Below are 72089 nucleotides of genomic sequence, written 5' to 3'. Positions count from 1 at the left end.
GACTGTTGACCCAGTAAAATTGATTTTAAAAATATGACATGGAGGAAAGACCTAATATAAAAGTAAAGTGACTTTCTGTTAATTATCCATTGAATCAAGCATTAAAGATAATTTGATTATCACAATAGCCTGAAGTACCAACTACATCAAATATAATCCCAATTTTATAGATAGGGGTTAGCCTCAAGAAACTGATGCTAAGAAACCAAGTATCTTTCCCATGGTCACACAACTAATAAGTCTCTGAAGTGATGGAATTCAAACTAAATACACTCCTGATAGCAGAACTCTGCACTATCTGACACTGAGTTGGTACAGTGGAGAGAACATTAGGTTAGAGTCAAGAAGACCTGGATTCAAATTTGGCCTTAAATACTTACTAGTTCTAGGACACTGGGCTTGGAGATAATCTTGAATGTTTGGGACTGGTCAGTTTTGAGTCAAGTCAGAACTGAGCAGGAGTAAAGGAGAGTCTCTGCTAGGTGGTGCAGTGCACTTATGGAAGATTGCCATCACCAAGTCTATTGGTCCAAGTAGAACACATTTTGCCACAAAAGGGAGGTCTAAATTGTTTTGGACAATCATGTTAAAATTGTATTTTGATCCTGTCCCCTCACTCCTACCCCCAACACACATCTATCCCCTATCTGGTAAGTATGGTAAGTAAATTTGTAAGTAGCCAGTGTAAAGGAGTATCACCAGGAAATAAGTTTGCAAAGGGGATCCAGGAATTTGCATAAGAACCATCCCAAAGATCAAAGGAGCATACTGTACAAATTGTATCACCCATTAAGCAAAATTCACATCCTAGTAATACATGGTGAATCAGGTGAAGCCATCATGATGTTGTTTGCCAAGGTTACTGATCCTAAGATATGTAAATTTGAGTCAAAATCAAGGCCTCCACAGTTCCACACCAGCAGAACATCAAAAGGTTGCTCATAACTTTAAGATGATATGGATGTGTTAAGAAACTAACTCCATGGTGGCACATATAAAAATTTGTCTGTCCTCCCCCCTCCAAAGAAAATCCTATAAAAATGAGACCTCAAACTCCTTTCCCCAAGTACTCTTCCATGTCCATCAAGTCCATGTAGCCTAGTGCTCCCAACTCTTATCTGTGTTTACATGAGTGATATTCTCTGCCTCTTCCCCACCTCCCTTCATCCTCTTCCCCAAATTGTCCACCTTCTTTCACCATCTCATTTTTTCTCCCTATGCTATTGTCTGATTTTGTACCTTTTTTTGCCCTTTGTCTCTGCCTTCATTGTTTTTTTGCATCTATACCATCTGTGTTTAATTAAAGTGTGATTGCTACCCTGTTTCCCACTGCCAATCATGTTCTTTCCCTGTGAGTACCCAAAGAACTGAGCTTGCCTGTTCCATTCCCTAATTTTCTAAATTAATTTTTATTTCAACAGTTCACAGTCAAGGTGACAAGAAAATGTCTAATTAACAATCCTATGTATTGCTTTATGTTCTGATTGTGTAAGCCTCCTGAAGGAGTGTAATAATTTATAGCTTAGTTTGCTAAATCCTGTTATAAGTTATTTTATAAATCTGTGTTGTGTGTGTATTTTGTTACCATTTCTTTTGAGTAGAGGAAATAAATACTTGTGGCATACCTGATTTATATTGTACATTGAATACCTTTTAACTTCTCTTTATGTGAAAGTCCTAGACATGAGGCAAGCCTAAGCTTTGTAGAATTTGTCCTCAGGGCACTAGGGTTAGAGTTTAATGAACCAAATGCAAATAGTGTGAGAAAAGGGAGCCTAATAGCATTCCTATCATTAAAGGCTTACTTTCCTCTAAAACTATATTGGTCCAAAACACAATGACCTCTTTGTAAATGAGAGTGAGTGCAATAACCATCTCTGTGGGCTTAACAGCATTTCCTTTCCATGTTACACAAGCAAGAAATTTCTTGCAATATTACAAAATAAACCTTATCCTGATTATAAAATTTGGTTTAATTAAAGGAACTAAAAGCACTAAGAGGACAGATCTAAATAAGAGAATTAACAGTATTTCTACTTATTGCCATGACTAGTATGTTCCCTATAATCCCTGAAATCCTTATCCTTGTCACTTCCTAGGGCTGCTACATGGAGAAACATCTATTAGAATGATAAAAAAATAAAAAAAAAACTAAAATTGCATATTAGGTTTCGAGCAGGCAGAGAAATTAGATATAAAATAGTCCAAAAATTGTGCTTTTTTGAGGAAGAAATTGAAACCCAAATAGGTTAAATGACTTGTCCAACTTCATACAGGTAGCAGAAAAAGCTGAGATTCGAAACAAAAAATAATAATAATAATTGCACAAGTACCATATATATATATATAAATATACATATGTATATATACACAATTACATATGTTATATATTATAAAATGCCATTCCCAATAAATTAATCAAAAAGCTTAAACAATTTCCAGTAGAATTAAAAACAAATAATCATATAAAATAATGTTTTATATGACTAACAAGAAAAAATACAACTCAAAAAACCTTTGATCTCTCATCTAGAAAACTAGCAATTAATGCAATGACTAAATGCAATTATAGTCAGTTAGCAAGGTTGTAATAAATGAGCACACCAATGCATTGTTGTACTGTCCAAATATTATCCAAACACCCTAGAAAACTATGTGAAATTTAAAAAAAAGTAAACTAAAATGTCTGCTATTAGGCAATGAAATAACTGATAAAAGACCCCCATGTACTTTATACACACACACACACACACACACAATCATTTTTGTAGTGTCAGAAAACTGAAAACAAAGATTTCTGTAAACTAGGGAATGGCTACTTAAGCTGTAGTTTATCAAATAAAGGAATTGACCATGCTCCAAGAAATGATGACAATGATGAGTACAGAAAATCATAGGAAGAATCCTATTAACTACTGCAAAATGAAGCAGAGCCAGAAAACAATTTATAAAATGACTATGACAATGTAAGTGGAAAAAATCAATTACATAATCGAAACTGAATCCTCTCTAATGGTAATAAACAATGTTGTCCCCCCAAAAAATGTACATAAGAAGTTACCTTTACCTGTGTCACCCTCCTATTCTACCCTCAATTCATCCTATAAATTATCTTACTTGTGCATGGTTCTTTTTATGTTCTCTCTCCATTAGACCTTCAGAACAGGGCTTTTCTCAAGGGAATTTCCAACAGGGAGCAAATTGTCTGGTATCTAGTAGGCACTACATAAATGCTTGCAATTTGACTGAAATGTAGGTGTTATATCAACAAATTTTATTTTTTTGAAAAATTGATTATAGTTTATATGTTAAAAGCAGTATCTGATTTGCTTTTTTCCCTTTTTTTCTGATTTTCTTTTTGGTAGATCAGAGGATTCAAGTGAATGTGAGGTAAGTTTGCTGGATGGTTGCAAATTTGAAAAGGTGTTGACATTGAGCATAGCAACCAGCACTCAATCTTTGTCAAGTGCTAGCTGTATGAAAAAAGCTTAAGGAAGGACTCACTTCATGGATCCCCTCCCACAGAGGCAATCAGGAAAACTTGTCAGTAGTTAGAAAGAGCTGACAGTGATAGCAATTGTGGAAGCTAGAAGTAAAAGGAAATCTTCAGAACAGCATCTCCTAGGTTAACTGTATAGACATTTTATCAGTTAGTAACACTTTTCTGAAGTATATTGTTATCAGTCATATTATCTTCATTTTGCAGATAAGAAAACTGAGGTAGAATGGGATTGAGAAATGTCCAAAAATATGCAGTTAGAAAATTTTGAAGCAGGGACTCAGACTCTTTCCCCCTCTAATGCTCTTGACATTCCCTTTCCCAGGTCAAATATTTCCAAAACTTTAATTAAAAAGCCACCTACAATCTTTGGGATATCTTCTCAGTGGAAATTATAGGGCAAAACAAACTATGAACTGGACAGGAAAATCCACAGGTGAATGCTGTTGAAAACAGACCAAAGATGACTACAAGTAAAAGAAGCAAAGTAGGCACAAAGGGCATTTCCACAACCTAGAAGGGGGAAAGGAAAATAAAGGCATTTAGAGAAAGGAAGAGCAAAAAGCAGATAATTTGTTCATTTTTGACTCTCTTGTGAAACATAGGTATATTTTATGTTCATTTAACCTTTTCCAACTCCTAGAGCCAGAATCACTAAGGCAGAAATTAATTTTCCCATTTCAATTAATTGTTTATCTAAGCAGTCAAATGTGCGCTACTTCTCTCAAATCATTCTAAAACCTAAACAGTTTAATCACAAATCACTCATTATAGATTTTGATAATTTGAGAGTTATATTATTGATCATGTACCATCTATTTCTATCAGTAAAGGACAGATTAGTTCCACTTTAAAAAAATTCTTGTCAGTTTTAATTTAAGGATTGAAAGAAAATGATAAGTGCCAATAACCTACTTTTGACTTGACTAAGCAAAAATTTTTGTTGTAAAGTTTAAACACTTAGTCCTAAAGCTGATGCTTCTACTTCTAAGAGGTTCTACTTACTTGGGCCTGAAGTCAAAAATAAAAAAAAAATAAACTCAAGGGTAATGTGAATACTTTCCAGGACCATGAACCATTCAGCGAACCTAGAAAAGAACATTTTTGCTGTCTCTCAATATCCACAGATGTTTGGAGATTGATTTTTGCATATGTGGTTTTGTGTGGGTTCATATCCTAAGTATTATGCCAGTTCATACAAATAAAAAAATAAGCAATGTCCCAGAAAAAAATCCCAAATAAAAACCTCTTCAGCCCACAGAGCTGAGCAAAGCATAAGGATTTTGTGTTGAGTTTCAGATTTTCCATAAATTGGAAGAGAAAGTGAAGGCAAAATACAGTAGATATAAGACTAGCAAATCAGAATTAATAGAGGGGTTTGTTTAAACCATTTCATTTTAGTTTCTTTCCTTCCCCTTCTTTTCCTGCAGGAGGGCCTGAATTCCTTCTCCTTCATCTCCTCTCTGTAGGAAGATCAAAGAGATTGAAGTTTCATCCCTCTATAAATGAGTTGATTTAGCTTAATATTGCATTTTACTCATCTTCATCCCTGCTGCACTGAAACAGGTAAATTGAAAAATTCAGTTTGCTTCCACATAGGAAAAAAAATAATAAAACTGGCAATTTCCAAAATAACACCTTTCATAAAATATAGTGTGATTTCCACTGACTTAGTCAAGGGTTGGAATAAAATTTCAAAGAGAGCATTTTGGCATCGTGAAGCAAAATTTTGATATGGAATTGAGATGTGGCACATATTTGATTGATATAAATGAAGTCAGTGTGAAATCCAGTTTGACAGTACAAATGTTACCTCAATTTATACTGCATTATTAGTCATAAACCCTCTGGTTATAAACCAGACAGTTTCTCTTCTTCCATCTTTTCTTTTAAATTAAATGGAAAACAATGAATTTATGTAGAAATTAATTGATGGTGTTAATTATTTTTGTCTTTGAAACAAGAATGCCTGAGCAAATTGCTATAAACAGAGTTGCTACTTAATATTTGTTGGTTGATGTTGAATGGAAGGTTTATATTCCTTCCAAACTTCAGGCAAATCATCCTAAGTTCTCCAAAAATCAAATGAAAGGTGATATAATTCTACCTTGGTTAACCCAGCTGAGTAAGCCAGGCCAAAGAAAGAAAAAAAAAAGCCTTGCATTGTATCCTGAAGTTCTGCTCAGAAAATGAAGGAAAAATAATTTCAGGAAAATACCCTGAATGTTGATTTCTAGGTTTTTAGATGGAAAACTACTATCCATAGTAGATTTTTGCTTCTATAACAAACCATGGAAAGCAGGGAATCAGTTAATAGTTGGTGCCCTATTTTCATTAAAAAAACTTTGATGGTTCTCCAACATCTTCATGAACTAATGCATTCCTTACCTTTACTAACATCTGTACCACCAATGACCCAAAAGTTTCTGTTACGACTCAACATTTCTGCTCAACTACCAGGTTTTAGATGTACCTAATGCCCTTATTCCTTACTTCCCCCAAGTACAAGCAACATATTTCAATGTTAAAAGAAAATTAGATTGATTGCACAGGAATTATCTTCTTCCTATTTAAAAACTGCATTTGTCAGGGAAGTCTTTTTGTAGAAACTCTGAAAAAAGAAAATTTGTAAATTTTTCAGTAAAATGTTTCTTATGATTTTTATCTTTAATTTTGAAGATTTGCAACTGGGAAGAGTTAACTATGGAAGCTCTGGGTGTCTGTAGATCACTGCAATGACTTTCATTGACACAGCATTTTCTGCAACAAAGGGTATAATTACAAGCCAATGTACTTACTCTGTTTTCCCCGTGAGCTGTTAGAACAAAGTTTAACTTGTCTTTGAGGTCTGTCAAAACAAAAAACACCAAAACTATTGGGGTATTTTTCCTTCCTCTTTTAGAAAGAAAACTTAAAAGGTCAGCTTAGTTGTTCAAAGCATGTCTTACTGAATATTCCCTACTGAAATATAAGGCAAAATAATAAAAAAATGACATTTTTCCGCTTTGCAAAATGCACAGGTGTAGGCAACACAATAGCCAACTCATAACAAAGAAATACTAGAAAGATTTTTCTAGTGCAATTTGCTGAGTTTTCTGTCTTTCAACTCCTTTTTCCCTATTATTCAGACTTTATGCAATGAAATGCCCATAAACTTTGGAACCTGCTGCATATACCACGATACACTCTTCTTGTCTATACTGTGCTGGACTTTTAAAAAGGAAGATATGAGTTTGAATTCCATCTCACACTCAGAAGCTGCATGATCCTGGGCAAATCTTTTAAATTCTTTCAATTTTATCATCTATAAATAAAGGTTGTAATAAGTAAATTCATGGTCTTCTGAGGATTAAATGAGATAATATATGCAAAACTCCTTGAAATCACCCAAATGCTACATAAATGATCAATTGTCATCATCATCTTCTAAGAACATCACAGATTCTCAGAAGGGGAAGAGATCTCAGAGAGCTCAAATTTCAACCCATATCTGTGCCCATACTACAGAATAACTGACAAGAGGTTATCGAACCTCTGTTTCAAGACAAGAAATAAAAAGAAGAGAGGCACTTTCACACTACTTTTGTTTAGTTCTAAATATTGGAAGGGTTTTTGTTCATCAAGTCTAAATTTCCTTCTCTTCAATTTCTACCTCATTCTGCTTTCTGAGATGAAGACAAAATTTCTCTCAACGTCACAGTCCCTCAAAAGAACTTTTGTTGTTGTTTAGTCATTTCAGTTGTGTCTGACTCTTAGTGACCCAATTTAGGGTTTTGTTGGCAAAGATGCTGGACTGATTTGCCCTTTACTGTGGCCTTAATAGATCCTAACAGATAAGGAAACTGAGACAAACAGTTGAGTGACTTGACCAAGGTCACAAAGTTAATAGGTGTTTGAGACTAGATTTGAGCTCACTTTTTTCTGGCTGCAGGACCAGTGCTCCACTGTGCCACCTATCTACACCTCCCCCCCCCCCAAACACTATACTAAATAAGTTAAACTCACTACTCTCTACATCTTACAAGAGAGTCAACATAAAAAGAAGTAGGAGGTTTTGCAGAAGTCCAGTAAGGGAAACAGAATAACAAAGATACTAAAGGAAATAAGAATAATTTGGACATTTAAAATAGGTATTGCACAAAAATCTGGACTTAGATTACAAAACTATTAAGTAAACATTTTCCTGAATTTGACTGGATGAAAGAAAAGGAGGGGTTTGAGGAGGGAAGGTAGAAGGAAGAGAGTGATTTATATTGGAAAAGGACCTTTCATTGATAACATTGCTTCTAACATGTTTACCATATGGCTCAATGTTTTGGGTAGAAGGTCACATTTGGAGTCAAGACAATCACAATTCATGTTTCCACATATGACACATATTATCTGTGTTACTCAAAGTAATTCAATCTCAGTGTCCTTAGGTAATTGTAAGACTTTAAGTTACAGAACACTTTCTCATTTGCATTGATAGTTTCTTCATTAAAAGATTCCTAAAATGATGAACTCACAAGTCCAGGTAACACATATGTAAATGTAAATTTCATATATATATATATATATATATATATATATATATATATATATATATGTATATGTATATATATGTATGTATGTATGTATGTATGTATGTATGTATGTATGTATACACATAAGTCTAAGCAATGATTATGTCATTTCAAGTAATTGATTTTTCAAGTATTACAAGTATCTAAACGTAAAATGTTCTGAGTAGCAAATTAGCTGCCTCTGCATCTTACTCTCCTCTGATTCCTTATGAAATAAAGAGGCCTACCATAAAAAGAGCTGTTAATACATGTAGACTATAAGGAAAGTGAAACAACTATATTTTCCATTACTAAATAGTAATATTATTGTGTGAAAGATATTTGAAGTAATCCTTTAAGTTGCATGTCAACAGGAAATCACAACTTCACAAAGTTTACCTGGAAAAACTAGGTTTATTACAAGAGAAATGAACATTCATGTAGTTCAGAGTTGACAATCCAAACAGAAGATTTCATATTTATGAAATTGTGACAAAGAGAAGAGAAACAGAAATCTCCACCTAAATGGTAGTGGCAGGAGGAGAAATCATGAATAATTAAGATGGCAAAAGTGGCATTCTTTTCCCTTGGGTGCTGCTAGGCTATGAGGTTATAATGGTTTGCTTCTCTCCAAGGATCCTAGCCACACAAGCAGTTTCCCAGTCCAGTGCAGACTGGTGCCTATCTTGACTCCCAAAGGCACAAAGGGAGTCCAGCTTGGGGCAATGATAAATTATGTCAGCTCAGGGTGGTGGGATGGGGCTTTACCTTTGATGCATTCAAGGCCTCCTGCATACCTTGGGTTCAGTATTTCTGGAAAATAGGCAACCCCAAAAGACAAGTTCAGGGGACCTCTTAACATTCTTTAACAAGAGCACTAAAGAACCCAAATCAATCATTTTTAAAGGAAGTCAAATACCACAAAACTTGGATAATGCGTCCATTCTCTTGACCTTCTGAGAGTCAGGACATCAGGTTAAGTAACTATCATCATCCTTTTAAAAGTAAGAGAGAAAGCCTAGAGAAGAAAAAGAGGGGGACAGAAACAGGAGAAGGAGTACTGATGTTAAACTCTGATGAGGATAAATCAGGGAGAAAATAACCTTAGAGATGATCTTCTGTAACTCTTAAGGGTTTAGGGAAATCCCTATATATTTTTTTATTACCTAGCTACATGGAAAAAAAAATATTTGGGGGCCAGGAAAAAAAAATTGAATGTCAAGTAACTAAACCTTTCTTTCTTCCATTTTTAGCTTCTATTTCCCTGAGACGATTATCAAGTTTATATGAGTAGGAAATCTATTTGACCTTTAAAAATCATTGAATCTACTTAGAAATTTTTGCCCTTCTTGGAACAAAATATGTTACCATAGTTAATCCTTTTTTGAACTTTTTTTTGATGTTCTATTTCAATCAGCTCATTCCTTCTTTCTCTTACCTTCTCAGTTGCCTGAAAATTTAGAATCAAATATATTCAAAATAATGATCCAGAAGCATCAACATTTAGCACTTGAAGGGACTTTAGATGAGGAAATTAATGATCAAAGAGGTTAAATGACTTGCCCAAAGTTACAGAGACCATAAACAACAGAGCTTAGATTTGACCTTAGATATTCTGAATACAAAAAAGTTCTATGGACTACTCACCTCAATGAAATTAGTTTGGAAGGAGGACATCATTTGATTAAATCTGTTTTCTCTTTTACTAAAAATATTATTAACATATTCAAATATCTATCTACAGTTGTTTTCTTTCCTCTGTAAGATGAAACTAGTTCCCAGTAAATGATTATACAGAGACCAAGGGTGCTCCATCCCAAACAATAAGTGCTTTATTCAGGGCCCTTCACTGGGCTGCAATGAAGCCATTCCAGCTCTAATATTTTGCTGGAACCATAGCAGGAAAACAGTCAGGTCCTATTTGTCTACCACCAGGGGAAAAAAGAAAGTTCCACCTTCCAGGCCACTCATGCCAGGAGGCATTTGTGACATATTTAAATAATATGATATCTGATACCTAATTGGGACCTGTTAGTTACACAGCAAAGGGCAAAGCCAACTCTCAATTTCTGACTGTTCAACAAGTAGATAGAGACAGGTCAGAAGCCAGTGTCTTCATTGAGCCAGCAGGAGACAGAGACAGAAACTAGATTGTTGCTAAGAAAGGGACCTGGTCCCAAGGATCCATCAAGAAAGTAACTAGGGCAGAGAAAGTGGCATCCAGGATAGAGAAAGTACAGACACAAACAGGAACTGTTGACTCCTTTAATGAAGAAATAATATAGGTTAAGAACAGCCCAAGATGTAAACCCAGAAAAAGAGAATAACTTCATAATAAAACAAAGTAGAGACTCACAATGAAAACTCTGGAGAGCAATAAGGCCCTCAAAGCCTAGATTCAAGAACTGAAGGAATTGAGAAGGAGTTGTTTTAAGAAAGAAAAAAAAAACTGAGTATAATTTTAGAGGAAGAAAAGTAGTATTTAATAAAGTAAAAGGGGCAGAGCCAAGAGAACCAAGTAAAAGCAGATACTTGCTTGACCTTTCCCCCAATCTCTTCCAAATATCTGTAAAAAAAAATGAATTTAAACAAATTCTAGAGCAGCAGAACCCACAAAATGGTAGAGTGAAACACATTTTCAGCCCAAGCCAACCTGGAAGGTCAATAGGAAAGGCCTATTGCACCAGGCTGAGAAAGGAGTGCAGTCCAGCTTGGGCCATGCTGGCACAGATGGGGCTGGAGAAGGCATCAGGGGACTGAATTCTGGCAGCTTCCAGACTCCTCAACCCACATAAGCCAAAGACAACATAGAAGGTCAGTGGGAAAGGTCTGTAGGACATGGGGGAGAGGAGAGTGATCCAGTCCCAGCCCAAGGCAGAGGAGGTGGTGGCAGTAGCAGAAGGAGCAGCAGCAGCTGCTTCCAGAACTCCCAGCCCACAGACCATGGGGGGATCAAGCAGCTGATGAAAAGGAGATTTCAGGGATCTCTTTGCTGACACAGAGACAGGATTTTCTTGCTTTGCCCTGCTTGGATCTGGGTTCCAGTTCTGGGGGGGGGCAGTCCTGGGGTGAGGAGGAGTGCTGGTGTGGCAGAGCTTGTGGCTGTGGTGGAGAGGGAATCCTCCTCATAGTTCCCAAGCAGAAAAGAGTGCCTGTGGTCATTCACAGAAAAGAGCACAGGCCAGGAAAGGAGTAACACCTCTTGTTTAATCATACCACCTTGGAAGAACTGAAAATTTATAGGTCCCTAGAAGATTCTCTGAAAACAGCTGCACAAAACCCCTGAAGTTTGAGACAGGACAGCCTACACACTGGAAACAGAGTCCTACCTTAACAAAGCCTTAGAAACTCAAGTATTTGGGTGGGCAAATGAGCAAACAATGAAAAAAAACTGAGACTACAGAATCTTACTTTGGTAACAAAGAAGATGAAAACATACAACCAGAAGAAGACAACAAAGTCAAAGATCCTACATCAGAATGCTCCAAGAAAATGTAAATTGGTTGCAGGCCAATTCAAAAGGATTTTGAAAATCAAGTAAGAGAAGTAGAGAAAAAATTGGGAAGAGAAATGAGACTGATGCAAGAAAATTAGAAGAATAGCTTGCTAAAGGAGACCCCAGAAAATAGTGAAGAAAATAACACCTTAACTAACTAACTAACCAAAAGGGCAAAAGAGGTCTAAAAAGCCAATGAGGAGAAGAATATCTTTAAAAGCAAAAATTGCCAAATGGAAAAGGAGATCCAAAAACTCACTGAAGAAAATAATTCCTTAAAAATTAGAATGGAAAAAATGGATGCTAATGACTTTATAAGGAATCAAGAAATTATTAAACAGAAACAAAAGAATGAAAAAGTAGAAGACAATGTGAAATATTTCTGTAGAAAAACAACTGACCTCAAAAACAGATCCAGGAGAGATAATTCAAAAATTATTGGAGCCTAGGCATCATCTTTCAAGAAATCATCAAGGAAAATTGGCCTGATATTCTAGAACCAGAGGGTAAAAATGGAAATTTAAAGAATCCACTAATCACCTTGGCAAAGAGATTCTAAAAGGAAAACACCTAGGAGTATTGTAAGCAAACTCCAGAGTTCCGAGGTCAAGGAGAAAATATTGCAAGCAACCAGAAAGAAACAATTCAAGTACTGTGGAAACATAATGAGAAGAATACAAGATCTAGCAGGTTCTACATTAAGAAATCAGAGAACTTGGAATATGATATTCTGGAGTTCAAAGCAGCTAGGATTAAAACCAAGAATCACCTACCCAAAAAAACTGAGTATAATCCCTCAGGGGAAAAAATGGATATTCAATGAAATAGAAGACTTTCAAGCATTCTTGATGAAAAGACCAGAGCCGAATAGAAAATTTGACTTTCAAATGCAAGACTCAAGAGAAGCATGAAAAGGCAAACAGGAAAGAGAAATCATAAGGGACTTACTAAAGTTGAACTGTTTAAATTCCTATATGGAAAGATGTTATTTGTAACTCATGAGACTTTTCTCAGTACTAGGGTAGTTGGAGAGAATATACATGATATATACATTTTATACACATACACACACATACATATATATGCATGTATATATGTATATACACACACGTATATGTAGTATATGTACATGTGTATGTACATGTACACACATGTATATATGTATGTATATATGTGTATACACACACACACACATATATATATATATATACATATGTGTGTATATATGTATAGACAGAGGGCACAGGGTGAGTTGAATATGAAGGGATGATATCTAAAAAATACAATTATGGAGTGAGAGAGAAATATATTGGGAGAAGGAGAAAGGGACAGGTAGAATGGGATGAATTATCTCACATAAAAGGGGCAAGAAAAAAAGTCTTTACAACATATGGGAAGAGGGAGAAGGTGAAAGGGAATGATTTAACCTTATACTCATCTGATTTGGCTTAAGGAGGGGAATAACACACACTCTGCTGGGTATCTTACCCTACAGGAAAGTAGGGGGGAAGGGAACAAGAGGAGATTGGATTATAGAAGGCAGGGCAGATTGGGGGTGGGGGTAGTCAATAGCAAACACTTTTGAAAAGGGACAGGGTCGAAGGAGAGAATAGAATAAATAGGATAGGATGAAGGGAAATATAATCTTTCACAACATGATTCTTATGGAAGTTTTGTGCATAACTATACAAGTAAAATCTATATTGAATTGCTTGCCTTCTCAATGAGGGTGGGTGGAGAGGAAAGCATGGAGAGAATTAGGAACACAAAGTTTAAAAAACAAATGTTAATAATATTTTCACATGCAACTGAGAAATAAGATATAGAGGCAATGGGCATAGAAATCTATCTTGTCCCACAAGAAAGTAGGGGGAAGGAGATGAATGGGGATGCAGTGATAGAAGAGAGGGCAGACTGGTGGAAGGGGTAATCAGAGTGTATCCCATCTTAGGGTGGAGGGAGGGGAGAGATGGAGAGAAAATTTGGAAATCAAAATCTTGTGGAAGTGAATATTGAAAACTAAAAATAAATTAACTAATTAAAAAAATAAAATAGAAAATGATAAGATTCTGAAGAAACACTTGTATGTACTTTTCCATTTAGAATAAAATTATGTGGTGATCCTTTAGCCCCTTCCAATTGCTCAGATGAATTTACTTTCTGGGGTTTTCTTGACTCCTATGTATGTGGCTCAAAAAATCTACCAAATTCTGTTCTTTTCACCAGGAATAGTTGAAGTTCTCTATTTTATTAAAGACTATTTGTCTTTATTCCATCTCTTTCTTTTCCTTCCTTTCATTTTGTGAAGAAGAGGAGGAGGAAAGCAAAGTGATGGAAACAAAAATACAGGAATATAAGATGGAAAGAAAAGCACAATTAACAATCTTAAGCTTCAATACAAATCAATGAATTCTCATATTAGAGCAAGCAGCAGAACTTGTTAGAAGACAAAATTGAACAAATGTTTTTTTTTTTTTTATAAGAAACATATTTGAAACATTGAGTCACACAGAATTAAAATGAGAAACTGGAGTAAAATTCATTATGCATCAGGTGAATTTTTAAAAGCAGCAATGGCAATCATGAGCTGACAACAGTAAAAGTAGATAGTACAACCACTAAGTAAATTCTGTCAACTGGAAACCTGCATTTCAGTTCACTCTGAACTTGCAGAACATTCCATCTAGGTGATTGGTGGAAGATGGCTAAGCCCTTTGCACGATTCCAAATTGCTTTCCAAAAGGGTTGTTCCATAGCTCCAACAACAATCTCTTAGTGTGGCTATTATTCCACAACCCCTCCAACCTTAACTATGAGCATTTTGGGTCATTTTTGTCTATTTGAAGAGTGTGATTCTGGATATTTTGGTTAATTTTAATGAATTTTGTGGTTGTTTTTATCAGGTTTTATGAAGTATCACTCTGACAACCTAAGTGGTATAGCATTAAAAGTTTGAATTAATGTGGGTAGTATTGTCATTCTTATTATATTGGCATGGCCTAACAATGAGTATCAAATGTTTCTCCATCCATTTAAGTTATTCTTTATTTCTTGATGATTTTCTAGGACTTTACAAATATAGCATCCTGTCATTGGCAAATTGTCATAGTTTTATCTCCTCTTTACCTATATTTTCGCCTTTAATTTCTTTCCCTTGTCTTATTGCTATTTTTAGAATTTCCAGAACTATATAAAAAGAAAGGAAGCATCCTTGTTAGGCTCCCACATTTGTCAGGAAAGGTCCTAGTGCATATAATTGCATATAATACCCATTTTAAAAAGTTATATAGATGCTTTAAACACCATTCTTCAAAATCAGTCCCTCCATGCCTGTACCTTTTAGGGTTTTTAGAATGAAAGTATATCGTACATTGTGAAAGCATATTTTTTGCTTCAGTTGAGATGACTGTGTTTTTGTGGTTATTTTTGTTTGGAATATTATTAATTTTGATGTTTTCCTAATTTTGAATCATACTTGTGCCTCCTGCATAAATCTTATTTGATTAAAATGAATTTTTTTATGTATTTTAAAATTTACATTATTGTAGTTATGATGTAGTTATTGTGTATATTGTTTTCTTTTCTCTAAATCAGTTCACATAAATATTTCCATGCTTCTCTCCATTCCTCACATACAATTTTTGTAGCTCAGTAACATTTCATTACATTTATTTAACAAAATTTGTTTACCATTCTTCATTTTGCATTATTTCTGATTCCCAGCTAACACACACACACACACACACACACACAATTGCTACTATAAATGTTTTGGTATATATGGGGACTTCCTTAATCCTTCTGGTACAGATCTTGCCTTTTTCACAAGATGTTTAAGATCTTTGAGTCCATCTTCGTTAATGGACTTCACTTATCAAAAAGATTGGAAACTAAGGGAGTGTCCATCATTTGCAGTAGAACAGAGAAGTTATAGTACATGAATATAAAGAAATTTTATTATTAAGTAGCAGAGGTCTCTGATTCCAAACCTGGAAGTTTTTTCCATCATGTTTCAATCCCTCTTGCTGATGGCATTTTTATTTTCATGAGAGAAATAATCATCAGTAAGAGGACTGGATTTGGAAGGAAGCCATCAGAGGAATGCTTCCTCAGGAGTATTTTATAATCCATAGAAAATTTTATCTTAACAAACTTTTAAGATTTTTAGCAATGTTATTGTTATCATTTTAAAAATGAGGAAACAGACAAAGGAAGATAAAATGATTGCCTCTTGTCGATATGGTCAATAAATTTTGAAAAAGGGACTCAAAGATTGTTCTTCTGGCTACTAGTTCAGTGGTCTTGTCACTACAACCTATTACGTTTCACTGCCCTGTCAGTTAAGAAGCATTTCTGAAGTGTCTATTATCTATCAGAAACTGGGCTAAGTGCTAGGTATTAAAAGATAGGCAAAAGACAGCCTCTACTCTCATAGAACATGAAGTCTAATTGGGGAAATAGTATGCAAACCATTATGCACCCAAAGGATTTATAGAGGCGGGGTATAGGGTGTATTCAGGGAAGATTTGTACATCTGGTGTGAATTCTGGCAAGCCCCTTTTAGGGCTGTATTCCACCTTTGGCATCTAACTTTTCCACCCAGCTATCATCTGTGGCTCCAAGAAGCTATAGCATGCACAGCATCCACACTTTGGTAAACCATTTTGGCAGATGGACTAACCCAAATTGAAGGCAACCCAGGGGTCTCAAACCAACCCTTTGGTGAGTTGGAGTGAGGAGTCTTTCTACCCCTAGCATGTAAAGACATATCCTGGTGGAATGGGAGGATGAGAACAATTGGTTCCAAAAGCCATGAAGACAACATAGTAGAGTGCTTAGAGTTTAGTCAAGCATTGAAAATACGAAGGTCATCCACTGCATCCCAAGACATCACCAGTCATTGTCCGGATTATGCTTTTATGGTTATTTTTGTTTTGAATATTAATTATGCCTTGCCACTAGACTGAGATGACTCTAGAAGAGATAAGGAGGCTGACAATTTTGTGCAGCTCTCCTTCACTTAAATCTAATTTATGCACAAATCAAAAGACATCACCCAAACCATTTTACCATTTTTACTGATCTAAAAGTCCTGTGGCAGCAGGCAAGTAACAAAGCAACAGGTGTGGATACAGTGGGAGGTGTGGTGACTACTCTGCATATTACATGCCCAGGCTTAGGCCTATTAAATGCCAATATTTGCTGTGAGGGTGCATTCACAAACTCTTATTGTGTTTAGACAAACAGAGTGATGAGCAGGTTATGAGGTGCACCAGCCTTCTGTAATAAGTGAGCATTGTCATTGCTATTTCTGACTCCATTTCTCCCAAGGACTATTTGGCATGTCTGGTAGTCTGTACGTTCTAGCAGCCTAGGCCATAGGGTCATCCTTTCACTGCAAGCAGCAGCGGGATTTCGTATCCCCTGGGTGTCTGAGCAGTGTTTTAAGGACTGCGCTGCTCACCAACTAGTGTAAGGAAGAGGCTAGAAAAGGTACTCTAAAAATTGTCTGCTTTACTCAACCCTGACTTATATACCACAGTAAGTGGGGATCCCATGCTGTGGTCAAAACACAAAAATATGTAAAAAAAACTTCCACAAAGATGATTCCATTCACCATCAGTACATGGAATGTGTACACACTTATGGACAACATGAAATCTAGTAGACCTGAAAGATGAAAAGTTATTGTTGTGAGACAACTCAGCAGGTATAGAATCTAAATAGCAGTCCTGAGTTAAACAAGGCTGGCAAATGAAAGTCAGCCTTCCAGAGTTGGATCTGGATACACATTCTTTTTTTTGGAGTGGCTGCAGTGAATGAAACACCATGAAGCTGGCATAGGTTTTGAATTCAAAACTAATTTAGTTAACATGTTTGTATGCCTACCCAAAAGAGTGTGTGGCAGGATCATGTCAATGCAAATGCCACTTGCAGGAAAGTGCCATACCACCATCATCAGTGCAAATGCTCCCACTGTGACAAACACTGACAAAGTCAAAGAAAAATTTTATAAAGAGCTGGAGACCCTCATCACCAACTGCGCAAACAGGACAAGCTTATAATTCTGGGTGACTTTAATGTTAGAATAGGCACAGACTACCAGACATGTCAAGGAGTCCTTGGGAGGAATAGAATCAGAAACAGCAACGGCAATACTACTGAAGGCTGGTTCACCTCATGACCTTCTTATCACCAACACTGACTTTTGTTTGCCTAAATTCAATAAAAGTTTGTGGATGCACCCTCACAGCAAATATTGGTATTTAATAATGGTAAGGAGAAGAGGGAGACAGGAAGGGAAAGTGACAAAGGCAATGTATGGTGCAGAGTGCTGGGCTTATCATAGACTTATCCTCTCCATGCTAAGTATTTATTCAGCTAATAAGGTAGCCCCCATGCAAGAGGACTATCAGAAGACTTAACGTCAACAGATTAGAATGCTTCTCTGAAACTGAACATTTTATCACTGCCGTGGAGGGAGAGCTGAATGAACACATGATTGGCAAAAGTGGAGCAGAAAAGAAGTGGGCAGTGCTGCATTTATTCTGGGTCAGAAAACTTGCAAACATCAAGACCGGTTTGATGAAAATGATGATGAAATTCAGAAGCTGATAAATAATAAATGAGATTGAACGGGCATACAACAATGAGGAAATAACAACAGCTGTGTAAAATATCGATCATTCCAACATCTCTTCTCTCCCAAACTTCCCTTCAGAGCCTCCCAAACACTGAGCTAGCTTTAACAATGTGTGTGTCAACCCCATTATCAATGCAGAAATCCCTGTGAAATATACGTCCAAAGTGAGTGAACTTATCCACAGTATTCAAAACTTCTCCATTTGGTGTAACCAAATGTGTGGATGGTGTGGTACTGGCTGGTGGAGCACCTGTGTTTTCTTGTTGCTAATTGTTAGACCAAAATTAGCATGAGCAGTTGAGCATCAATCCATGTTGGTTGCATCTCAGATTCAGAACTTTGGAATTTACTGTATGACATGGGAGACACTGGCAAAGGACCACTCAGCATGACATACCCACATTAAAGAAGGGGCTGTGCTCTATGGGCCAAGCAGACTTGAAGTAGCTCAAAAGAAATACGAGATGCACAAATTTAGAGTACCACCCAAATGTTGACATGAACTATTTGTGCCCAACCTGTAGTAGAGGATTCTGACCTCATATTGGTCTGATCAGTCATAGTCGGACACACTGTAACTTGACTCTAATGTAGTGATCTCATTTTGGTCCTCTTTGAGAATGTAGGACAATCAACCAGCCAACCATCTAGACTAAATTGGAGCTAATCAACAAAGGAAAGGCATTGCAAGAATGCTGGTCTCTCTTCCTCCTCATTACTATCTAATGTTACACAAATAAAAAATGAATCTATCCTTCCCCACTATTAAGTCATAAGTGAATAGAAGTATCTGAGATGAGCATAGATAAGCAATGGTGGGGACAAGGTAGAGACTCCTTCACTTCAGGACAATCTGAGAAGAGAATGGACATTTAGAGTATTGGTCTCCTTTAATTTCTTGCCTCATTATTGGGTTATTCTTTTCGATGACTCATTTCTTTATTTTTTTTAATGCAATTTATTTATTTAACATATTTGGTTTTCAGCATTGATTTTCACAACAGTTTGAATTACAAATTTTCTCCCCATTTCTGCCCTCCCCCCCCACTCCAAGATGGCGTATATTCTGGTTGCCCTGTTCCCCAGTCAGCCCTCCCCTCTATCACCCCCCTCCCCTCTCATCCCCTTTTCCCTTCCTTTCTTGTAGGGCAAGATAGATTTCTTCGCCCCATTGCCTGTGTATCTTATTTTTTAGTTGCATACAAAAAGTTTTTTTGTTTTTGAACATCTGTTTTTAAAACTTTGAGTTCCAAATTCCCTTCCCTCTTCCCTTCCCACCCACCCTCCCTAAGAAGTTGAGCAATTCAACCTAGGCCACACATGTATTATTATGTATAACCCTTCCACAATATTCATGTTGTGAAAGGCTAACTACATTTTGCTCCTTCCCAACCCATCCCGCTTTATTGAATTTTCTTCCTTGACCCTGTCCCCTTTCCAAAGTGTTTGTTTTGATTACCTCCACCCCCATCTGCCCTCCACTCCATCATCCCCCTGCCTTTTATTTTTTTTTTTTATCTTCCTCCCTCTTCTTTCCTGTGGGGTAAGATACCCAACTGAGTATGTATGGTATTCCCCCTCAGGCCAAATCTGATGAGAGCAAGGTTCACTCATTCCCCCCTCACCTGCCCACTCCCCTCCTCTCCTAGAACTGCTTCCTCTTGCCACCTTTATGGGAGATAATCCACCCCATTCTATCTCTCCCTATCTCCCTCTCTCAGTAAGTTACTCTCTCATCCCTTAATTTCATTTTATTTCTTTTAGCTATCTTCCCTTCATCCTCAACTCACCCTGTGTCTGCTCTCTTTCTTTTACATATATATATATACACATACATACACATACATACATATACACATAGATACATGCATACATACACATTCACTTATATATATACATAAACATATATATATGCATATATATATATGCATATTCCCTTCAACTACCCTAATACTGAGGTCTCATGAATCATACTCATCATCTTTCCATGTAGGAATGTAAACAAAACAGTTCAACTTTAGTAAGTCCCTTGCAATTTCCGTTTCTTGATTACCTTTTCATGCTTCTCTTGATTCTTGTGTTTGAAAGTCAAATTTTCTATTCAGTTCTGGTCTTTTCACTGAGAAAGCTTGAAAGTCCTCCATTTTATTGAAAGTCCATATTTTGCCTTGGAACATGATACTCAGTTTTGCTGGGTAGGTGATTCTAGGTTTTAATCCTAGCTCCATTGACCTCCGGAATATCGCATTCCAAGCCCTTCGATCTCTTAATGTAGAAGCTGCCAGGTCTTGGGTTATTCTGATTGGGTTTCCACAATATTCAAATTGTTTCTTTCTGGCTGCTTGCAGTATTTTCTCCTTGATCTGGGAGCTCTGGAATTTGGCAACAATATTCCTAGGAGATTTCTTTTTGGGATCTATTTGCGGAGGCGATCGATGGATTCTTTCAATTTCTATTTTGCCCTGTGGCTCTAGAATATCAGGGCAGTTCTCCTTGATAATTTCCTGAAAGATGGTATCTAGGCTCTTTTTTTGATCATGGCTTTCAGGTAGTCCAATAATTTTTAAATTATCTCTCCTGGATCTATTTTCCAGGTCAGTGGTTTTTCCAAGGAGATATTTCACATTGTCTTCCATTTTTTCATTCCTCTGGTTCTGTTTTATAATATCCTGATTTCTCATAAAGTCACTAGCTTCCACTTGCTCCAATCTAATTTTTAAAGTAGTATTTTCTTCAGTGGTCTTTTGGACCTCCTTTTCCATTTGGCTAATTCTGCCTTTCAAGGCATTCTTCTCCTCATTGGCTTTTTGGAGCTCTTTTGCCATTTGAGTTAGTCTATTTTTTAAGGTGTTGTTTTCTTCAGTGTATTTTTCAGTATTTTTTTGGGTCTCCTTTAGCAAGTCATTGACTTGTTTTTCATGGTTTTCTCGCATCCTTCTTATTTCTCTTCCCAATTTTTCCTCTACTTCTCTAAGTTGCTTTTCCAAATCCTTTTTGAGTTCTTCTATGGTCTGGGGCCAGTTCATGTTTTTCTTGGAGGCTTTGGTTGTAGGCTCTATGACTTTGCTGTCTTCTTTAGGCTTTATGTTTTGGTCTTCTTTGTCACCAAAGAAAGAATCCAAAGTCTGAGACTGAATCTGGGCGCGTTTTCGCGTCCTGGCCATATTCCCAACCAACTAACTTGACCCTTGAGTTTTTCAGTGGGGTATGACTGCTTGTAGATTACAGAGTTCTATGTTCTACGTTTGGGGGGGAGGTGCCAGCTCTGTCAGAGCCGCACTCCTCCTTCCCCAAGGACCCCCAGTCCAGACTGGGCTCAGATCTTCGGCAGGCTGTGCACCCCTGCTGTGATCCGCCACTTAATTCCCCCCCCCAGGTGGGCCTGGAGCCGGAAGTAACAACAGCTGTAGCTGCCCCACCTCCGCTGCCCCCGGGGCTGGAAGCCGAACCGCGAACTCCTTCCACTCCCGCAGCTTTTCCCACTAACCTTCTCCGCAGTCTTTGGTGTTTGTGGGTCGAGGGGTCTGGTAACTGCTCACGTATTCAGGGTGCTAGGGCCCCCTCCGCCCGGCTTCTGATCTGGATCGTCCACGCCGCTCAGGCTGGGCTCTGCTCCACTCCGTTCCCAGCTCCCAGCTCCCAGCTCCCAGCTCCGTGTGGAATAGAGCTCACCCAGAGACCATCCGGGCTGTCCTGGGCTGGAGCCCTGCTTCCCTCTGCTGTTCTGTGGGTTCTGCCATTCTAGAATTGGTTCAGAGCCATTTTTATAGGTTTTTGGAGGGACTCGGGTACGGAGCTCACTCTAGTTCGTGCTTACCAGCCGCCATCTTGGCTCCGCCCCCCATTTCTTTATTTTTAATTGATTTTTTATTGATTTCATTAAATATTCCCTGATTACATATAAAAAATAACATTCATTATTTGAAATTTTGAGTTCCAAATTCTCTCCTTCCTTCCAATGCTTCCCACAAGTCCAGAGAAAGTAAGCAGTATGATATCAATTACACCTATAAAGTCAAGCAAGATATATTTCCTTATTAAACGTGCTCCAAATGGAAAAAAAAAAAAAACATGAACAAAAAATGAAAAAAAAAGCTTTAAAAAGGATGCTTCAACTGGCACTCAGAGTTTATCAGTTATCTTTCTGGAAGGGGACAGCATTTTTCATCATGGCTCCATTTTGGCTTATTCTCTTGATCTCAGTAGCTAAGTCTTTCATGTTTAATCATCCTTACAATACTACTTGTCTACAATGCACTTCTGGTTCTGCTCTCTTCACTTTGCATCACTTCGTATAAGTCTTCCCAGGTTTTGCTAAAACCATTCTGCTCTTCACTGATAATAGCACAATAAGATTCCATCACAATCTACTGCAACTTGTTCAGCCATGATGCCAGTGATATGCATCTCCTCAATTACCAATACTTTGCCACCACAAAAATGAAGTTGTTGTCAGTTTTTTTTGTACAATTAAGTTCTTTTCCTTTTTTAATATCTATGGGATACAGACTTAGTGATGTTTTATTTTTCTAGGTAAAAGGCATATACAGTTTGATAGCCTTTTGGCTATAGTTTTAAATTGTTCTCTAGAATTGTTGAACCACTTCAGAACTCCATCAAGAGCCCAGTTTTTCCACATCCCCACCAGCATTTGTGATTTTTTATTTGCTATATCTCCTGAATTTCTATCTTATTTATTTTATGTTAGATTTGTCTCATAATAATAGGCGAAATTTGAAATCCCCCAATAGTAGTTTTACTGCATTTTTCCTCCTGTAATTCATTTAACTTTTCCTTTAAGAATTTTGGATGCTATGCTATTTGGTGCATATATGTTTATTACTGATAATACTCCATTGCCTATGGTTCCATTTATTAAGATATAATGTCCCTACATAAGTCTATTAAATCTATTTTTTTCCCTTTTACTTCAACTGAGATCATGATTGTTACCCCTGCCTTTTTTTCTTTAGCTAAAGTATAATAGAGTCTATTCCAGCTCCTTATTTTAACTCTTTGTATCTCAGTGCTTCAAGTTTGTTTTTGTAAATAATGTATTGGATTCTATTTTGTAGTACCTTCTCCTATCTGCTTCTTTGTATGGGTGATTTCATCTCATTCCAATTATGATTACTCACTGCATTTCCCTCCATTCTATTTTCTTCTGTTTATCCTTCTCTCTCTCTTTTTATTCTATTCCAAGTCTGAAAGAAATGAAAGAAAGAAAGAAGAAAGGAAGAGAAAGAAAGAAAGAAAGAAAGAAAGAAAGAAAGAAAGAAAGAAAGAAAGAAAGAAAGAAAGAAAGGAAAGAAAAGAAAGAAAGAAAAACCATGAATTGTGTCATTAGGAAAAAAAAAACAATTGACCTAGAAAATAGATTGAGTGATAATTTAAAAGTCATTAAATTACCTGAAAGCTATCTGCAAAGAAAGAACCTAGACATCACATTTCAAGATATTATCAAGGAAAATTGTCCCAGCTTATTTCTTCCCTTGCCTTTGAATTTTATGTTAAAGTTGGACCCAATTCTCAGCATTAGATGTGGAGGATTTCAAGGTTTTTTCCCCCCATATTGTTCTTTTCTGACCTAGTTCTCAGTGTTTCGAAGTTTTCAGTGCTTCCAAGATGATGTCTTCTGGGGACAGTTTTAGTCACTGCTCTCCTGGTTTGTTCTCTGCTCCTTACCCAGGAATGGCCCCTGATCCCTTAAGATTTCAACTGATAACACTTCTCCTTGTCCCTGCTCCCTTGGGAATGAAAGTGATACTGCTCCACAAGGCCCTTCCTTCTCAAGACCTGAGAAGGTCTTGTTCCACAAGGTCCCTGTTCCTTTGAACCAAAAATGATACTGTTCCTCAGGTTCCCTGATTTTGGGGACCAAAAGTGATATTGATCCTCAGGGTCTCTACACCCTCTTGACTAAACATGCTGTACTTTTCCTCTGAACTGTGACCCAGAAGTGGGTATAGGCAATCGACTTGTCAAATAGCATCTGGTCCTACATCTAGTGCTGGCTCAGAATCACTTGAAATCTATTTCAGACAAGTTGCCAAGTCCTTTTACTGTCACTGACCTGAGGTCTTCAAAACTGCTACTATTTATGTCACAACCACTTATGCCTACCACTGGGGTTTAATCCACATAGTTTGTAAGTCAACCTCTCTCCACCACCCCATGTCATATATCTCTCTTTCCAACATCCTAAGTTGTATCAGGCTGGAAGAATATATCACTCTAACTTTTAATTTGTTTTGCCATTTCAGAATTAGGCAATATTTTAAAGTTTTTAAGTGGAAATATTTGAATAATTCTGGGGGCAAAGGCAAAAACTGGTGGAGTAGAGAAAGTGCTTGGCTAAGTCCCACCACTATTTCCCTCCAAACAAGTCGAAGGTCAGGGAGGAGCACTTTCAGTCAAGAGGGAGTGGAATCCTGAGGGGCAGCATTACTTCACATCTGAAAGGATCAGGGATCATGAGGAGCAGTATCAATTGAAATCCTAAGGGATCAGGAGGTCTTCCTAGATAAGGAACAGAGTGCAGACCAAGGAGAGCAGTGACCACACTTCTTCACAGATCAAAACACCCTGGAAGCGCTGAAAAGTTCCAAATCCCCAGAACTAACTCTGAAAACATCAGTGAGAAAAAGCATGGACATTGAAAAATTGTCTCTCCACACCCCTCCCCCATTTTGGGAACAGAGCCCAACATTAATATAAAGTTCCAAACAGGAAATACTGTTGAAAAGAAATAAGCAAACAACAACAATAAAAAGAACATGATCATAAAAAGCTAGTATGGTAAAAGTGAACATAAGGCAAAAAATCAAAAGAAGAGGAAATAAAAAATGGCTACAAGCAAAGCCTCAAGGAAAAATTTGAATTGAACACAAGTAGAACAACCATTTCTGGAAGAGCCAAAGATATTTTTTAATGAAACAAGAGTGGCAGGGGGAAACTAGAGAAAGGAATGAAAACAAAGGAAGAATATTATGAAAATACAATTAACAGCTTGGTAAAAGAGAGAAAAAATATTGAAGAAAAAACACCTTAAAAAAAAGAATTGGCAAAATGGAAAAAAAAAGAGCTACAAATATAAGTTGTTAAAAAGCCCAATTGGCCAAAAGGAAAAAGATGCATGAAAGCTCACTGAAGAAAAGAATCCCTTAAAAATTAGAAAATTAGGATGTTGGAAAGAGAGATATATGACATGGGGTGAGGGAGAGACTGACCTATAGCAAGTGGAAGCTAATGATTCTATGAGAAATGAAAAAAAAAACAATAAAAGTCAAGAGAATGAAAAAATAGAGGAAAATGCGAAATATCTTATTGGAAAAATAAATGACTTGGAAAATAGTTTGAGGAGAGATAATTTAACAATTATTGGATTGCCTGAAAGCCATGCTCAAAGAAAGGGGCTAGAAAACAAATTTCAAGAAACTGTCAAATAAAACTATTCAGAAAACCTTGAACCAAAGAGTAAAATAGAAATTCAAAGAATCCACCAATCATCTTCTGAAAGAAATCCCATAATGAAAACTCCCAAGAATATAATAGCCAAATTCCAGAGCTCCTAGATAAAAGATACATTTACAAACAAGAAAGAAAGCATTCAAATTCCAAGGACCATATTCAGGATCATGCAAAATTAGCAGCTACCACATTTTAAAAAGTGGACAAACTGGACTATGATATTCCAGAATACAAATCATCTGGCATTACAATGAAGAGGAACCTACTGAGCAAAACTGAACATAAATATTCAAGGGAAAAAATGGACATTTAAATAAATAAAGGACTTTTGAGCATTCCTAAAAAGACAAGAGCTGAATAGAAAATTTTACTTTCAAAGCCATGACTCAAGAAAAGAATAAAAAGATAAATATGAAAGAGATGTCATAAGAGGCTCAATAAGTTTAAACTGTTTGCTTGTTTCTATGAGAAGATGATAGGTTTTTCTTTTAAGAAATTTATAACTATTGGGGCATTTAGAAGGATTCTATATGGCAAGAAGGTATGGGAGTGAGTTGATTATGTAATGGATGATGTAAAAAAATAGTTAAGCAAAAAAAATAGGGATCTATGAGAATAGAGAAAGGAGAGGAAAATGGGGGAAATTATTTCACATAAAAGAGGTGTACAAGGAAGAGATTTTTATACTGGAAGGGAAAATGTTAGAGAGAAGAGGACAGGCAACATTTGAACTTCATTCATACCTAAATTGATTCAAATAGAGTACACATACAAACACTGTGTTGGTAACCAAAAATGGGCTCCTTAGCACTTAGTCGAGTGCCCTTGACTAGTTTGGCTTTTTCCCCTGAACTGAATGCTGTTTGTATGTTGGATTGGAGTAAGCTTGTTGGCCCCTTCACCTTGCTTCCCTTGCTTAAGCTGATCGAAAGAACCTGTGCTTTCCCGGTCAACCCCTTCACCTTGCTTAAGCAGATTGAAAGAACCTGTGCTTTCCCCGGCGTACCTTACACCCCAGCAGAAGCTGGACGGTTAAAAACAGCTCCATTGGAGCCAGAGGCTGCTACAGTTACAGCCACAGCTGAAGCTGAAGCAGGAGCTGCCAATAGCAGAGCTGACCTATGGGAGGAAGCTGAACAAGGACTTGAGGCCAGTGGGTAATCTTTTTACTATAGAGGGGAAGCTTGTATATGATTTTGCTGTACACCATCATGCTTCTCTGTGGCCTCCTGGTTACTCTTGCAAGGCGTACTTATTGGGCCTGGAAGCTTTTGATCAATATATCAAAATGGGGATGCTGGTTCATGGGTTGGTTACTGTGGAGCCTAAATATATGCTTTGATTCTTCTGCCTCCTACTTTGAGAGTTTCTTATATCCAGCGGTTCCGAACCTTTCAGACATATATATGATCCTCTTTGAAATTATAAACTCTTCCCTCCTAATACAAACACATACACACACTCATACATATATACACACATATATGTACACACATATACATATATGTATATATGTGTGTGTATCTACATAATATATGTGTGTGTATATATGTATATGTTTTTGTGTGTATTGAAATAGTAATAGAAATTTATCTTTCTCAACAGGAAAGTAAGAGAGAAAGGAGATAACAGAAAGGCAGAGTGATAAAAAGGAGGGCAGATAAAAGAAGGAAGCGGTCAAAAGCAAAACGGACTTTAGAAAAGGGAAAGGATAAAAAAAGAAAGAGAAGGCTAAATAGAAAAAAGAGATGGAGGGAAACATAGGTAGTAATCATAACTGAGAATGAACTCACCCATAAAACACAAGTGGGTGGCAAATTATTAGAAATCAGAATCCAAAAATATGCTGTTTATGAGAAAAACACTTGAAGCAGAGACATAAACACAGAGAGTTAAAATAAAAGGCTGTAGGAGAATCCATTACACTCTAACTGAAGTTTTTAAAAAAGGCAGGAGTAGCAATCCTGATTTCAGACAAAACAAAAATAAACCTGATTAAAAGAGCTAAACAAGGAAACAACATATTTCTAAAAGTAACCTTAGACAATGAAGTAATATAAATACTAAATGTATATGCATCAAATGGCACAATGTACACTTTCCTAAAGGAAAAGTTAAATTAATTACAGGAGAAAAAAAACAGTAAAACTATTCTTGTGGGAGATCCCAACTTTCTACTCTCAGATCTGACCCTAAAATAGGTAAGATAGAAATAAAGGAGATGAAGAGAATCTTAGAAAAGCTAACTTAGGAAAGTTAGATATTATATGCCTCTGGAGAAAATTGAACAAGAATTAAAAGAAGTGTATCTTTTTTTTTTCCAATTGTACACGTCTTTCCTGTACCTTCAAAAATACTGACTGTGTATTTGGGCATCAAAAATTTTAAAACCAAATGCAAAGAAAGTTTAAATATCAAATGTATACTTTTCAGACCATAAGGCAATAAAAATTACATTCAATAAAGTCTTATGAATGCATACTTTTAAAGTTAATTGAAATCTAAATAATCTAATCCTACACAAGGAGTAGGTCAAAGAATAATAGAAAACAAAAATTATTTCATTAAAGTGAATGACAACAATGAAACAACATTCCAAAATTTGTGGGAGGCACCCAAAGCAGTACTTAGGAGAAAACATATATCTCTAAATGCTTACATCAATAAAATAGAGAAAGAGCAGATCAATAAGTTATGCATGCAATTAAACAAACTAAAAAAAGAACAAATTTTTAAAAATCCCACATTATACACCAAAATAGAAATTTTGAAACCTAAAGGAGAAATTAATAAAATTGAATATAATAAAACCACAGAACTAATAAATAAAACTGATTTTTGGTGGTGATTTTTGTGGGAAAAAATAAAACTGTAAACCATTGGTTAAGTTGATTAAAGAGAAGAAAGAAGAAAGCCAAATTATCAGTATCAAAATGAAAATGGTGAATATAGTACCAGTTAAGATTAAATTAAAGGAATTATTAGGAGTTATTTTGCCAAGTTATTTGCCAATAAAACTGACCATCTGTATTAAATGGAAGACCACTTATAAAAAATATAAGCTGCCCAGATCAACAGAATAGGAAATGGGACACTTAAATAATTGTATCTTGAAAAGAGAAATTAAATAAGCCATCAATGAGCGCCTGGAGGAAAAATCCCCAGGACCAGAGGATTTACAAGTGAATTATACAAAACATTTATGGGAAAAAATAATCTCAATATTACATAAAGTATTTGAAAAAATGAGAAGAGGAATTCTACCAAATTACTTTTATGATACAAATAGAATTTTCTTGTCTAAACAAGGGAAAACAAAAACAGAGAAAGGAAAACATAGAACAATTTCCTTAACAAATGATGATGCAGAAATTATAAATAAAACACTTTCAAGGGAATTGTGGCAATATATTAAAAGACCATACTTTATAACCCCATGGAATTTATACCAGAAATGCAGGGCTGATTAAATATTAGGAAAAAACTGTCAGCATAATTGCCTATATCAATAACAAAAAGAACAAACATCATACAATTATATAAGTAGGTGTAGAAAAAGACTTTGACGAAATGATGGATTCTTATTAAAAACACTAGAAAGCATATGATCCTTTCTTAAAATGATAAGCAGTATCTTTTTTAAAACAAAGAACATGTATTATCTGAAATGTGGATAAACTTGAAACCTTCTCAAAAAGGAGAAGTGGGGAAGAAGAGAATTTCGAATGCAAATTTTTTAATGTGTATTTTTTTTACTTGCAATTGGGAAATATTTAATGAAAAAAAAATAATGGAGGGAAAGATTGAGAGAGGTCAACTGAGTGCTTCCTCTACATGTCCATCTTGGCTCCATACCTGAGTATCTTCATATTGCTTTATTGAACTGGAACTCGCTGAACCTCAATTTTACCATCTTTAAAATTAAGAAGTTGGATTAGGTAATGCCTATGGTTTTTCCCATGTCTAATGGTCTATTCTTATAAGCGTGAATTCTCCTTTGATTCATTTTCCCCTTCTACTTAAGCCCTCTAAGCATAATTCTAAATGAAATGTAATATAAAAGTTGCTGTATTGTCACTGTTAGTGTTGTGGTTTGCTAGTACCCCTTACCAACATCTTCTCCTTCTTCTCTTTATCTCTGTAGATTTATTTAGTCACATCCTATTATAACAATTATTTGTTTGTTTTTTAAGTCTAGGGACAAAAGTTAATTTCTCTTCAGCTCAATATGGCTCAATATGGTCCCATTAACTGCTGATTTATGGGATTTATATCACACAAAAATTTGAAATGCAATCACAATGGCTCTATTTAATAAATTTTCCTACATTCTATAGTAGTAAAGCAAAATTCATGACCTCGGAGAGGGCCATGGACATGCCTGAGTGGTTCAGAATCATGAAGTATAAGGAATTCTCTAGGTAGAAGGCAGAGGAAGTATAACATTTATTTAGACTTCAGAGGATCAGATCCAAGGACCAATGCCCCCAATTTGGTATAGTAGCAATCATACTCCAAAACCAGTACATCCACCTCACTATAGTAACAAGGAAATTATAACAAAATATTCTAGCAAGGAACTGAGCCATGCTTGTAACTTCCCCTCACTGCTAGGGCCTTCCTATAAAAGATCACTCATGAATCCTAACTCTCAGCTCAGTGCTCTCTCCTGCAGCTCTGCTGACTACAAGTTCCTTGATCTCCACAACTCCCTCTTGTTCAGCACTCTCTGCTCTGCATTCTCTCTTGATGTTGGCTCTCTCCTTCTGAATCCTGCCACTCTCTGCTCCATTGTTCCCAGTTCTGCTGCTCCCAGTTCTGGGATCTCCTTTTATACAGTCATACCCATCATCTGATTGACTAGAACTCAGTGCACATATCTTTGGCTCTGGTTTTAGCAACTCCCCTTAGGGCTCTGAGGGCTTCATTCCTCTCACAAACTAGCAAACTAGTTTACTAACTAGCCTGTAGCCCTACATCTAGTTAGTGAAAGGGTGTGGACCTCTTTCTAATCAGGCCTCCCTTTGTTGGCCCCACCTGAAGCCTATTCAATGGACAGAAAAGATCTTTCACTAGCTGATTGACTTTACACATTCATAAAAAGGTTTTGCTCTCTGTCCCAATTTAAATTTATGTTGATCTCTGGTTAACTCTGACTTCTATTTTTTGAGGCTAAGAGAAAAAAAATCAGGAGACAGGAAATAGTGAGGTAAATGAAACAAAGTACTTTATAGTATATTTTATTAGATAGGCATGGTGAGGAACCATTGGGAAAATAATGTCTTCTTTTCTTAAAATTTTTTCAGACCTTGAAAAGGTGAATACAATCAATTAGTTCAATATGACTTCCACTATTAGATGCCTGGGGGAGGAGGAAAAATGGGGCTTCTAGTCATTTTTTCACTTGGTTTTCTCATTCTCTTTTTAGTTTCTCTCTTCCTCTCCAAGAATCTCCCAATATGAAAGAGCAAGGAACAAACTTAAGAGATCATTTAGTCAAGCCTTTTGCAAACTGAGGCACAGATTATTTGAGTTGCTTTCAAGGTCACAAAAGTAGAATCAGAACCAGAATAGCCACATTTTTTTTTCAAAATCCAGTTTTCTTTCCATATATTATCTCATAACTATCTGCTAGAGGAAGTAAGACAGAGAAGTCGGAGCTGGGAGAGAGAGACACACACAGAGAAACAGTTAGTATGAGTGAGAAAGGGAGTGATTTTGTCCTTGTTGTGAAAAGGCCCCAACAGAGGTAAGGCATGGGTATGTTGGCACCCCTGCATTGGCAAGGTAGATAAATTTCTTTGTTGCCATGATGGATTTGGCTTTCTGGTGTTTGAATAAATGTTTTGGTCCTGCCTTCAAGGAAGAGAGCCTGTTATATCTTGTGATTCAGAACTATTCCAGCATATTCATAGCAGCTGTAGCTGCTGTGGTTATCACATTGTCACTACAAAGAGCTAGGAGCCAATTTAAAATATCATTTAGTTGAACTTCATGTGAACTGAGACACAGATTGTTTGAGTTGCCTTCAAGGTCACAAAAGTAATATCAGAACCAGAATAGTCAAATTTTTCCCAAAATCCAGTTTTTTCCCCACTATTTTCTCTTATAACTATCTGCTAAACCAAAATTCCCAATAGGAATACCTCAAAGGTAGCTTCCACTAGAGTATTTAAAGGGGCAGCTAGGTCGTGCTGTCGATAAAAGGCCAGGCATGGAGTCAGCAAGACTTATCTTTGAATTCTGAGATTAAATCGACCTTCAAACACTTACTAGCTGTTTGACCCTGGGCAAATCACTTTACCCTGCTTACCTTAGTTTCCTCATCTGTAAAAGGAACTGGAGAAGGAAACGGCAAACCACTCCAGTATCTTTGCCAAGAAAATCCCAAATGAGGTCACAAAGAGTTGGACATGACTAAACAAAAACAGCCAATTAAAATTGTGATCTAAAAGACACTGATTGACAATCTTATTATTCTATTGATTTATCTAGTGTTGATAATGTCAAACCTTACCTTTTAGTGGAAATTACTTTTTATTTGGATTCAAAAGATCTTGTTTAAAGTCAATCTTCAAACTAGTTTTCATTAGCTAAATGTTACTGGACAAGGCTCTTAAATTCTCTGATACTTAGTTTTCTTTTCTATAAACTAGGAAAAAGAAATACCTATATTACCTACTTCATAGGGATGTTGTGAACTTCAAGAAAGACAAAAAAGTACATAAGGAGTTAATTAATGTAGCAGATAGGTCACTGCACTTGGAGTCAGGGAAAATTGTGTTCACATCTAACCTCAGATATATACTAGCTATGTGATTTTGAGGAAACGACAATCTCAGTCTCAGTATCCCTATCTATAAAATAATTATAGTAATAGCATTTATCTACCTCAGAAGATTACGGTGTGGATTAAATGAGATAATATACATCAAATGCTTTGCAAACCTTAAAATTCTATAGAATGCTTCCTATTATTTTTATTATATAAATAATTTATACAATGTAAAAAAGCTTTTTCTGTATTTTTTATTTAGCCCTTAATTAACCTTGAGTCTTTCACAGGTTATACTTGGATTGCTGCTTTTTTTGGTTTATTGACTTTAGGTGCATAAGAAATTTAATACAAAAATAAGACCAAAGAAGCATCATTCAAAATTTGTAGAAATATGGGAATAACTATGATTTTTACCCATTTTATATTACCTTTTTCCAGCCTTTCTGGAGAACATAGCAATCTTTTTATTAGGGTTTTAGCTCAGAACCCAATACAGCTGGATAGTCCCTAAAATCCACAGCATTCTGGTTGGCATTACGGAAAGTAATTCAGTCATAGCATATTATTACTTAGGAGTAAAAGGAGATAACAGTATCCAAATTTCCAATCTAAAATGCTAAAAGAAAAAATGAAAGGAAGAAAGTGCTAGAAGATCAAATTCCACATAAAGTGCCATAATCTGAATGGAATTATCAAAAGCTGCATTGATTTAAGTATACACTCAATAGGGATATCAAAATCTATGGGCTCTTTTCATAATACAAATGCCTATATGAATCAATGATATATTTTAGCAATGGTGGAAAAACAGAATATACCTTTTCCCACATAAAATAACTCTTTCTGTGAATTATTAGTCATTTTCTTTCATATTTAATTGGAGACTTTTGTGTAACATAACTATGAAATGCACAAATGCAAAGAAATATAGTCAATTGAAAAAATATTATTTGAATTATAACACATCCAACATGACTATTTAAACAAGAAAACAATCAAAACCAGAGCACATAATTAATCTGTTGTATCTCCAAAAGGATATACATACACATATGTATACATATAGCATATGTATGAGCTGAGAAGTAACATGGACTTCATGTACCTACATTATTTATTGTTCAATAGATCATTTTTTTTCCAAGGACTTTCTCCTACCTATGATATCCAGCTACAATTGTTTTGTTTTTCGAAGTCTAAACACTAATACTCATATAAGATTTCTTCACCTTATTTTTCAAATATTTTACATTTGAAAGGGAAAATGTGATGTGTGTGTGTGTATGCATGTACATGCTTGTGTGCTGGGGTAGAATAGAAATGGTATAGGGTGTAACACTGGTTTCTTATAAATATTATTAATACCAAAAGTTGTTTATAATTGATATTTGAAACTAAGTTCTACTTAACTTTTTGTGCCATTTCTTTTCAGATCAGTTATTTCATAGGTCCTTGTTAAGGACATATAAGGATGTCACTAATAATTTTTTTCTGAAAGCAAAAAAAGCCAAAAAGAACAACTGTTTGGAAGGGTCCTGCAAACACAGGCTTTAAGTAACTTACAAAAGATCATTAGTTTATTCTGCTGGCAGTTGATTCAATGCTAGATAGATGGTTGTCATTATTTTGTTGTTTTTTTTTCTTAATCTAACCAAGCAATCAAAGATTCCACAACTTCAGTCACTCAGTCACTTGTTTCAGTCTATAACAACTCCTTGTAAATCTGCCAAGTCCTGGTTTTAAATTGTAGCTCACTTGACCAATGAAAACTTGTTGAAAGGACTTTCATTGCCAGGCATATTTGATCATAAAACTATCACCTGCTTTGATACTATGGAAATAACATTGCTCATGAGAAATACAAAATGGAGATGAATAAGCGATACAATGCCATGTAATAGAGGTTTTAATAAAAAAAAATGAATGAGAGTTAAAGGTGCAGTTGAAAAAATACTGAACTTCATTGCTTGCCCTAACTGTGGTATTAAGTAGTTGTGTGACTATGGCCAAATTACGATTCTTTGGGCTTCAGTATCCTCTATAGTAAAATGAAGTTAGGTAGGCTAGGCAGTTCCTTCCAACTCAATAATTTACTACTGTTTACTACTGTTATCTGTTACCCTTCTTTGTGAGAATAATATCTTACCCTGGACTAAAGCATCACAGATGTGAAGGTAAGAGATAACTTAGAGGGCATCAAGTATAACCCCATCATCTTACAAATTAAAAAGAAAAAACTTCAGTAAAAATAGGTTAAGTTCCTCAACCCAGGTCAAATATATTTTTTTTTATTTTAAGGCAAGATTTTAAACCAAGTCTTCCTGATTCCAAATAAAGTGCCTTCCCCACCATGTCACACTGCCTCTTTTAAGTGAAATAACATGTAACTGATAGCAATTACTAAAGAGGTAAGTGGGTAGATAGATAGACAGATAGATGGAGACAAAGATACATATGTGTATGTATCTTTCTATCTTTATATATATTTATGTCTATATTTATCTACATATATTTACTATTTTTTGTTGCTTATTTAGTCATGTCTGACTCTTCATTACCCCGTGGAAGATAGCATAGCAGGCCTCTCTATCCTCCACTCTCTCCTGAAGTCTGTCTGAGCTCATGTTCATTGTTTCCATGACACTCTATCCATCTCACCCTCTGCTATCCCCTTCTCTGTCTGCCTTCAATTTTCCCAATATCACGGTGTTTTCCATTGAGTCCTGCCTTCTCATTATGTGACCAATGTACTTAATCTTCAGCATCACTATTTTACCTTCTAAAGAATAGTTTCAATTAATTTTTGAGTATTAACAGATTTGATTTTCTTGCTGTCCAAAGGACTCTCAAAAGTCTTCTCCAGCACCAGAATTTGAAAGCATCAATTTTGTAGCACTCAGCTTTCTTTATGGTCCAACTCTCATATACTGCTGCTAGAAAAACCATAGCTTTGACTATACAGACCTTTGTTGGTAAGGTGATGTTTCTGCTTTTTAGTAAGCAATCCAGATTTGCCATGGCTTCCTTTCTAGGGAGTAAGCATCTTTTAACATCATGCCTGAAGGTGATCTGTGAGCCCAAGAATATAACATCTAGTATTGTTTCCATTTCTTCTCCCTCTGTTTGCCAGGTAATGATGGGAGAAATTGTCATGATATTTGGTCGTTTCTTTGTAATGTTAAATTTCAAGCCAGATTTTACAGTCTCCTCTTTGATCCTGCTCAAGAGGATTCTTAATTCATCTTCACTTTCTTCAATCAGAGCAGTATTTTCTGCATATCTGAAATTTTTGATATTTTTCCTGATAATTTTAATTCTGGCTTTTGATTAATTTAGTTTGGCACTTTACATGATGTGCTCAAGATAGATGCTAAATAAATAAGGTGATAATATACAACCTTATCATATCCCTTTTTGAATCTTAAACCAATCAGTTGTTCCATGGTCAGCTCTAACTGTTGCTTCTTGACCCACATATGGATTCCTCAGGAGACAAGTAATCTTACCTCTTTGAGGACTTTCCACAATCTGTTCCAATCCATACAGTCAAAGGCTTAGTGTAGGTAATGAATGAGAAGTAGATTTTTTTTCCCTGGAACTCCCTTTCTTTTTCCATAATCCAGGGAAGAATTTGGTCTCTTCTTCCTCTGCCTCTTAAAAAAACAGCTTGCTCTTCTGCTAATTGTTGGTTCAAGTACTGTTGAAGCCTAGCTTGCAGAATCTTAAGAATCCTCTTACTGGCTTGGGAAATGAGTGAAGTTTTTCAGTACTTTGAACATTCTTTAGAATTGTTTTTCTTTAGGATTAGGACATAAACTGGTGTTTTCCAATCCAGTACCACTGTTGTGTTTTCCAAATGCATTGGCATATTAAGTACAAAACTTTAATAGCATCATATTTAAGGGTTTTTAATAATTCAACTGGAATTCCATCATCACAACTAGCCATATTGATATCAATACTTCCTAAGGCCCACTTGACTTCGTTCTCTGGAATGTCTGGCTCTAGAGCAGTAACCACACTATTGTAGTTATCAATGATGCTAAGATATTTGTGTGTGTGTGTGTGTGTGTGTGTGTGTGTGTGTGTAATTCTTCTGTATCTTTTTGCCGTGTCTTCTCAATCTACTCTGCTTATGTTAAGTGCCTACTATTTTATCTTTTATCATGCCCAGTTTTTGCATGAAACCTTCCCTTGATATCTCTAATTTTCTTGAAGAGATCTCATCTTCTCCATTCCACTGTTTTTTTTTCTTTTTCTTATCTCTCCTTGCTGTTTTCTTGAATTCTGCATTCTGTTGGGCATATCTCTCCCTTCTCCTTTACTTTTAACTTTACTTCTTTACTCAGCTATTTGTAAAGCCCCATCAGAAAGCCATTTTACTTCCTTGCTCTTTTTCTTTGCAATGTTGTGTGTGAGTGCTGATGTTGTTGTTGCTGCTGCTGCTGCCTCCTATACAATATTGCAAACTTTGGTCAATAGATCTTCAGGCAATCTATTTATCAGATATAATCCCTTAAATCTATTCTTCACATCAATTTCATATTCATAAGGGGTATTATTTACATCATATCTATATGGTCTTTTTGGTTTTTCCTGATTTCTTCAACTTAAGCCTCAGTTTTGCAATAAGTAGTCAGCTACAAGTCTTGCTTTAACTGACTGTATAGAGTGTCTCCACCTTTGGCTACAAAGTATATAATCAACCCAATTTTGATATTGACCATTTGGTAATGTCCATGTGTTAAGTCTCCTATTGGTTTGCTGGTTAATAGGTCACATTGCAGGTTCCTATGCAATATTGATCTTCACAGCATTAGACTTTCCTTCCATCACCAGACACATCTGCCCCTGAGCTTCCTAGCAGCTTTGGCCCACTGCTTCATTAGTACTGGAGCTACTTGAAGTGTCCTGCATTCTTCCCTTGTAGCATGTTGGACACCAGAAGTACTCATCTTCAAGTGTCATATATTTTATACATTACTGTCCATGGGGTTTTCTTGGCAAAGACACTGGAGTGGTTTCCCATTCCTTCTCCAGTGGGTCACCTTTTGTCAGAACTATCCACTATGACTGATCCATTTTGGATACTCCTGCACAGAGTATCACTGAGTTATGCAAACCCCTCCACCACAACAAGGCAGTGAATCTGGAGGGGATTTATGGGGGGAGAGAGGAGAGAAAGAGAGAGAATCTGTTGAAAACTCGGGGTCATTTAGGACTAGAAAAGATATTCTGTTATCTCCAAAAACAGCAGGGTTTGGAAATAACTAGAGAGAGAAGGTGGTTGGATGGGAATCAGGAGTCTGGATATAAGGGGAATATCTATTTTGATGTATTACTTTCCACTTCAGACATATTTTTCTATCAGTGAAATTGTGTTGTTTCTCCATTATTTAATTAACTTTAACACAGTGGTTGAGAGAAGAACAAAGAATGAAGGAAGGAGAATATCTGCATAGGAGATGATATTTGTAATTTGTTACTGAAACATGAAAAACTAATCCAGAACCCTCAATAATTTTTCTGGTACTTTAACTGGCATATGTCTAGCATACTTACCAATTTTCATGAGAACAAAATTCATTGAAAATTAAAATTGATTTTATCATCACCTGCTGACATATATTTTTCTTGGAGGCTTTGGTTGTAGGCTCTATGACTTTGTTGTCTTCTTTAGGCTGTATGTTTTGGTCTTCTTTGTCACCAAAGAAAGAATCCAAAGTCTGAGACTGAATCTGGGTGCGTTTTCGCTGCCTGGCCATATTCCCAACCAACTAACTTGACCCTTGAGTTTTTCAGTGGAGTATGACTGCTTGTAGACTTACGAGTTCTATGTTCTACGTTTGGGGGGGAGGTGCCAGCTCTGTCAGAGCCGCACTCCTCCTTCCCCAAGGACCCGCAGTTCAGGCTGGGCTTAGATCTTCCGCAGGCTGTTGCACTCCTGCTCTGATCCGCCACTTAATTCCTCCCACCAGGTGGGCCTGGAGCCAGAAGTAACAACAGCTGTAGCTGCCCCACCTCCACTGCCCCCGGGGCTGGAAGCCGAACCGCGAACTCCTTCCACTCCGGCAGCTTTTCCCACTAACCTTCTCCACAGTCTTTGGTGTTTGTGGGTCGAGGGGTCTGGTAACCGCTGCAGCTCACATATTCAGGGCGCTAGGGCCCCCTCCGCCCGGCTTCTGGTCTGGATCATCCACGCCGCTCAGGCTGGGCTCTGCTCCACTCCGTTCCCAGCTCCCAGCTCCCAGCTCCGTGTGGAATAGACCTCACCCAGAGACCATCCAGGCTGTCCTGGGCTGGAGCCCTGCTTCCCTCTGCTGTTCTGTGGGTTCTGCCGTTCTAGAATTGGTTCAGAGCCATTTTTATAGGTTTTTGGAGGGACTCGGGTACGGAGCTCACTCTAGTCCGTGCTTACCAGCCGCCATCTTCTGCTGACATATATTTTTAGTAGTTAAGGATCAAAACCTCCTCTTTCTAGACAAATTTTCTTTGCATTAAAATCTATCATATGAACTATGGTGTACATGAGGTAGAAGTTCAGTGGGGCAGAGGAAACACACAAAAAATGCCATCTGCAATCTCTTTGGGTCCATGGGTATGCAAATTATTTGAATAGAATATATAAAGTATTTAACAGCAATACAGTCAGTGTTTTCAGAGAGAATAATTTCTATTTTCACTGCTGAATATATACAATAAACTAATAAACTCATATTTTGCAACTTTTCTTAAATAGATTTTATAATGAATACTGAAAAGAGCAATCAAGGTAGACATATTTTTTGAATTGTTGGATTGTATTTTACTACATTGTCAAATATAAGTTTAGTACAGTCAGATGTACCATTTAATCAATAAGTCACATTCTTCCTTATAAGTTTCTAGATGAAGAGAGTGATCCTAAGGAGCCATGGTGTAGAAGAAAATAACTTTTAATTTGATGAACTTTTGTATTCAGGTTGATTGAGGAATCAATAATTTGCAGCTTGCACCCCAATGAACATCTTTTGGCTCAGATACTTCTAAATTACATAGAGAAAGTACCTTTGGAATGGATAAGAATCATCACCCATTTCACCTCACTCCCCCCCCACTTAAAAAACTTGTATAACACAGGCAGAGTTTTTGTAAAGAAAACACTCTATGTACAAGAGGTTATGTTGCCCATTGGTTTTATTGTAAGAGACAGAACTCAGTCCAAGCTTTGAGACTGAAAGATTTTGCCTACATACCTGATAAAGTCACTGTCTCCCTATTCCAATAAGAAGGAAATGTAGTGCATGAGGGGAGTGAATCCATATGTCAATGGTAGCACCTCACCAGACTTAGATCAGAGCTCAGAACTCTCCAAACTACATGGCTCCATATCTTTTATAGTTGTAATCTTTTCCTGTCTCTAGGTATTGAAGATCTGACTCTTTTGGATTTCTTACAACCCAATCATTTTTTTTAAATCTCAGATTGTAAGATTTGGGGTGAATTTGTCCTTTCCACTTTTTTTTGTTTTTTATGCAAAGGATAATTTTTTGGTTAGTTTATCTTAACATTACTATAGAGAAGTACATAAAGAATGAAAGAAAGGTGAGAGATAAGTTTAAGAAAAGAGATTAATTACAGATTGCATTTTCAATTGAAGCACTAATGCATTGTTATTGGAGCTGTGAATTGATCCAACCATCCTGGAGAGCAATTTGGAACTATGCCCAAAGGGCTATAAAACTATAAAAATATATACCCTTTGACCCAGCAATTCCACTTGTAGGTCTGTATCCCAAAGAGATCATACAAACAGGAGAAGAACCCACATGTACAAAAACATTTACAGCATTTTTGTGGTGACTGAGAACTGGAAATTGATGGAAGACTATCAATTGGGGAATAGCTGAACAAACTGTGGTATATGAATGTAATGGGATACTATTGTTTCATAAGAAACAATGAGCAGGCAGACCAGAAAAAAACCCAAAAAGACTTTACAGGAACTGATGCTGAGTGAAGTAAGCAGAACCCAGGAGAACATTGTACATAGTAACAGTAACACTGTGTAATGACCAACTTTGATAGACTTAGCTCATCTCAACAATGCAAGGATCTAAGACAATTCCAGAAGACTCATGATGGAGAAATGCTATCCACATCCATAGTGGAGTTCAACTATGGAATCAGAATGCATATCATATCACACTATTCTCTCTCTCTCTCTCTCTCTCTCTCTCTCTCTCTCTCTCTCTCTCTCTCTCTTTCTCTCTCAATCTCTCTCTTCTTTCTCACAGTTTTTCTCTTGGGTTCTAATTCTTCTTTACAACATGACTAATGTGGAAATGTTTAATAGGATTCTACATGTATAGACAATATCAGATTGTTTGCCTTCTTGAGGAGGTTGGAGGGAAGAGGGGGTAGAAAATTTAGAACTCAAAATCTTATAGAAGTTAATAATGAAAATATTATAAAATAAATTATATAGATTAAATTAATAATAAAAATAAACTAAAATATATTAATAAATAATTTGAAATTTAAAAACACACAAACAAAAATTGAAGTATATTTTTAATAGGCAGAAGCATAAGCCTGGAACCCACATTGGAATTTGAAAAACTTATTAATAATTAGGATTTTCCAAATGTGAAATGGGAAGGCTCAAGTGGTTGTGGTAAAATCATAGATAGATAGATAGATAGATAGAGAAATAGATATAAACACATATAGATAGATAAAGACAAATAGAGGTATGTAGTTAGGTATATGAGTGTATATGCAGATAAATGTTTACTTTTGTTTCTCTATGTATGTGATATATACATTTACATATCTATAGCTCTATAGGTTAGAGACTTTCAAGTGGATGTCCACCTGTCAAGTATACTGTATTAGAGACTCCATTCACATGTATGTTGGACATGATGCTCATTGAGTTCCCATGTAATTCTCAAATTGTGTGATTGCATAACTTCCAATTCATTAGAACATTCAATACAATAAGTGGGAATAATCATGATCATATGTTCTTCTTTACCTTATCAGGCAAAGTTATAAGAAGTAGTAATTCACCATGAACTTATCATAAAGATGTCTTATGCAAGTTCGTACAAATTGTATTTCAGCTTACACATTTATTGAAGATCAAAATGTATATGTGTAAGAAAATAGCAGGGAAAAGTCTTATTTCCCCATCTTTGACAATATATACACTTTCAGAGACCAGATTGAAAGGAAGGCTATAGTAGTGACTTAAATTGGAAGAAGTAATTTTTTGTACATTCCTTCTTCCAAGGCTTGGAGGACTGTTCAGTTAAAATTTCCTGGACTCACAAAGAGCAATAGAACTTAATGTTTCCAAAGAGCTCTAAGAAGACAATTAAAGGTTTCCTTATGAGAATAAAGCTATCAAATTATTGTTTCTTTATTGGAATATTAAAACTAAGTGTTAGCATTGCCTCATTGATTTAGCTTGAATATATCTCACCAGTGTATCAGAGCATTTTCACAGAGTGTTTTAAGTATAATACTTTCTTTTGGGTTCCAAATTAAAAAAAAAGTAATCCTATCCCTATGTCCTTGGTTCTTACACTAAAAGATAACAAATCAATTTGTGAAGACTGAAGGTGTTCTTCTTTTCGTATCAATTGGGTAAAAAAGACAGCTAATTATTGAGGTACTATGTCTACGATATAAAAGGGTTTGCAGGAAGAGGAAGCCCATGTGTAACTGCTTCCAGTTATATAGACTACAAATTCTATAGTTCTACTGATTATTTATTGTACTTTCCTAAGTAGCATTTCAGTATATAGAGTCTATTAAAGCTGTTCACTTATTCTAATATGAAGAGTAAGTTGTTGGATAATGTCATAGAAAGTGACAAAGAATTTGTAAATTCCATATATCAGTCAGTAGATTGTGCATTTTACATTTCCTTCTGTCTATGGTTCAAAGGTATTAGCACATTATGTGCATAGGGTCTCAAAAATAAAATATTTTTCAATATTATATGTTTTTATATATGTATTTATTATATGTTTTTTACAAGCAAAAAAAAATAAAGTATAGTAACATGTAATGCTTTTTGATGGTGGTAATAGTGAGGGTGAAGTGCAAATCCAGGAACCTGATTTATGGAAAAGTGATGTCTTTCATGAAGAAGAAAAAAAATAATAAACCTAGAAAGGAACTAAAACATGAAGCATATCAAATACAGCTACATCTAAAACAAAATAAAAGAATTTTTCAAATGGGGAATGTATATCAGTTGTCTCAACGATAAAAGCAGAGTTATTCAATCTGATTATATGGTGAATAGATTATTATTATTTGCTGATATACAATGAAATGTAAGCTCAAAGTGTCTCCTAAGGAAAAAAAAAACAATTGGAGACAGATTAAGTAGCATGGATTTGGATAGTCACTTGTGAAAACTGACATATTTATCACCAACAGCTGATTTAAGAAAGCTTAACAAAGGAAAGGAACTACTGGTATTTGTAGAAATGCTAAATCATGTGGAAAAATAAAAGGTTTGTATTTTGTTCTCAAAAAGCTAAGCTATTATTCTTTAATGCTTAATGTCAATCTTTGGGAAAATGTCTCATAATAGAAAAAAATGCTCCATCACTACCTTGAAAGATGATATATGGTATGTCACCATTTTCAAGTTAAATTAGATGACTTGACCAGAAGTTTTGTTACAGTTAACTAGAAATAACTTCAATCTGCATAAATGACTAAGAGTTCTCATCCAGACTCCTATGAGGGTTTTACTGTGTCTGTTATAAATGAGAAAATGCATATAATGGCTTTGCAGAAGTTAACATTTTAAAAAAAGTTTTCAATTCTATACATACATAAATATCCTTGGATAAGTCTATCTTAATATTATCTTATACTCAACATTTTATAAATTTTTGCAAAGGAGAATAAAATAATTAATTTTGGCTTTTGGTGAATTTAGAGTACTGGTAATGTAATTTCATCTTCTGGAGGATCACTGAAACTTTCTTAGCATAATCTGATGGTTGTTAAGATGACTAGGATGATATGTAACTCACCATATCTCAACCTACATTCTACTTCTAGATTGAGGTTCCTATATTTTAAAATCTACCAATGTGATATCTGAGAAAATATGGAGCAACAGTATGGTCTTGGAGAAAGATTCAGTACCACTAAATTTTTGTTTAATTTTCAAAGATATTTTTGTATCACTAGTTATATGGAGATTCATTTTCTGTCCATAGTCCTCCCTCACTAGCTTCCATGTACCCAGGGCACAGAAACAAACTGGCTTTTAGGTTTGATGTTGAGCCCATATAGGGAACCCTACCTTCACAGAAACTTAGCTAGAAGAACTTCTACTTACACTTTCCTCCTGAAAAAATCTTCAACAAGACATATACACTATCACTCTCTGGTTACCTGTAGCTGAAGAAGAAGATATAGTCACACAATTTGTTGTACACTAAAAACATAACTAAGAAGTAAGACGAAAGAAATTATAACAAGATTAAGGGGTGAGGTCATCTTCTGGGAACCAAGATGGCCAAGTAGGCACAAAATCACCTGAACTTCACCATTTTCACCACCAACCAACTACAAAATAGTGACCCAAAAGAAATTCTGGAACAGCAGAACCAGCAAAAAGATGGGAGTGAAACAATCTTCTAGTCCAAGAAAATTGGAAAGCTACCAGGAAAGGTCTGTCTCACTCATATAAAATTAGAAACAGTCTAGGACAGGAAGTGTCCCAGCTAATCAATAGCAGGCCCTGCCTTAGCAAGCCATTGGGAGGCCCTGAGACCCAGGGAGGTGGCAGCTGACAAGGAAGACACCAACACTAAGCCCTCCCCCCACATGCCTCAGCACAGCACTGGGCAAACCAAGCAAATAACAGTGCCTGGACCCCCCACATTCCTCAGTGAAGCTCTGGATGAATGGTCAGATGCCAGTGGCAGGACCCTTCATATATATCATCATAATACCATCTGAACTGCCAGATGCTTGTGTTACCAAACAAGGCCAACAACCCACAGCACACCCACCCTTCAGTGTAGCACCAGGTGAGCTGCTGGAACCCCACAGACCTACAGCATGAAGGGACCCATAGGTCCCAGGGAAGGACCACTGAAGAACCAGGTAAAGAGTTAGAGTCTGCAGCCCATGGCACCAAGAAGATTGACACAATGCTCCTTCCACCCAAGGAGCAGATCTCAAATGCAAAAGAAAAGAAAAGGGCTGAGAAAGATGACCAAAAACACAACAAAAACAAAATAATATAACGAAGGAAAATTGTGATGACAGGGAAAACCAAGACAGAAACTCAGAAGGGGTAAATAATGTCAAAATGCCTACATGTAACCCCCACAAAAATGTCAATTAGACCCAAACCCAAAAATAACTACTGGGAGAGCTCAAAAAAGAGTTTAAAAATAAAATAAGGGAATTAAAAGAAAAATTAGGAAAAGAAATGAGAGTGTTGCTTGAGAATCATGGGAAAAAAGTCGACAGCTTTGAAAAACGAAAACAGCTCCTTAAAAAGTAGAATTGGCCAAAAGGAAAAGGAGGTAAGTAAGCTAAATGAAGAAAACATCTTAAGATTTGGAATTCAATAAGTGAAAGTTAATAACTCTATGAGACATCAAGAATCCATTTTAAATAATTAAAAAGAGTGAAAAAGAAAAAAATGTAAAATACCTCACTGGAAAAACAACTGACCTAAAAAATAAATCCAGGAGATATAATTTAAGAATCACTGGGCTACCAGAAAGCCATGAGAAAGAGGAAGGCCTGAGCATCATGTTTCTTTTTTTATAATTAATTTCTTTTATAGCTTTCAATATTCACTACCATAACATTTTGAGTTTTAAATTTTCTTCTCCTCTTTTTCCTCCTTTCTCTCCAGGATGGCATGTAATTTGATATAGGCTCTACATATACATTCACGTTAAACATATTTTCACATTAGTCATTATATAAAGAAGAATTAGAACTAATGGGAGGGACCATAAGAAAAAAGAAACACAACAAAACAACAAAGGAAAAAGAGTACAAATAGTATGCTTCCACCTGCATTCAGATTGCAAAATTCTTTCTCTGGCTGTGGATAGCATTTTCAGTCATGAGTCTTTTGGAATTCATTGCTGTGAAGGGCTAAGTTTATCCTAAAGTCAGTCATTACACAATATGGCTATTACTCTGTACAGTGTTCTGGTGGTTCTGCTCATTTCACTCATCCTCAGTTCATATAAGTCTTTCCAGGTTTTTCTGAAATCTGCCTGTTCATAATTTCTTATACCACAGTAGAATTCTATTATATTCAAATACCCCAATTTGTTCAGTCATTCCTCAATTGGTGGGCATCCTTTCAATTTCCAATTCTTGAAATCAACACAAAAAGAACTGCTTCTTTTACCATTATTATGATTTCTTTGGGATACAGACTGAGAAGTGGTATTGCTGGGTAAAAGGATATACACAGTTTTATAGCCCTTTGGGCATAGTTTCAAATTGCTCTCTAGAATGGTTGGATGAATTCACAAGTCCACCAAGAATGCATTAGTGTTCCAATTTTCCCACATCTTCTCCAACATTTATCATTTTCCTATTTTGCCATGTTAGCCAATCTGATAGGTGTGATGTGGTATCTCAGAGTTGTTTTGATTTGCAATTCTCTATAATCAGTAGTGATTTAGAGCATTTTTTCATGTGACTATAGATAACTTTAATTTCTTCATCTGAAAACTGCCTGTTCATATCCTTTGACCATTTATCAATTGAGGAATGAATTCTATTCTTATAAATTCAACTCAGTTCTCTTTATATTTTAGAAATGAAGCCTTTATCAAAAACACTGGCTGTAAAAATTATTTCCTAGCTTTCTACTTACCTTCTAATCTTGGTTGTTTTGGCTTTGTGCAAAATCTTTTCAATTTAATTTCATCAAAATCATCCATTTTGTATTTCATGATGTTCTCTATCTTTTGTTTGGTCATAAAATTTTTCGCTTCTTCATAGATCTGACAAGTAAAGGATTCTTTGCTCTCCTAGTTTGCTTATAGTATAAGTCTTTACATCTGAGTAATGTACTCATTTTGACTTTATCTTGATATCAGATGTAAGATGTTGGTCTATGCCTAGTTTCTGCCACACTATTTTCTAGTTTTCCCAGGAGTATTTGTTAAATAGTGAATTCTTATCCCAGAAGCTAGAGTCTTTGAATTTATCAAAGAGTAGATTATTATAGTCATTCACTATTGTATCTTGTGTTCTTAACCTATTCCCCTGATCCACCACTCTATTTCTTAGCCAGTACCAAGTTGTTTTGATGATTGCTGCTTTATAATACAATTTAAGATCTGGTACAACTAGGCCACCTTCCTCCGCATTTCTTTTCATTAATTCCTTTTATATTTTGGACTTTCGTTCTTCCATATGAATTTTGTTATTATTTTTCTAGCTCTAATTTTTGTTAGTTTAATTGGTATGGCACTGAAGGAGTAAATTAATTTAGGTAGAATTGTCTTTTTTATTATATTATCTAAGCCTACCCATGAGCAACTGATGCTTTTCCAAATATTTGAGATCTGACTTTATTTCTGCGAAAAGTGCTTTGTAATTGTATTCATATAGTTCCTCAGTTTGTCTTGGCAGGTAGACTCCCAAATAATCTATAATGACTACTGTAACTTTAAATGGAACTAATCTTTCTGTCTCTTGCTGTTGGGTTTTGTTAGTAACATATAGAAATGCCTATGATTTGGGGGCAGCTAGGTGGTGCAGTGAGTAGAGCATCGGCCCTGGAGTCAGGAGGACCTGAGTTCAAATCTGGCCTCTATCACATGATACACTTACTAGCTGTGTGACCTTGGGCAAGTCACTTAACCCCAATTGCCCTGCCTTCCCCACTTCAAAAAATAAATAAATAAAATGTAGTAAAAAAAAAAGAAATGCCTATAATTTATGTGTGTTTATTTTATATCCTGCTACTTTGCTAAATTCGTTTATTATTTCAAGTATTGTTTTATTTGATTCTCTAGGATTCTCTAAGTATAACATGATATCATCTGCAAAGAGTGATAACTTTATTTCTTCTTTAGCTATTCTAATTCCTTCAATTTCTTTTTCTTCTCTTATGGCTAAAGCTAGCATTTCTGCTACAATATTGAACAACAGTGGTGTTAAAGGACATGCCTGTTTTACCTGAGATCTTATTGCAAATGCTTCTAGCTTATCCTGTCACATACAATGTGTGGAAATGGTTGTAGCTAGATGGAACATTCCATTTATTCTTATGTTCTCTAGTGGTTTTTTTAATAGGTATGGGTATTGCATATTGTTAAGAAAAAATTCTACATCTATTGAGCTAGTCATGTGATTTTTGTTAGCTTTGTTGTTTGTATGGCCAATTATGCTGATAGTTTTCCTTATATTGAACCAGTCCTGCATTCGTGGTATATGTCCTACCTGGTCATACTATATTATCCTTGAGATGAGTTGCTGTAACTTCTTTGCTAATATTTATTTTTAAAATTTACATTTATATTGATTAGGGAAATTGGTCTATAATTTCATTTTTCCCTTTTGACACTTCCTGAGTTAAGTAACAGCACCATACCTGTGTCATAAAAAAGGATTTGGTAGGACTCTTTCATCTATTTTACCAAATACTTTGTATACTGTTGTAATTAATTGTTCTTCAATGTTTGATAAAACTCCCTTTTAAAGCCATTTGACCTTGGAGATTTTTTCCCGGTGAGTTCATTGATGGCTTGTGCAATTTCTTTTTTCTGAGACAGAATTATTTAAGTATTTTATGTACACTTCTGTTAATCTAGGCAATTTATATTTTTTGTAAACATTCATCCATTTCACTAAGATTGTCAGATTTATTGGGATATAGTTTGACAAAATTGCTCCTATTTATTGTTTAAATTTCCTCTTCATTATTGGTGAATTCATCCTTTTCATTTTTGATACTGGTAATTTGGTTTCTTTTTTTTTCAATCAAATTAACCTAAGGTTTATCTATTTTATTGTGGTTTTTTGTCATAAAACCAGCTCTTAGTTTTATTTATTAGTTCAATAGTTTCCTTAATTTCAATTTATTAATCTCTCCTTTGGCTTTCTGAAATTCTACTTTGATATTTAATTGGAGATTTTTATTTGCACTTTTCCTAGCTTTTTTAGTTGCATGACCAATACATTGATCTCCTCTTTCTCCATTTTACTCATTTAGAGATATAACACCCTCCCTAAGAACCATTTCTGATGCATCCCGTAAGTTTTGGCATGTTACCTCATTATTGTTATTCTCTTGTATGAAGCAACTGATTGTTTCTTTTATTTGTTGTTTGACTATCTCATTTTTTAGGGTTAGATTATTTAGTTTCCAATTGATTTTTAGTCTATCTTTCCATGGCATAATCATGTGCAATTTTATTGCATGATGAACTGAAAAGGATACATTTAATATTTCTCCCTTTCTGCATTGGATTGTGAGATTTTTATGTCCTAATACGTGGTCAATTTTTGTGTAGGTACCATGTATCACTGAGAAAAAAAGGTATATTCCTTTGTATCCCCATTCAATTCTCTCCAGAGGACTACCATATGTAACTTTTATAAAATTTTATTGATCTGCTTAACTCCTTTCTAGTTCATTTTGTTTTTAGATTTATCTAATGCTGAGAAGGGGATGTTGAGGTTCCCCATTAACATAATGTTGTTTTTTTCCTTCTGTAACTCCCTTAACTTCTCTGCAAAGAATTTGAATACTATACCACTTGGTGAAAATATGTTTAGCAATGATATTACTTCATTGTCTATGGGACCTTTTAGCTGGATGTAGTTTCCTTCCTTATCTCTTCTTGGCTTTGGATTAAGTAGCTCATATTACTTTTGTCTTAATATGGGAGAGGTATTGAGAAGTCAATGATAAAATCAGAGCTATTCAAAAATGGGTTGTTAAATGGTCACACTCAGAGTAATTAGTTACCAATAGATCAATGTCAATGTTTTACTTGGTCTCCAAAGGGATACTCCCTATGTTCTTCATTTTTTATCAGTGATTGGGACAAAGGAATAAATGGGGGACTTTTGAAAGTTTCAGATGATACAAAGATGGCATCGCTAACTCATGACTTTTAGAATACAAAAGTCATGTAGACTTCAGAGGACCAGGCTGAATCAAAGAAGCTAAAATTCAATACGAGTAAAGGCAAAGTGTTAAACTTGGACACACAAAAAAAAATCACTGTCACACGTGTAAGACGGGGGATATTTGTTGTGAGAACAGATGTTCTAAAAAAAAGATCTGAGGCTAACTAAACCACTAAAAGGAGAATATTGATTCTGTCTCCTTTTAGGTTTTTAAGGAGAGATTATATGGGCCAATAATTCATTATTTTATAGTAAGCATTCTCTTTTTTTCTGCAAGTTGGACTAGTTAGCTACCAAGTTCCTTTTCAATTCCCAGTTTTATGATTCTGTGGATTTTTCCATCTTTTGACTTTCTTCCAATATTCTCATTTCTGTAACAGAATTTGTAAGTTTCATTTCTTCCATTCTTATTTGTTCTTTTGTTTGTTTTCAAGGTGTCAACTATACTGTTTAATATTTCCCAACTTCTGAATCGCCTGTTCCATTACTTCTCATTTTCTTCAACTACCTGGGGAAACACATTCTGTTTTGTTTCATTTCAACTCAGCCCCTTTCCTTGCCTTGAGAAGCAAACAGGAGATAGATGAAAACAAAACTTGTCACTCTCATTAAATGTCATTTGAATTTTGCTGACTTCTAGATTTTCAATAGCCATTATTGTTCAATTAAATTTTAAGCTCCACTTCTTTCATTCTTTTATACAGGGTGTCCTCTGTGTTAATAAGATTTTCGAGCTTCAGTTCCAAGACATCGATTCATCTTTGAGTTTTTCCATTGAATTTTTTTTATTTAAGATTTTTTTATTTTTAGTTTGCAACACACTGTTCCACATGACTTTAAGGTCCTGATTTTCTTCCCCACCCCCTTCACCCTCCCTCCCCAAGACAGCATGGAATCTGATACATCTTCTACATATAACTTCGCATTAAGCTTATTACACAATAGTCAATTTGTAAAGAAAAATTATAACCGATGGGAATGAATCATGAGAAAGAAGAAACAAAACCAAAAAAAAAAGAGAGGAGGAAAAAAAAACAAAAGAAGGAAAAAAAGGAGAGCAAATAGTTAACCTCAATCTGCATTCAGACTCCATAGTTGTTTCTCTGGATATAGATAGGTCTCTCCATCCTTTGGAGTTGTCTTTAAACCTTGTATTGCTGAGAAGAGCCAAGTCTATCAAGGTTAGTCATCAGAGAATTAATATGTCCATGGCTGTGTATAATGGTCTCCTGGTTCTGCTCTGCTCACTCAGCATTATATCATGTATGTTTTTCCAGGTTATTATGAAGTCTGTATCTTCCCCATTACTTACAACACAATAGTATTCCATTACATTCACATGCCACAACTTGTTCAGCCATTCCCCAATTGATAGGCATTCCCTTGATTTCCAATTCTTTACTACGACGAAAAGAGCCGCCATAAATATTTTTATACATAGGGGCCCCTTTCCCATTTGAGTAATCTCTTTGGGATATACCACTAGGAGTGGTAATGCTGGGTCAAAAGGGATGCACATTTTTATAGCCCTTTGGGCATAGGTCCAAATTGCTCTCCAGAATGGCTGGATCAGTTCACAGCTCCACCAGCAATGTAACAGTGTTCCAATTTTCCCACATCCTCTCCAGCATTTATTGTTTTCTTGTTTTGTCATGTTAGCCAATCTGACAGGAGAGATGTGGTATCTAAGAGATGTTTTGACTTGCATTTATCTAATCAGTAGTGATTTAGAACATTTTTTCACATGCCTATAGATATCTTTAATTTCTTCCTCTGAAAACTGCCTGTTCATTTCTTTTGACCATTTCTCAAGTGGGGAATGACTTGTATTCCTATAAATTTGGCTCAGTTCCCTGTATATTTTAGAGATGAGGCCCTTATGAGAGACACTAGTTGTAAATACTTTCTCCCAGTTTTCTACTTCTCTCTGAATCTTTGTTGCATTGGCTTTCTTTATACAAAAACTTTTCAATTTAACATAATCAAAGTCAGCCATCTTGCATTTTGTAATGCTCTCTATTTCTTGTTGTGTAATTAATTCTTTCCTTTCCATCAATCCAATAGGTAAACCATTCCTTGCTCTCCCAAACTGCTTACAGTATCAGCCTTTATTCCTAAATCATGAATGCATTTTGACTTTATTTTGGTATACAGTATAAGGTATTGGTCTATGCCCAATTTCTGTCCACCATTTCCCACTTTTCCCACCAGGTTTTGTGAAATAGTGAATTATTAGCCCAGAAGCTGGATTCTTTGAGTTTATCAAAGAGTAGATTACTATAGTCATTGACTTCTGTGTCTTGCATACCTAACCTATTCCACCGATCTACCACTATATTTCTTTGCCAGTACCAGGTGCTTTAAAGTACAGTTTGATATCTGGTATGGCTAGGCCCCCTCACTAGCATTTATTTCATTAATTCCCTTGATATTCTGGACCTCTTGTTCTTCCAGATGAATTTTGATATTATTTTATCCAGCTCTGTAAAATAATTTCTGGTAGTTTGATGGCGCTGAATAAGTAAATTAATTTAGGTAAAATTGTCATTTTTATTATATTAGCTTGCCCTAACCATAAGTAATTGATGGTTTTTACATTTATTTAGATCTGACTTTATTTGTGTGAAAAGTGTTTTGTAATTAGTTTCATATAGGCCCTGGGTTTGTCTTGGCAGATAGACTCCCAAATATTTTATAGTGTCTACAGTAACTTTATATGGAACTTGTCTCTCTATCTCTTGCTGTTGGGCTTTGTTAGTAATGTATAGGAATGCTGAGGATTTATGTGGGTTTATTTAATATCCTGCAACTTTGCTAAAGTTGTTTATTATTTCAAGTAGATTTTTCCTTGAATCTCTAGGATTCTCTAAGTAAATCATCATATCATCTGCAAAAAAATTGATAATTTAGTTTCTTCTTTGCCTGTTCTAATTCCTTCAATTTCTTTTTCTTCTCTTATTGCTACAGCTAACATTTCTAGCACCAAATTGAATAACGGGTGATAATGTCCATCCTTGTTTCACCCCTGATCTTATTGGGAATGCATCTAGCATATTCCCATTACAAATAATGCTTGCTGATGGCTGTAGGTAGATACTATTTATAATTTTGAGGAAGGCTCCATTTATTCCCATGCTTTCTAGTGTTTTTAACAGGAATGGGTGCTGTATTTTGTCAAAGGCTTTTTCTGCATCTATTGAGATGATCATATGGTTTCTGCTAGTTTTGTTGTTGATATGATCAATTATGTTGATAGTTTTCCTAATATCAAACCAGCCTTGCATTCCTGGAATAAATCCTACCTGGTCATGGTGTATTATTGTCCTGATAAGTTGCTGCAATCTTTTTGCTAATATTTTATTTAAATTTTTTGCATTAATATTCATTAGGGAAATTGGTCTATAATTTTCTTTCACTGTTTTGACTCCTCCTGATTTAGGTATTAGTATCATATTTGTGTCATAATAAGAATTTGGTAAGACTCCTTCTTCACATATTTTTCAAATACTCTATAAAGTATGGGAATTAATTGTTCTTTAAATGTTTGATAGAATTCACATGTAAAACCATCTGACCCTGTAAATTTTTTCCTGGGGAGTTCATTGATGACTTGCTCAATTTCTTTTTTTATGAGATGGGGTTACTTAGGTATTTCACTTCCTCTTCTGGTAACCTGGGCAATTTATATTTTTGTAAATATTCATCCATTTCCCTAAGGTCGTCAAATTTATGGGCATACAATTGGGCAAAATAATTCCTAATTATTGTTTTATTTTCCTCTTCATTGGAGGTGAATTCACGCTTTTCATTTTTGATACTGGTTATTTGATTTTCTTTCTTTTTTGTAAATCAAATTGACCAAAGGTTTATCAATTTTATAAAACCAGCTCTTGGTTTTATTTATTAATTTAATAGTTTTTTTGATTTCAATTTTATTAATCTCTCTTTTCATTCTCAGTATTTCTAATTTGCCATTTAATTGGGGCTTTCAATTTGTTCTTTTTCTGGCTTTTTTCAATTGCATGCCCATTTTATTCATCTCCTTTTTCTCTATTATATTCATGTAAGCACTTGGAAATATAAAACTTCCCCTAAGACCTGCTTTTGTTGCATCCCATAAATTTTGGTATGTTGTCTCATTATTGTCATTCTCTTGAATGAAGTTACTAATTGTTCACATGATTTGTTCTTTGGCCCACTCATTCTTTCAAATTAGATTATTTAGTTTCCAATTAATTTTTAGTTTATTTTTCCATGGTCCTTTACTGCAAAAAATTTTTATTGCATCATGTTTTGAAAAGGATGCTTTGACTACTTATGCTTTTCTGCACTGGATTGTGAGGTTTTTATGCCCAAGTACATGGTCAATTTTTTAGTATGTGCCATGTACCACTGAGAAAAATGTATATTCTTTTTATCCCCATGCAGTTTTCTCCAAAGGTCTATCACATCTTCCCTTTCTAAAATTCTATTCATCTCCTTTACTTCTTTCTTGTTTATTTTGAGGTTAGATTTATCAAGTTCAGAGAGGTGGAGGTTGTGGTCCCCCACTATTATAATTTTCTTCCTGTAACTTCCTTAACTTCTCCTCTAAGAATTTGCATGCTATACCTCTTGGTTCCCCTTCCTTATCTTACCTTTTTCCCCTCACTACTTCTTCCCTCCATTCTGACCACCCCCTCCCTTTTTTTTTCACCTTTCCCCTCCTACTGCCTGTAGGATAAGTTTGATTTCTATACTTACCAGGGTATATAATTCCCTTCTTGAACCAAGTCCAATGAGAGTAAAGCTCAAATACTGCTCTTCTCCCTCCCTTCCTTTACTCTACTATAATATGTTTTTTGCCTCTTCATGTGATATAATTTATCGTTTTCTACTACCTCTTTACCTCTTCTCCCACAACCATCACTTTATATCTCTTAATTATACTTTTTATCTTTATTTCAATTATTTTATACTAACACCTCCGGTCTATGTATATCCCTTTCAGTTGTCATAATAACTGTACTATTCTCAAGATTGATATATGTATAAAGCATGTATAAAGCAAAATAATCCTATATAAGGATGTAAACAATTTGTCTTATTAATTAACTAGAGTTTTCCCCCCATTTACCTTTTTATGTCTCTCTTGAGTTTTGTATTTGAAGATCAAATTTTCCATTGAGCTCAATCTCTGAAGGTCAGACTCATTCTTTTTTACACCAAGACTTTGGAGAGACTGGAGATGAGTTGGAAACACAATCCAAGGAGCTATGAGTATCGCTGGGAGACTAGAGGCTCTGAAAGCCCATATGGGCAATCATACCAGGCATCAGACCCTAACACTGTGTATGTCAAGGGTGCCTGCAAAAATAATGGAAGAGAAGGAGGGCAAGGAGGTATTGGTGTCTTCTGGGGACCCAACCATGGTCTAAACATAAGTAGTACACATTCTGGACGACAGACAAACCAAAGAGCATCATTGGAAGCAGCTACCAAAGTGATCGAGCAAGCAAAGGCCCAAAATAAGGACAGACTCACTGTGTACACAGATAATCATCTTGTCACCAAAGGCATGAATGAATGGATTCACAATTGGAAAGAAAATGACTGGAAAACAAGTAAAAATAAAGAAGTAGTCCACAAAGACCAATTCACTAAGCTGGATACTATGACTCAGGACATGAAGGTTGAGTGGAAGTATGTACCTGCCGGTTCGAAAGTTGAAGGCAATACTGAAGCTAAAAGATTAGCCAGAGAAGCAACTAGAAAGAAGTGAGAAGACTCAATTAATACTTTGCAGAGGGTGAAATTTAAAGTGTTACTCTCTTTAGTCCTGCAATATAATCTCCAAATCAATCTCTTTACCCTTCTCCCCCTCTTGTGTTGTAGCTGTCTTCCATGACTATCTGTTTAGCTATGTGCTATTTTAATTTTTCTTCAATAATATGAACAAAATACTATATTTTATACTATAAACATGCTATAAACAATTATAGAAATTGTTCACATGTACTACTAATTAGAGTAGAAATTATTATAAACATACTCTAAACAATTATAGAAATTATTCACATGTACTACTAATAAAAGAAAGGCAGATTCCTCATCTCTGTCAGATCCAACTGAACTCTGATGTGCTCTTACCCTAAACTACCTATAAGCTAATCCAGACTGCTATCTAAAGATGCCTGTCTGGGCCATGCAATCTGCCCCTCTGGTGCATTCTTACGACTTTTAGGAATTAGAACTTTTAAAAGTCTTTTCATTTACCCAGCAATTGAACTCTCTAATAATATGTTGTCTCCTCCCCCACCCCCTGCCAAACTGTGAACTTGACCATAGACTGTCTTTCCATGGTTGTCATCCATCCCCAATACTGAGCTTAGTAGGAATTCAATAAATGTTTTTTCATTAAAAAAAAAAATTTCCATTGAGCTCTGTCATCTTCATCAGGAAGGTCTGGAATTTCTTTATTTCATTGAATGGCCATCTCCTTGCCTGGAAAATTATGCTCACTTTTGCTGGGTAATTTTTCCTTGGTTGTAGTCCGAGCTCCTTTGCCCTTTGGAGTATCATATTCCAAGTTCTCCTGTGATTTAATGTAGAAGCTGAAAGATCCTGTGTGATCCTGACTGTATTTCTGTAATATTTGAATTGTTTCTTTCTAGCTGCTTGCAGTACTTTCTCGTGACCTGGTAGCTCTGGAATTTGGCTATAATATTTCTTGGAGTTTTCAGTTTTGTATCTCTTTCAAGGGGTAATTGGTGGATTCTTTTGATGATGATTTTACCATCTGGTTCTACAATCTCACATCATTTATCTTTATAATTTCTTGGAAGATACTGTCCAGGCTCTTTTTTTCATCATGGCTTTCTGGTAGACCAATAATTTTTAGATGGTCTCTCCTGAATCTGTTTTCCAGGTCACTTGTTTTTCCAATCAGATATTTCACATTTTCTCCTATTTTTCATTCTTTAGATTTTGTTTGACTGATTCTTGATGTCTCATAGAGTCATTAGCTTCTATTTGCCCAATTCTAATTTTTAATGTATTGTTTTCTTCCTTTAACTTCTCTATCTTCTTTTCCATTTGGTTGGTTTTACTTTTCAATGAGACATTTTCTCCATTTATATCTTCATTATCCTGAACCATTTCACCGATTTTACTTTTTAAAAGTTTATTTTCATCAGAGAATTTTTTTTTCCATTTTTCCCATTTTTTCTTTTATCTCCCTAATTTGGTTTTTAAAGTCCTCCTTCACTTCCTCCAGGAATGCTTTTTGGTCTGCAGACCAGTTCACTTTCCCTTTTGAGGTTTCAGATGTGGGTATAGTGTCCATGCTGTAGTCCTCTGAATTGGTATTTTGATCTTCCCTGTCTCCATAATATGAATCAATGGTCTTTGAAAGCTTCTTACTGTTCTTTTTCATGGTGTTTTTTTTCTCCTGGTTTCTAAAGTGGATCTCTCCTTCTGGGGCTTGGGGAGCTCTGTCCCAAGTTTCTTGTGTTGGGATCTAGTTTTATGTGCTATGGCCTCTGGTTTTGTGAGGTGTGGGGGAGGGGTGGTATGTCTGCTGGGAGTCTCCTTTTCCTCAGAACTGCTCTACAGCACGGTGGTCTCAGATGTTTTCTGTGCTGGTGTCTGCCACTTCCCCTGGCTGTGCAAAGCCACATCTGGGGTCCTGGTGTTGACATTTGTAAGCCCCCAACTTCTCTTGCCACTGAATCTCCCCTTCTGATTCCTCTGTTTATTCTGAGGTGGTTTTCTCTGGGTTTATTCAAGTGAAGGATGAGAACCATTTTACCTGGCCATCGTGGCTCCCAGAAGTTCAAGAGGGCAAGTTTCAAACCTTTAGACTGTGTGCTGGAGACCTCTGGGCTAGCTCCTCCCACAGCCACGAGTTCTGTGTCAGTATCTCCTGTTGCTCCAATAGACTCCAACCCTGGACTGAGAGGCCTGGGGCTCAACTGTGGCCACAGCCAGTACTTCTGCCCTAGGCCTGTTCCCCCAGTGCTCTCTCAGATGGGCATGTTGACTGGATTCCTTTGTTGTTCCTGGTTGGTTTGGTCCAGTGCCCTTACATGTGCCTGGTGCTCCTGCCCCTCTTAGTCTACTAGTAGCTTCTAACTCTCAAATCTGCTCAGATTCACCTTTTTAGATGTATCTGACAGAATTTGTGAGAGAGCTCCCAGTAGTTCCTTCCTTTCACAGGGCCATCTTGGCTCCGCCCCCCTCCATTGAATTTTAATATCGATGTTTATTTCTTCATCCATTTAAAAATAGGCCTTTCCTGTCAAATACATAGAAAGCTGAATAAAGTTTATAATACTAGTTATTCCTTAATTGATAAGTGGTCAAACAGCATGGACAGACAGTTTTCAGAAGAAGAAATCAAAGCTATCTATACTCATGTGAAAATTCTCTAAATCAACATTGATTAGAGAAATTCACATTAAAACAACTCTGAGGTACCACCTTACATCTCTTATTTTGGCTAATATTAAACAAAAGGAAAATGCCAAATGTTGGAGGAGATTTGAGAAAATTCAGACAGTAGTGCACTATTGGTGGAGTTGTGAAATGGTCCAACCATTCTGGAGAGAAATTTCGAACTATATCTAAAGATCTGTAAAACTGTGCATACCCTTTGTTCCAGCAACACCGCTCTTAAGTCCGTATCACAAAGAAATTTGAAAAAAGGAAAAGAACCTATATGTAAAAGAACATATATAGTGGCTCTGTTTGTGGTGAGAAAAAATTGGAAATTGAGATATGCTCATTACTTGATGAACAGCTAAACAAGCTGCGGTGCATCATTGTGATGGAATAATATTGTACAAGAAATAGTGAGCAGGATACTTTCAGAAAAAAAAACCTGCAAAGACTTACATGAACTGACAAAAAGGTAAAGTGAGCAGAACCAGGAGGACATTGTACACAGTAACAATATTGTATTGTATGAAAGTCAACTGCAAGTGACTTAATTATTCTCAGCAGCACAATGATGTAAGACGATTCTGAAGGACTTCTGGTAAAAAATGCTATCCACCTCCAGAGAAAGAATTGATAGAAGTCAAAGTTCAGATTGAGACATACTTTTTTTTTACTTTATTTTTCTTGATTTTTTTTTTTTTGGCACAGAGGAGGTCTTGTTTTCTTTCACAGCATGATTAATATGGAAATATGATTTTCATGACCGCACATATATAAGCAATATCAAAGTCAAGAAATAGGATACAAAAATCAGCAAAGAACAACAACAAAAAAGAACCTGACCATCAGAAGCTATTACGGTAACAGGGAAAACTAAAATACAATGAGGAGAGAGGGGAAAAAAGGGTGAGAGAGAATTTGGCTCTCAAAACTTAAAAATAAAATTGATGTTGAAATTGTTTGGAAAACAATAAAAGATTTTAAAATAAAATAATAAACCTTCCTTCTCTCCTTGGAATTATTGAGGCTATTCCACTTTTATGGGATTATAGTTGTATTTATTAGAGAAATATGCTTTTCATCTGGAGTTTCTCTTAGCACTACCTCAGTCCATATTTTTTCATTAAATATCTCTACTATTTTATTTGGTCATATTTTTCCAGGAGAAATTTCTTGCATTTCTCTTCATTTAGTTGTTCTTTTGGGGTTATTAGCTGCTTTTGAGCTATTTTGAAGTGATGAGGTAGACTTAAGCATAGCCTCTTAAGATCTTGCCAGGAGTTCCAAGAACATTTTTTAAAAAATAATGGTGTCCATGATAATGGAATTGATTTTATTGTCCAAGTGTATTTTCTTTTAAATGAAAAATCTCATAGGGACTTTAATATCCTAACTCTAATGGAGAATATGGAATAATTTCAGGATTACAGTCCAAATAGCTATATGCTACAGACAAATGTTCACAGAACCAGATAATCTATCATTCAGAATAGACCACAGTGACTAATTGGTTGTGTTCACATGTAAAAGGAATCTCTATTATAAGAAAAACAAGTCATTTTTTAGACTCTGAAGAGTCTCAAGAATGCAGAACTCACCATCTCTCCAGGTAGGACACTTTTACTTTTGGACACCCCTAATCATTAGAATTTTTTCCTCTAATCAAGTATGGACCTAAGATTTTTTAGTCTCTGAGTACAGCTGAATCTGACAGTTGTAGCATATCCAAGGAAATCATCAAAATTGCTGATGTAAAAATCAGCTCCATTTATTACCTGAATCTATCACAAAAAAATCATCATTCTTTAATAAATGAAGCAATACCTTCCTTTTTTGTTAAAAAAGTCTTTAAACACTTACTTAGATGCTTAGTAATTCTGCATTTTTATGCTTTCATAGCTTTTAGAAATTTTTGTTTATTTTTGCCTCTAGTTGTTTTTATGTGTACAACAAAGGAATCTCAAAAAATTAACAATATTAACAAATAGAAATATTACTGTTTTCTCAAATATAAGAAAAATATAGCTTGATAATCTAGTTGGTTAATTGCTTTTGGTTTCAAATATCAAAATTGTTTCAATATGCAATGATACACTAACAGATTTGTAAGTTTACAGCCCAGTAAAGTGTTCAATGTGTTCTTCTGGACCCATGTCTAAACTTAAAACAAGGAAAAAAAGTAAAAGCAGAACAAGTTTTTGTCCATTGTAAATTGTGGGAATAATGATTCAATTAGATTAGAAAATTAGTTGAAAAAGAAAATGGAATCTTGCTGGGGTTTTTCTTAGCCTATTTGACATTAACTTATTTTGTGTGATGTAGTTTTAAAAGTAGGTCATGATAATGTGTCTATACTATGAACATCTAGTGGAGAGGGCCAAATTAAAGGTAAAGTTCCACCATTAACTTTGGATTTCCTTGCTTTTCTAATTTTAAGATTGGCTCTCACTATAATTTTAACAGTTATTTTGTGTTAAAATAATCTAGTCCACATGCTAAATGTAAAGTTTTAGTGGAAAGAATGTAAAGTGGCCATGGAACCAACATTTATTACATTTTTTAATGAATCAGAGGTCAGAATAAAATTCCATTCCTTATATATAAACATTTTCAGATGGAAACTCAGAATCCATACATTTGGCTTTCTCTTTTCCTCTTAAAGTAGAAACTGAGTTTGTTTGTTGAAAAGAAATATGTTGAATATTTTTATAAAGTTAAGTAAATACCACTGAAGATTATTTTATGGTGTTGATTTAGCTAACCGTATATTTGTAATGATAGAGACATCCTTTAATACAACTTTATTGTTTTGTTTTTTTTGTTTTGACATGGTCATTACTTCAATTTCAATCTTTATATCCATCAAAAATGCTGTTAATAGCAAACTGCAAAATGTGCATTACTTCTTTAGGTAATAATATAAAATTATTCCTATAAATATTGCTCCCATCATACCTTGGGAAATAGTTTTCTACCAGTACTATTAACAAAGGTGCTCATTATTTTTTTTTAGCTAAAGTAATCTTATAATTATTTTTATTTATTTTTTAAAATCTTTAAATTTTTGGCAATAGTGCATTTGGATGGTTTGCCTTAAAAAACGTATGGTGATATGTGTCTTGAAAGCAGTAGTATGTATCAAAACTTAGAAGTAAAATATATTCATGAATTTTAGATAATGGTTAAAAATTAATATTCCTACTTAAACATTTTTAGTGTAAGATTTTTAGAGCTAGTACCAAAATATAAATGCCCAGAAGAAGAGATAATGATATTGACCCATCTGGTTCATGAGGAAATACTGAGAAATAAGTAGGAAATAAGGGATCTGGTACTAACAAACTGTTTTGAAGAGGGATATTCCACAACATATTGCCCAGAATTTTGCTACCATGGAAAACATACTCTGGGTGGTATCTAAGATATGGTATAGTATGTCATAATTTTAGTAACAGGATACATTTTGCTCTTGTTTTACTCTTAAAATTTGCCCCTATCATATGAGTAATTTTTTAAAGGTGAAGTAGAGTCCCAGAGGGACTAAATATTGAAATAGCAAGCCTGACAAGAATGGAGTGTGAGCAGAGAGCCTTAAGTTGTGGCAGGGGGAGAGTGAGAGAGAATAAAAATGAACTTGCCACTTTAACTTCATTTTTCATATGGTTAATCTCCCACATTCTGTCTTAGTGAAATATAGCTGCTCTTATCTTGATGTATGCTTGCCTAAAGAATCGTCCAATAGACTTCTTTATCCTCCACAAATGGGTAAAAATCCTTCTTAGAAACTACCATTACCAGAAAAATACCACCTAGGATAATTTTTTTTTAATTTATTCTTTAAAAATCTCAGTCCTTTTTACTCAACTTGAATGAATGATAAAGAAATCTTTATTAAATGCTTACCATGTGCTAAAAACTGCATTAATTGTTGGGATAGAAATGGAAAAAATGAGGCAATCCTCACTCTTCAAGAATTCAGATTGTAATTGGGGAAGACAATATGCATATAGCATTACAGCTAAAAGATGGATGTGAAGGCCCAGAATTCCTAAAAGTGCATTGATAACATTTATGGAAAGGTCTAATGATTCCTTACTTGGGATTAGCAAATCAGAAGATGTCTGAGCATTGAGTAGTGTCAGGGTAGATATTAAAGCTTGGATGGCTTTCAGTCTCATTAGAAGACTAGCAGCTGATGACTCCCATTTCTTCTACCTGGTATGAGTCTTCTCTTTACTGCCTATTCCCATCAGGCCTGCTGTTTCAATACTTGGGCCGTCTGAGTCTCAGCTTTACCTTTTTCAATATTGCTGATATGAGAAGAGGAAATATTTCAAATAAAGAAAGAGGAAAACTAATTCTACTATTAAAACCATTACATATCTTAGATACCACCTAGGGTATTTTCTCCATGTTATCCATATATTGAAAATCAAATAAACAAATAAATGAACAAGTGAATGAATAAATGAAAAAAATTATAAATGTATTAATGAAAATATAAACAAATAAATGTAAATGTAATTACACAAAGTGAAATTTTACCTGTTATAGAAAAATTTTTAAGGATGTGGGGGTGAGAGAGGGTGAGACTAGTCCAAATTTAAGTACAAAAGAATTATATCAGTTTAAAAGAATAATTAATGGTTAATTAAAAAATAATTAATAGCTAAATCAGTAAAAATTCAAAAATTGAGAATAAAACATTCTACCAAATTAATTTCATATAATTTATGTATCAGGGAAAGATAAAACAATGGAAAAGAAATATAGACCCGTATTATGATTAGGTATTTAATTTAAAGCTTCATATAAAAGACAGCTTCAGAAGTCTCTTTACAAATAGAGAGGTTGCTAAAGCCAAAAAGACCTTAGTTCAGATACTACCCCTAATATACATAGATGCATGATACTGAGCACATAATATAACATCTTTTTGTTAAAGACAATCTTCTAAAAGTTTAAGCAAAATAAGTTGCCAACTTGCATTGGTAGAGAGTGTATACTCACTTGGGATTTCCCTACCCCAAAGAAATTCCAGTTTTAGTCCCTATTTTTTTACATAAAATGCTAACAAAAAGAACCAAAACATCTATACATGTGTGTATTCTACTAGGATTAATTTAGAATTAGGAAAATATGCACAGATATTTCAAAATCAGGAGCATAATAAATATAATTAATAATATTAAAATTTAAATTCATTCTATTATGTCAATTAATGAAGGAAGTGCTTTGATCAGGTGTACTTTATTATTTGGTAATTCAAAATTAATTCATATTGTTACAGATGCACATTTGTATTATATCCATATCCATTATTATTCATTTATGCTAACAAAAATCTATCCTGCCTTAAAAATATGAAATAAATTAGCATAGAAGGATCTTTTTTTAATGTGATTAAAATATATCTACCTAAAACAAAAAGCTAAATTTATAGATAATAAAGAACAATAGAAAGTGCAGTTTGTCCTAGTTATAGAAATTCTAGTGATAGCAATAAAAGAAAGGAAAAAACAGACATAAAGATACACAAAAATGAGGAAAGTTTATTAGTTGATGACATGATGGTTTACTTAGAAAATCCTAGAGACCTAGTGAATAAACTATTTGACAAAATGAAAAACTTCAGAAAAATAGGAAGAAGAAATAAAACCACAAACAAATCACAAACCAATAAAGATCAACAACATTGCTACATAGCAAAAACAAAGCTAGAAAGAAATGATTAAAATGTCTCATTCAACAAAACTACAAAAATTCATAAATCTCTTTATGAAAAGAAAAGACAGCAAATAATCAGAGGGATATTCATTGCTTATGACTAGACCATACATATACAAAGCAAATTATGATCTATTTTAAATTAATGTATAACTTTACTACTATTTCAATTCAAAATATTAAGGGAATACTTGACAGACATAGACAAAATAAAAACTAAATTAACTTGGAGAAATAAAAGATCTGGAATATAAAAATAAATAATGAAAAATGTAAAAAGAGGAAAATGGGACCTCAAATTAAGCTGCAAGATAGTAATCCTCAACATTATTTGATTCCATCTTTATTAAAAGAGTAGATCAGTGAAATGGATTACATAAATAAGAATCAGAAGCAATTAAACTCTCTTAATAGTGCAAATTTTATTTTTGATTTATCTTATTACAGAAGAACACCTCACTTTTTAAAAATTTACCTGACACATAATATGCTTTGTTTAACCTTTAACTTTTATGTGTTATTATATTTCAGATGTATTTCTTGTAAATAAATGATGACTTTTTTTCCATTTTTTATTCTCCTTTGTTTTTATTTTGTGATTTAAACCAATCACATTTAAAATTAAACTTCTTAGGAGCAACTAGGTGGCACGGTGAGTAGAGCACCAGCCCCGGAGTCAAGAGGACCTGAATTCAAATCCAGCCTCAGACACTTGACACACTTACTAGCTGTGTAACCTTGGGCAAGTCACTTAACTCCAATTGCCCTGTCTTCCCCCCTCCAAAAAAATAACCTTCTTAAATTTGTCTGTTACTCCATTTTGTCTATCTCCTGGTTCTTCAAACTGTGATCTGAACCTAATGGTTCTCTGTTTTTGTGTGCCCATTAGCCTATTCTTTCCCTAGTCATTTGCCTCTCTCTACTCCCACTGCTACCCCATTTATCAATTCTCTTTTGGGGAAAATACTACTCTGCAAATTCTTATTTAATTAATTTCATTTAAGGTACATTTTCAAAGAAGTTTTTCTAAACTTTGTCATTGTTATTATTCACCTTTTATTTCAATTAATTCTGAATTATATTTTCAGATTCATGGTCTATGCCATTAATGGATACTTTTTTGTTCTTTCTATGTTCTTCATGGAATCACAGTGGTCTAAAAACTAGGAAGAAAATAAAATAATTAAATTTATTTATGTGTTTATCATGGCATTCAGCACTCAATAAAATTTGCATCTTTTTCATACAATTTAAATTTTTATTATGCATTATGAAATCTTTTCCTATAACAATTTCTTTTGCATGACTCATGTTAAATTACAAGATTTGAGGAATACTTTTAACTCATCATTGTGAAACCATACATTATTTTGGATACTAAGAATGTTAGAGAAAAAAATTGAGTAAAGAAATGAGATCGAGGGAAGAAAATGATGAAAGAAAATTAATATCCTGGTAAAAGATGCACAAAAAATGATGATGAAAATAACCCCTTAAAAATTGGCCAAATGGAAAAATAGGTAGAAAACTTCACTGATGGAAATAACTCCTTAAAAGTCAGAACTGACCAAATGGAAATTGAGGTACGAAAGTTCACTTAAGAAAACAATTTTTTTCCTTTTTTTCCTTTTAAACATTTTTTTTCCAATTATATGTAAAGACTGATGATAGAAAATGCTATCTACATCTGGAGAAGGAACTGATGGAGTCTGAATGCAGATTAAAGCATGCTATTTTCATTTTATTTTTTGTAGTTTTTCCCTTTTGTTCTATCTTCACTTTTACAACATGACTAATATGGAAATGTGATTTACACAGCTGCACATATATAGCCTATTTCAAAATCTTTGACATCTTAGGGAGGAAGTTTTCTATCATGAGTCTTTTGGAATTATCTCAGATCATTGTACTACTGAGGAGAACTGAATGAAACATAACTGATCATTGTACATTGTTGCTGTTGCTGTGTTTAATGTTCTCCTGATTCTGCTCACTTCATTCTCTAGCAATTCATGTAAGTCTTTCTAGGTTTTTCTTAAATCTGTCTCCTCATCATTTCTTGTAGCACAATGCCATTCCAATACAAGGAAAATAATTTCTTAAAAATTGGAATGGCATGATGTATCAGTAAAGCTCAAGGATGACCAAACATGCCTATGTGGTTTGGAATCACAAAGTATGAAAAACTGTCTAGGTAGAAGGCAGAGGAAGTATAACATTTATTTGGACACCAGAGAATCAAATTCCAAGACCAATAACTACAATTTGATATAACAGTAATTATATTCTAAAGCCAGTAAGCCCACCTCAGTGTAGCAACAAGGGAATTATGATTTTATAGCAAGGAAACAAGTCATTCTGTAACCTTCCCCCCTGCTGGGGCCTCCCCATAAACAAGAACCCTAGCTGTCTCCTTGCCTGCATTCTCTCCCCCTTCACTTCTCTGGTTTCCAAAGCTCCCTGGTTTCCATTCTCTGCTCCACACTCTTTCTGCAGCTCTGTCATCTTGGAGTTCTTACTTCTCCTCCTTGGGCTGCATTCTGAAATCTCACTTCCAGCTTCTGAATTCTCAATGGCCACCTTCTGGGTGTATATACTCTTTTTAGGGCTCAAGGGCTTCATGCCCGATCAACAAAAGTGTGTGGGCCTGAGACTTAGCATCTATTTAGCAAAAGGGTGTGGGAAAGATTTTTAATCACTGATTGACATCACAAAGGTGAAGGTCTGCCTCTAATTAAGCCTCCTTTAACCGGCCCCACCTTAGCCTTATTGAATGGGTTTAATCACATTACCATCACTTTGTCCCCAAGATCTTTCATATCCTTTACATAGGCCACTTGTGTCTGAATAGGTATTAACATTTCTTAAGTACAACAAAATGCCCTCAAAAAAACACATCACATCTGCAAAACACTTAACATAACATCTCATCACCAGAGTGACCACATGGCTCACTCATTCAACTCCCTGATCTTTGTATCCATGATATATGTCAATGGGAAACGGGTGTTGATAATACCATAACAGTATAATAATACAACAAGGATAATACTAAACAGCTACATGGAAAAATATCATCATTCCACCCCCCCAAAAAAAAGGGGCTTGAAATGTTGGGTTAAGGGCCAAAGGTCTCATCCTCCACAGCTTCTTCCTGCTGAAATTGGATGTACATCTCTCCCTGCCCCAAAAGGTCAAGAGTCCTACTTGAGAGCTTAGTTCTTTAGCAAGTTGGCATCTGGAACTTGATTGATGCCAGGTCCAAGTATGAGACAGCACAGTCATAGACAATGGTTGATGTCCAGCATAAGCATTCAGTCCTCCACAAGCATAGGGTAGTTAAGCCTGGAGGAGACAGAACTAGCAAAAAGGTTAAATGAAACAAAGACCAAAAAGAATAGGCAAATATGGGCTATTAGCCCTCAAATAGAGTTATCTCTATTTTGAATGAGACTCCAACTATGCAATGTCAATTTAATCTCATAGCCAAACTCAGGTGGAAAATATTTCTTTTCAAAAAGAACACAATGAGGAAACTAAGTCAGGAGGATCCCATCCTAGATAGAGACTAAGATTGTCCTTACAGTCTTTCCCCAGATGTCCAAGGGAACATGATGGGTAAACTAAGCCAGAAGGATCCCATCCTATATAGAGACTACTAGCTTTTTCCACCATACAATCTTCTACTTGTTAAAAGTACAAGATCACATTCCCTCTGAGTGGCTTGTGGCATTTATTAGCATAAGCCATGTTTATGGAGTCCATGAGCCCACATCATCATCCTATTCATTGTAAAATGTATGAGTCAAGGGCATTTGACCAGATGAGACTCTGGGTAGCCATTAAGGACCGCCCCCCCCCCCCCCCGGCTTTGAAAACCCAGATGTTCCTGCTTCTCTCTCTGGTAATTATGTATGAATTGCTATGGAAAGAGAGTTAGGAGCCTTGTCTGCCAATTTGTGTTATTTGCTCTGTTTAATTTCTGCTTGTAATTTCTGTTTGTGTTTTCTCCGAATTTCAGGGTGCTGACTTTTTCTCCTAAACTGCGTGAATGATATATGTATGTTTAATTAAAGTGAGATTGTAATCCCACTAAAGTTGCTTTCCTTAGAAAAGCAGATCAAGGAACCTATGCTAGCAGCCCCCCTGTGTGCTGGTGCTATTGGCCTTACACCTCCACAGCAGCTGCTAGCAGCAGTGTTGTTACACATAAATAGAAGCTAATGATCCCATGAGACAACAAGAAACACACACACACACACACAAATCAGAAGAATGAAAAAAATAGAAAAATATTTTAGATAAAACAAGGGACATGAAAAATAGATTGAAGAATGATAATTTAAGAATTATTTCACTACCTGAAAGTCATGATCAAAGAAAGAGAGTAAATATCACATACCAAGATATTATCAAGGAAAACTGATCTGATATCCTAGAATCAGAAGGTAAAATAGAAATTAAAATAATCCCCTGAAAGAATCCACTGACCACAGCCTTAAAAAGATTCCAAAATGGAAATTCTCAGCATTATATCCAAATTCCAGTGATCCAAGTTCAAACAGAAAGTACTTCAAAAAGCCAGGGAGAAGTCATTCAAATGTTGTGAAGTCACTATAATGATCACACACCATTTAGTAGCTACCATCTTAAAGGAATTAACAGCTTGATATATGATATTGCAGAAGGCAAATCAGCTAAGATTATAACCAAGAATAATCTACCTAGGAAAACTGAGTATAATCCTTCAAGGGAAAAATGGTATTTAATAAAATAGAGGACTTTCAAGTGTGCCTAATGAAAAGACCAATGACAAATAGAAACTTTGAGTTAAAATACAAGACAAGAGAAGCATAAAAAAGTATACATAAAGAGAAATCATAAAAAACCACTCAACAAAGTTGAACTCTTTACATTCCTAAATGGGTAATGTTACATGCAATTCCTAAGAACTTTATCATTATTAATGTAGGTAAACCCTATGTAGACAGAGGGCCCAGAAATGAGTCAATGATATTGGAATGATCTTAAAGAAAATTGTAGGGGAAAGATGGATGCCCTGGGAGAAGGGGAAAGAGAGAGGAAAATGGGGGAAATTATCATTGGTATACAAGAAAGAGCTTTTACAGTGAAGGGGAAAATTGTGAGAGGAACTTCACTCTTGTTGGACTAAAGAAGGTTTCATTTCTCAAACATCTAGGGAACTGAACCAAATTCGTAATACTATGAGCCATTTCCCAATTGGTAAATGGAAAAAGAATATTAACAGGCAGTTTTCAGAAAAAGAAATCAAAGCAATCAATAGACAGATGACAAAACACTAAATCACTATTGATTAGAAAAATAGAAATTAAAACAAGCTTGAGATGAGTCTTCACGTCTACTAGATTGGTTATCATGAGAGAAAAGGAAATTCATAAATTTTGGATGAGATGTGGAAAAATACATACACTAATGCACTGTTGGTGGAGCTGTGAGGTAATCTTGAGAAGACTGATAATCAAAAACTAATCCTACATATTTGAGAAATGAGATTTTTATCAGAGAAATTTGTATTTTCCCAGTTTCATATTTTCTTCTAATTTTCCTTGAATTGCTGAATTTTAATTGAATTCGTTTTGTTTGTTCAAAAATTTTTTAATTTTATTTAATCAACTTCATTCATTTTACTTCCTATGAGCCTCTCTATATCCTTCAAGGCATTATCATGAAGCTCCCTTCAGGTATAGCTTTCTATGTTTATTATAAACACCTTTAGTCTCTCCTCTCCCTACTCTTTTCCATGAGATATTTTAATTCCTGCAAGGAAGAAGAATAAGAAGCTGGAGCAGAAGGCCATTTTGCTGTCCTCGGAGAGGAAACAGGTATCAGGTCTACATTTATATCAATCTTCCCTCTTAAATAATAGCAGTCTAGTGGATATGATCAGGTCATCTAACTTCTGATCATTTTGTCATTATTAGGGGCAAGAGGAACCCCAGGTCTGTATCCAAGGCTTGACCACTTTCCCACCTTATACCACTTCCACAATGAACATATATAATAAAAAGCAAAGAGGACCCATGTACCCAAATTGGCAGCAAAAGGAAAACAGAGAAGGTTTACATAGTAAACTATATGATAGACAATACAGAATGAGGGAGTTCTCCAAGTGAGAACAAGATAACTCAATTCGACCAAGAGAGAATCATAGATGTCACCCAAAAGAAAACTCCTTGAAGCCTCTAGTGTTGCAAGTTGGGAATAGGAAAATTATGGACACATGTGGTTCCTGTCATGTTATCAGAGACCTTTTATTCAGCAACCTAAAAGTGAGTTCAGCTTCTTTCATTTTCCTTCTGGAAAGCCAAATTGCTGGAAACAGCTCAAAACTCAAAGAAAACTAGATAAAAACTGAAGCTTGCACTCTCACCTACTCTACCAGAGCTCTCATATAGAGCAGAGAATTCATCTCCATCAATAAGGAGGGAGTCCCATACTAAATGGCTTTGGGACAAAGATTACATGCATATTTATCATTATTATGTAAGATATAATTTACTGTATTTTTTCTAATACTGGTACCTTAAGATAAATTCCATTTAATAGAATAATATATGTGTGTCTGTGTGTGTGCATATATATATATATACGTAGTTAAAATCATCCTCCACAAAAGTCCTACTCTAATGCTTAATCATGGTATAGAGGTCAACCTGCATTCTTAAAGGGCAAACCAATGAAATATGCATTCTGGAATATTCTACCATGTTGGAAAGTCTTCAAGTATGGATTTAAGGAGAGGTTACTTTTTTTTTCTTGAGGACAAGCCAGCCAAATGTGAGGAGGCTCACAATGACAATGAATGATCAGGATCACATTCTTAGGTTCTGCCAACATATGCAGCAAAAAAATACAAAATAATCTTGAATTTAGTTACAAAAATAGGGATATTTATTACTAATAATATTTTTTCTGTGTTCAAAGCTTCTTGAATAAAGGAAACATTTTGTTGTTTTTCACAAACTCTATCAATCCATTGAATAATCATAATGAATATCTACTGAATATTGCTAAAAATGAGAGTGAATCAATTTAAACCTAAGTTATAGGATCTTAAATATTTTCCACATTCAGTATGGGTTATGAATAAACCAGCAAGAAGAATCATTTTAAAAGTCAGAAGCTATCACTTAAAATTATTTCAAAACTGGTACAAAATAACAAATGACTTGTCTGATACTGTATGTTCAGTGTCTAAAATGTTGGGAGTCCTTATTTTCCTATTAGATTTCCCAACCTTCATATACAGTATATGGAGAAAATTACTACTTCTTTAATATAACTGTTACTGTAGGGAATTGAAGATGTACTACTTTAAAAAAAGATCTTGAGCTGGAAACTACCTTAAAGATCAAGACAACTTAATTTTATATTTTAGGAAACAGATCCCTATGCAGGTAAAGTGAATTGATCAAAGTCATGCAACTAAGAAATATCTGGAATATCTGATGGTGCTGTTGTTATCGGTCCATCCTTTGTTCTAGAAGAAGACCAATGATATCATGAGAGTGATATCTTCACTTCCATATGAATTGGATAGAAGTGAGGCAGAGATGTAGAAAGTCATCAATCTCCCTCTCTCCTACAGAGTCAAGTGGCAAGACAAAAGTCAAGGTAAGTAGTATACTGATTGCTTAAAATTCAGTGAGTGACCTCAACCCTTATAAATTAGGTCTTTCCCAGGTCTCAGTTTGTCTGAGGTAACACCTTCAGTGACTAAAAAATGGGCAAAAATTGAGACAAAAGTTGGACCCATTTACTATCACAAAACAATCAATTTAGAAGGGAAGACCTATAGAGTTTTAATATAGAGCAGAAAACAATCATTATTTACACTCATTTGAAGAAGGAGAAGAAGGAGAAGGAGAAGGAGGAGAAGGAGAAGGAGGAGGAGGAGGAGAAGAAGGAGGAGGAGGAGGAGAAGAAGGAGGAGAAGGAGAAGAAGAAGGAGGAGCAGGAGAAGCCGGAGGCGGAGGAGGAGAAGAAGAAGAAGAAGAAGAAGAAGAAGAAGAAGAAGAAGAAGAAGAAGAAGAAGAAGAAGAAGAAGAAGAAGAAGAAGAAGAAGAAGAAGAAGAAGAAGGAGAAGAAGGAGAAATAGCAGCACAAAGAGAGTTAATACAAAAGGTTCTCCTAAAACCTAGTTTACTATTTCCAACGAATACAAATAACATTCATGGGAGAAATAAGGTCCAACTTAGACTATAATAATAGTGAAGCACCTGTATAAGAAATATTTGTGACAAAGGTTTTGTTCACAGCACCTATTCTGAAACTCCTTTTCTCTGCATAGGGACTTCATACAACATCCTTTGACACTGGTC

Source organism: Trichosurus vulpecula, chromosome 1, assembly GCF_011100635.1.
Source record: "Trichosurus vulpecula isolate mTriVul1 chromosome 1, mTriVul1.pri, whole genome shotgun sequence".
NCBI lineage: Eukaryota > Metazoa > Chordata > Mammalia > Diprotodontia > Phalangeridae > Trichosurus > Trichosurus vulpecula.
The sequence above is the reverse complement of the archived record's forward strand: the minus strand, read 5'-3'. Positions refer to the sequence as shown.